We start from the raw sequence: 72,089 nt of genomic DNA on the forward strand, positions 1-72,089 counted from the left end.
CTCTGCAACCATGTTCTACCGTTTTGTGCTAGTCCTGGTCGTTTTTCTCAGTTTATTTCTACTTTTTTCACCCGTGTCTGGGGACCCAGAGCAGAGATCCTTTGTTTACAGTAAGGATCAGCTGTTAGCGCTGAGTCCTGCAGCGGTACTGCCGGCGGACAGACCCGATATTCCCAGCGAGCTGAGGAGGAAAAGACGGGGGTGTCGTGCTGGGAAGGAGCGCCGTCGCCCGAGAAGGAGACGTTATCGACCATCTCTTCCTTCTGTAATTATTGGAAACGTAAGATCTTTGCCCAATAAGATGGATGAGCTCATGTCGCTAACCTGGTCACAGAGGGAGTACCGGCAATGTAGCATCATGATGCTAACGGAGTCGTGGCTAACATCGCTAACTCCGGACACAAGCGTGACACTCCCGGGATTCCAGCTGCTGCGAGCGGACAGGACCAGAGACAGCGGTAAGAGGAAAGGAGGGGGACTGGCAGTTTTTGTGAACGACAGATGGTGTAACCCTGGGCACATCACTGTAAAAGAGCAACTCTGCAGCAGAGACATTGAGCTGTTAGCCGTTAGCATGCGTCCGTACTACCTGCCCCGGGAGTTCTCGCATGTTATCGCGATAACAGCGTATGTCCCCCCCTCGGCCAACGCGGATGCAGCCTGTGACTCTCTCCACTCTGTGGTCAGCAGACTGCAAACACAATCACCGAGAGCCCTTCTCATAATATCAGGGGACTTCAATCATGCCTCACTGGACTCCACACTGCCCACCTTCACCCAGTATGTGACCTGCCCAACCAGAGTCAATAAAACACTGGACTTACTGTATGCCAATGCTGAAGAGGCATACAGTTCATCACCTCTCCCTCCCCTGGGCAGATCTGATCACAACCTGGTGCACCTTGTCCCTGTGTATGAGCCCTTAGTGCGCAGGGAGCCACCAGCCACCCGCACAGTACAGAGATGGTCAGAGGAGAGCGAGGAGGCTCTTAAGGATTGTTTTGAGTCGACTGTGTGGGAGGTGATTTGTGATGACCACGGTGAGGACATCGACAGCCTTACTACATGCATTACTGACTATATAAACTTCTGTGTGGATAACACTGTACCTACCAGGACTGTACGGTGTTTCTCCAACAACAAACCTTGGATTACCCCAGAAATTAAAACCGTCCTCAAGCAGAAGAGGAGGGCCTTCAAATCCAGAGACAAAGAGGAGTTGAAAAGGGTGCAGAGAGAGCTGAGGGGACTGATAAGGAATGGGAAGGAGAGCTACAGGCAGAAGATGGAGAACCACCTTCAACAAAACAACGTTGGTGAAGTCTGGAGAGGCCTCAGAACCATCTCGGGCCACAAACAGCAGAACTCTCTGCCTGGGAGGGATGTGAGGTGGGCAAATGAACTAAATCATTTCTTCAACAGATTTGACTCAGCCATGAGGCAGTCTGCAACATCGGCTGCAGACTCACCCACCCCCACTGCTGCTGTTCCACCTCAGACACTTCACACCTCCTCTATTCACCCTGCTCACTCCCCCCCACCCCCAACAACAGCATCCAATACACACTCAACACAAGGCTCCAGCCTGTCTCTCTCAACCACCCAGGTTAGGAGGGAACTGAGGAGGATTAATGGCAAGAAGGCAGCGGGTCCAGATGGCATCAGCTCGAGGGTCGTCAGGTCCTGCGCGGACCAACTGTGTGGGGTGATGGAGCACCTCTTCAACCTGAGCTTGAGGTTGGGAAGAGTCCCACAGCTCTGGAAAACCTCCTGTGTTGTACCAGTGCCAAAGACTTCAAGCCCCAAGGACCTCAACAGCTACAGGCCGGTGGCTCTGACATCCCACCTGATGAAGACCCTGGAGCGGTTGGTCCTGGCTCAGTTTCGGCGCCTAATAAGCTCATCACTGGACCCACTTCAGTTTGCCTACCAGCCTGGCATTGGAGCGGATGATGCCGTCATTCACCTCCTACATCGTTCCCTCGCTCACCTGGAGACCGCTGGAAGCACTGTGAGAATCATGTTCTTTGATTTCTCCAGTGCCTTCAACACTATTCTTCCCTCGGTTCTAAAGGACAAGCTGGTGAACTCTGGAGTGGACCATCACCTCACTACCTGGATCCTGGACTACCTCACCGACCGACCACAGTATGTGAGGACTCAGGGCTGTGTGTCGGACAGGGTCGTCTGCAGTACGGGGGCCCCACAGGGAACGGTTCTGGCTCCGTTCCTCTTCACCATCTACACTGCAGACTTCTCCCACAATTCCACCCAGTGCTTCCTGCAGAAGTTCTCTGATGACTCTGCAATAGTCGGCCTCATCACTGATGGGGACGACAAGGAGTACAGAGGACTGACTCAAGACTTTGTGGACTGGTGCCAGCTGAACTACCTCCAGATCAACGCCAGTAAAACCAAGGAACTGGTGGTAGACTTCCGCAGGCACAAGCATTCTCCACTGCAACCACTGAACATCCAAGGTATGGACATTGAGGCTGTGGACAGCTACAGGTACCTTGGTGTTCATCTGAACAATAGACTGGACTGGACTCATAACTCAGACGCCCTCTACAGGAAAGGGCAGAGCAGGCTGTACCTGCTGCGGAGACTCAGGTCGTTTGGAGTGGAGGGCCCACTCCTGAAGAAATTCTATGACTCTGTTGTGGCTTCTGCTATCTTTTATGGCGTGGTCTGCTGGGGCGGCAGCATCTCTGCTGGGGACAGGAAGAGACTGAACAGGGTGATCCGAAGGGCCAGCTCTGTTCTAGGATGCCCTCTGGACCCAGTGGAGGTGGTGAGTGACAGGAGAACGGCGGCTAAGCTGTCATCCCTGATGGACAACATCTCCCACCCCATGCAGCAGACTGTGACAGCACTGAGCAGCTCCTTCAGTGGGAGACTGCGGCACCCACGGTGTGGGACGGAGAGATTTCGCAGGTCTTTCCTCCCCACTGCTGTCAGACTCCATAATAAAGACTTTAACTGATCAAGCACACACATCCATACACATGCAATAATACTAAGTGCAATAATCCTTTCTGTCATCGTTGTATTTTTACTCAGTTGTATATAGTATTTGTATTTGTATTCTATTTTTATCTTATTGTATATTTATTTTATTTTATTCTACTGTATATAGTATTTTATTTTATTCTATTCTGTACAGTTGTGTACTGTATTTATTCTTATTGTATTCTAATTTTTGCCTCATAACTCTTGCACTGTCCACTTCCTGCTGTGACAAAACAAATTTCCCACGTGTGGGACTAATAAAGGTTATCTTATCTTATCTTATCTTATTATAAGATAGTGAAAGAGGTACCCTTAAGCCCCCTCCTCGATTCAGAGATGGTCATTCCCTTTTCACGTAAATGGCCTCCTTGACTGCCCGCTCAAACCAGCGTTCCTCCCTGTCCATGTTGTGTATGTCCTCATCACTGAAAGAGTGTCTGTCACGGCTGAGGTAGCAGTCGTGTGGTGTGTGGGAGAAAAGAACCCAAAATGCAGGTACTGCCTGGGGTGTGAGTGAGCGTTTTTTAAAGTGATGGCAAAGTACACAAACAGGGGATAAGGAACAGGGAGCAAATAAAACCTAGACCGGGAAAACTAATAAACAAACCTGAAAACATAAGGTCAGGCCAGGACTCCACAGTAAATAGGCTGTGGAGACAAGGAGTAAACAGCTGCTATGAAAACACATCAAACTTTATGATGATAGTTTTTCACGTTACTTTACGAGAAACATAACCTCGGCTTTAATTTTCAAAGCCACAGAGTCGGACACACTGTAAAGTGAATTGTACAGTTCACACCTGTACTCAGGTTTAACAAACTGTCAGTTTCTGTTGGGTTGGGTTATTGCCATTACCAGGCAAATACAGCGTGCACACACAAACACTCACATGTACATTTCTGTCATCTACAGGTTTTCTCAGGGCAAAATCAGTGTCCTATAGCTGCAGCTCTTAAGTCTGTGTTATATAGTTTCTTCTGTATAATAAAAATGTATCTCTGTTCATCATCTCTTTTTTTTTTTTTTTTTTTTGGCCTGTCCCGTTTGGCTCTTTTGCCCTCAGAATTGTTGTCTAAAGGCAAAGAAAGATGCCCAACGGATTTACTTTACCAAATTGACCATCCCAGCCTTGCCGTAATGGTCCATTTGATTCACCTTTTATTGTTTATTTTATTTTCACTTACTGAATACGGGACAGACTTGACTGGGGGAAAGAAGGGGAGAAAGAAAGAGGGAAAGAGAAACAGCTGAGAAGAGGGACGGGGGAGAAGGGCAAAAGACAAAAACCAACAGAACGGGCAGAGAAAAAAAAAATGCATATATCAATCACCTGGATCACCTGCTGAGAAAGAAAAAAGAAAGCAAGCAGAAGAGAACAAGAGTAATAGAATAAACAACATCACAATGATATATGGGAATATGACAGTAAATACTAAATGTTAAACATTATTGTGCAGCACATAAGATCAACAGAACACAGTGTGCTTTGAGGTAGGAGCCAAAAAGGGTGTAGTTTGTGGGTGTGATCACCCGTGTGTACACCTGTGAGCATGGACGCGCTTGTTTTTTGTTTTTTTAAAAGGTTCCTTCATGTAATAATCTGCTAGAGGGTGTGGGGGGGCCACAGCCCCGTCCTCCAGGGCTTGAAGCAGGTGTGGAGGAGATCAAAACTCCAGACATCCAGAGGCCCCCAGAACACAAGAGACCAAGGAAGACCAACAGAGGGGCAGCTGCGCCACTGTCCCGGAAAGAGCTGAGGAGAGTCCCAGATGAGGGCTCACTCAGCAGCCGCGGAGCAGAAGCCAGGGGGAGTTGCAGTGACGCGCCCGTGAGCTCCGCCGGCAGCCAGCTGCGCCTGAGTGACCGAGCCCCAGGCCGAGAGGCCGGGGGCACCCCACCTCCGAAGTGGCCCGAGCGAGCCCCAGGCTCCAGGCCCCGATAAGCGGCCGCCAAGGAGTGAGCCGGTGTGTACCTGGACGCCCATCCCCGGACACAAAGAACCACCAACGCACCGACACCTGAGGGAATCCGCCACTGGCAGGGGAAGTGGTGGTAGGGGGAGATAGGCCTCCAAACCTTGGAGGGCCTGAGATGTCCCCAGAGAGGTGGCGCCTGACACCCAACCTGACTAATAGACACAGACATACAGGCACACACAGATACAAACATCCATTCCCACCCTCATGCTCTCATATGCACTTACTCCACACTCAACCAACGTGGAGACAGTCATAAAGAGACGTTGTACACACGATCACACTCCCCAAGCGTACTCTACAAACCGGGTCTAGGTGCCCCCGCCCCTGGAGGGGGGAACTGCACCCAGACCCAGGTGGTGTTTCCCTTTTCCCTGCGGTTCATCATCTCTGTTATAGCTTGAAGTTTAGTTTTTCAGATTGGAACTCTGACTGATCCCAGGTAACAGCTCACATTTTTCTAATTACCAAGTGCAGCAAGTTTGGACTTGTAATGAATGTCTTCACTCATCACTGTCACTGTAAACATGGGACTTCATCATTTGAATCCAGAGTGATCAAAACAACAGAACAACATGGTAAAGATCAGCACATCACTATATTGAGCTAAGCATTCATAAACACACTTCAGACATTTCAATAACACACAAATGCCACCACTGCTCTCATTTCTAACATCACGGCCCTGTTTCAGAAAGCCGGTTTAGTGCAAACTCTGAGTAAGTATACCCTGAGTTAACGAAAACTCTGGGTTTTCGGTTTCACAAAGCGAGTTTAGATTAATTCTGAGTGAGTTACTATGACGACACACTCCGTGAAGCTAACCTGCCCCCTAGCAGGTTTACTTCAACTAACCCTGACATTCTCCGCCTCTTTGTCAGAAACCTGACTGTAGGAAGTGTCAGACATGACCTGCCCCTTCCTTGAAGAGCCAGTAGATGTTGAAGCCCAAATTCTCCGCAGAGCTCTCCGCCGGGAGAGAGTGATTAGAGCGCGTTTGGACATTTTATCATTTCCTGATGATTTTCTGTGTGAACGTTACCGTTTTTCAGCACAATCTATAATTTATTTGAATAACATCCTCAGGCCTAATATTGCTCATGTGACACATCGCGGACATTCTCTCAGTTCTGTACATATTATTTGTATTGCACTTCGGTTTTTTGCAAACGGGAGCTTTCTGTATAATATTGGTGACGCTGAGCACGTTTCCAAGGCTACCGTCTGTCGGGCAGTCAGGAATGTTACAGTTGCACTGAAACGTCTCGTGTACTCGTTTGTGGTGTTCCCCGGTCATAGACCCACAAGATTTATCAAAGAGGGATTCCACAAAATTGCAGGTAGCAGGATGAACAAAACTTAATTCATGATGTGGTGATACTTGAACTACTACTTAAATTTTACATTTATTTTCACGGTTCCCAGGCGTGATTGGCTGTATAGATGGCACTCACATTCCAATCATTGCTCCTTCAGTAAATGAAGGAGACTATGTGAACAGGAAGTCTTTCCACAGCATTAATGTACAGGTACATAGTTCCCTGTAGCATTTCAAACTAACAAATTATTTCATTATAGTAATGGATGCTAATTTGTGTTCTCTGCACTGTGAAGATCATATGTGATGCTGCCAACATTATCACAAATGTGGAAGCCAACTGCTCAGCCTCTGTGAGTGGTGGTGGTGGAGGACCTACACCTGTTTTTCGGGCCTCCGCTTTTTTTCTAGTGGCTATAACGGGTCGCATATGAGCATACAGAGTAAGCAAATATGTACTTGTAATGTGCTCAGATAATTTCAATAAGTGCTTACAGAAAGAAAATTAATGTAGCCTCTAACTGCAATTGATTTACATAGGACAAACAGACCAAGCACTATGGCTCATAATACAATTACACCTTACCTGTTTGGACTATATTTTTATATTTCATTTTTACTTGCTGCCAGGAACGTTTGGGGCCTGTTGGGTTGCACCTGCGCTCACATCACATCACAAAATAAAATGTATGAAATAAAAAATAAAATAAAATAGAAAAAAATAACGTGTTAAATGGGTGGAAATCCCTAGATCAATGTTTAAATTAACACTCACGCATTGACTCTGTCGGCTATGTTTTGCCATGCATGCTCCCTTTCTTTTGCAGCTGAGGCTGTGTTACTTTTTTTCCGCAAAATTTGCATGTTATCGGCATATACTGCAATCAGAATTTCGGCCTCAAGCGCTGTAAAATACATTGACCGCGCCTTCTTTCCCTCCGTCTCCATGGTGACTCGCTTAATCTGTGCTCCACTAATCAGGGCTTTATGTATCCTCGTGCGCGCGCTTAATTTGGGGTTAAAGCAACTCCGCGTTGATTGAACTAATTGTTATCAGCCTTTCTGAAACCGAATATTCCGAGATGGACAGTTCGGGGTTACTCAACCCTGAGTATCGTTTTTCACTCTGAGTTTTCTAAACCGGCTTCCTGAAATAGGGCCCAGGAGACCTTTATGATCTTTGTCATGGTGTCTGTTTAACAACAACAGTCACTACATGAGTGAGACACAAACTCCATCTGCTTTTTCATAAATACGGTATACATATTTACAGAAGTCAGAGCTCATCAAACACAGAGAAACAGAAACCTTTTCAGTATCAGCGAGATGAACAAACAGATCAGAGTTCAAAAAATATTTTATTATAGCAGACAGTTTGTGTTTACATGGACAGGTTTCTGTGTGTTTTCTTTTCATGAAATCACTCAGGACCCACTTTGGTCACTTTTCTTAACTATTTATTTAGAGTAACATTTATAGAATAATTATGAATTTAATCTAAAGAAGTTCAGAAATTAAAACCTGAAAACTGCATCAACAAGAATATTTTAATGTAACTTTTATAATGAGGTAATCTGTGAAATATTCTTCTCGTGTGCACTCAGGGAGACATTCAATCCAAACTACTGAACACACACTGCTGGAAATAGAGATTGACAGACCACGTGACTTTCGCGCATTGCATGCCAGGTACTAGTGGCAAAACAATCAAAGCAATGCATCAAACGCAAGCATTTGCAGCACCGCAAAATGTTCATTCTCCGGTTCCAATACCTTCTTGCTTTTTCTTTGCCCCTCAAAAAAGGTATGTACAAAATAAAGGAGAACAATGCCGGTCCGTACAAAGACAGACTTGATGAAAAGTCAAAGAAAAGATACGAGGAAAAAATCAAAGGAATGAAAGGGTTAGTCCCTTACGAGCACACAGAGTGGACAAAAGACGTTAGCGTGCTGCCCAACTTTCACCACGCTCATATTTATAATTATACGGTTCTTGGAGTGAGTGCATACACTCATGAAGTTTTTAGTAACTTCAGGTCACTGCAACAAGCCCAGGTACAGTTTACCGACGGATGGGTACTGGACCTTGAAATGCACCGTGTACGACAGACCATTGAACGAACAAAGGTAAGTTTACCAGTCTTACAAATCGTCTTCATAAATACACATTCGTTAACCGTTTATTAATAGGACCTTTGAGTCCACGGTAATTAATTAGTAGTGGAAATAATTTCTGGTAGGCATTACAGAAATGTAGCAGTGACAATAATATTGTATGCTGTAATCGTACTGGGCAATTAGTGATACAAAACAACTGTTTTATCCTGTGGATAAAAGTATATGTTTTTGTCAATGTATCATGGTAATAACAGAAGCGAAACGCAATATTCTGTCAGGACAATTCACTATTTATGTACAATAAAAAAAGGAGCATAGCCCGACATTTCTGTTCAGTGCCAGACTTGCTTGTAACCTATATAGCCCTATATAAAGGGCGATCGTGGCTTAAGAGTTGGGAGTTGAGAGTAATCGGAAGGTTGCCGGTTCGAGCCCTGGCTTGGACAGTCTTGGTCGTTGTGTCCTTGGGCAAGACACTTCACCCGTTGTCTACTGGTGGTGGTCAGAGGGCCCGGTGGCGCCAGTGTCCGGCAGCCTCACCTCTGTCAGTGCGCCCCAGGGTGGCTGTGGTTACAATGTAGCTTGCCATCACCAGTGTGTGAATGTGTGTGTGAATGGGTGGATGACTGGTTGTGTAAAGTGCTTGGGGGTCCTTAGGGACTAGAAAAGTGCTATACAAATACAGGCCATTTACCATTTACCATATCACCAATTATGTTATGAAAAATGACGTATTAACTACCACAAAACACTTACCTTTGTGGAAATGCTTGGAGCAGACTAACATGTGAGCTGGAGTGTTCTGGGACGTTATATTTAGTCTTCGAATGGCTGCAATCCAGGCCATCCATGGCTTTTTGTTACTTCGGAAACTTGGCTTGAACAATTTCCCTTCAACGACATAATCCGATAACAACTGATCTCTTTACCCGTCAGCTTCCCGTGGCTGTCATGCGACCAGCAATTACAGTTAATAATACAACAGTTTCTTGCCATTTTTTGTATTTCTTTTTATCGCTGTGTAACTGATTTCAATTGAAAGCCTGCATGCGCTAGTACTGCTTGCCACGCGTTCCCAGAATCCTTTGCGGTTTTACCCCTGAATGACATCGCATTTTTAATGTCTATAAGTGAGCATTTATTGAACTAGTGACAATTTATGAAATTAAGTAATTAAAAGTTAAGGAACTTCTTTCAGAAAGTTTGCATGATTAACAGATTTCTGCCCTTTATTGAGGCCAGTTTGTTAATTTAATTAAAAAATCATGATCAGTTAGTTATGGTGTAACAAAACTATTAATGATGCCATTGATTCAAATGTCATATTTGATTGATAGCACTTTAAAATCAAGCTCTGAAGGACATCTCATTTTGGTAAATGCTGCTGCTGAGCAGGTGAATCCAGCATGTGGAATCTGGGAAATGAAAAATATGGGATTGTAACTTTTTTAAATCTGGAGAGATTTGTTTTATTTTATTTCTCATCTCAGCTTTTGAGTCTCCTTTCTTGCTCACTAATCTGGGAGTAGAATAATAAATAGTATTTAAGATTGAACTTGAACAAAGGTTTTAACAGGCAGAAAAGATTTTAAGATATATTGACTCTTAACCCTTTAAGACCTACCATAGAACCAAGTCTGCCAGAGCTCATATTATATTTTTACATGCTGTAGTCCCATTTTTGGGAGCATTTCAAGTTGCTATACATCAATACAACCATTATAGCCCACATTTTAATAATATGTCTGCATTAAGTACATAGTAATTACATAAATTGCAAAAAAGTGCAACAAACTACAAAAAAATTGAAAATCAATTTTGTTTTTTTTAACATATATTTCTAGTTAGAGAAATTTAAGAGGCTTATCCCTCAAAACTGTAAATACAAAAAAGTTGAACAAAATAGTTTCCCACCACAGGAAATTTACTTTGAGTGTCTTCATAGTTTTATTTTTGAAATACACCAATTTTTATATACTGCAGGAGAAAACAAAATAAATATTATAATGCAAATTTGCAAAAAACAGCATATGCATCAAAATAAACTATTTCCAGCAGTGCAATATGAGTTCTAAGCATCTCAGAAACAATACAGAAAGGGGAGGTAATGGTGGACATGCGATGGTTTGCGCTGACATCTATTCCACTGTAGGAAGTGTTACGAACAGCTGATCGGATCGGAAAAGCGTGTTTCTGGAATATTATGTTTTTGTTGCTGCAAGTGGTTTTTATGCAGTTTTTGCAAAGCTATATGTGGAAGGAAACCATGACCTGGGACAAGCTGATGGCATAAGATGTAAGTACAACTCCTCTGGCTTCATATGCAAAAAAAATTATTGCGCTAGCTTACGTGGTTGCAGTTCTACCGGGATTTAAAAATAGTTACGCAAAACGGAGCGTGCCAGCGCCGACCAGCTTTAAATTGTTAAGATATTATGTAAGATATCTCTGCTCTTGTGGTAATAATCTTCTCAATGCATTCTTATGGGTGGAGCAAGAAACACACCCAAAGAACGTTTAGAGCTAGAATAACACAAGTCAAGACAGGATCACATTTCGAAACCATCAGGTGGAGTCCCGCCTCCTCCCAGAAAGCAGCTCACCTGTCTGTCCATGTTTAGTGTCCAGGTCTGGAGTGGAGCTTGTTGTTGTTCGTGTGTGTGTTTGAAGAAACTGTAAGTTTGCTTTATTTCCTCCTTCAACAGTTTGTCTTTAGGAACTTTACTGTTTGTTCAGCTCATGTTTCATTTCTGTGTGTGTTTTTACTTCTAGTGTTGTGCCAAAAAGTGATTTCGAATGTTTCTATTGTGTTTTTTTTATGTTTACTTGGTAAATGCAATAGGAATATTCTTTTTGGCTCATGTTTCACATATATTTGAGGCCAGATTATATCCCAACAAGTCATTTACAACATTTTACATTTTTTGCATTTCCACAATCATTTTTTTCCCCAAACCCGTCGTCTCTTCATTAGAGTTGGTCTGTTATGTTTTCCTGGCTAACACTTGCAGCTATGTGTCTTGAGCTCAGATAGAGAAAGTGGAAAATTAGGATTATTTTTTTTTCGCATACTTGCAATTCAAATATAGATTAAACATGTCTGACTCTGCCTAAGATCAGTGCATCACAAACTGTTGGCTCTGCTTCAACAGACTGTTGATGGTGGAACCGGTTTTACATTTCAAATGTCACTCAGATGGGCTCAATTAGTTGTTCCTTAATCACTCGAACCATTCAAAGATAATTACACATCAGTAATCAGTTTTATTTTTCAATCGAACTCACAATACCCTTTTGCATTTTTTTTCTTGTTGACCATAGTATTTATAAATATTCTTAGTTAAAATGATATAGTGCTGATGGAAGTCATAACTGATGACTTAAGGACAAAAAAAAAATTCTGACAAGTCATTTAGAAATTTTATTTTTATAAATCTCTCGTGCTCTTATGTTTACTTATTACAGAACAGATCCTCTGTGTCTAATCTGAACTGCACATGTTAAAATATTGTTGAAGGCTCTGTTTTAATGTATGATTGGCTCAGAGATTTTTGGAACAAGTTGTGCTGAATGATCTGGATCTGCTGAGAGATAACGTTGACAGTATGGACAAAAATATATTTGAAAAAATTCTGGTGCTTTTCACTGTATGTAACAGTGCTGTTATGATTTAATATTATTTCCGCAAAACCGAATATTAAAGCTGAGAGCCTGTACTGAGCTCATTTTTACTGTAAAACTATAAAATAAATATATTTTTGCTAAACAGCTGAAGCATTAAAGACTTCTTTCCTGTCTAAAAATATTTGAACTGAATTTGCTGCATTAAAAATCTCTAAATGATTTCTGCACTCTCAAACCTGAACTTTAGAAAAACTCAGTTAATTTAAGTCAGTTAAATTGAAGAGTTGAAAATTATTTCCATGTGCTGCGTTGAGAAGAAACGGTTAAATCTCTGAATAGACAATTGTTCTCCAGAGTTTGTAGTTTAAAAAAATAGTTAAAAAGAGATTGTTATTATTTTTTATTAGAACCACATTCATGTTGCTTATTACAATGAAACAATAAACACTTTTAATACTTTTAATGATAGATAACACTTTGCTGACTTACAAAAAAGTCATTTTATTTTAATAAAAGCCGAATCTGCTCTAGAAAAACATTGTGAAATGAGACGAGTTTAAATCCACTTTATATCTGGCAACACAAACTGTCACAATCAAATCTGAAAATCTGCGTCCTCCAGACTGTGTGAGAGAGCAAATGCTGTGTTTGTTCATCAACGCCCCATCAAACTGCTTCACAGTAACACTCACATGGAACATGAACACAGTGAAGCTGGACACAAACGCGACTCGGTGTTCGTCTCTGTGATGATCTACTCCACCTTGCCTTCCTTTTGGCCTGTTTGCATGTCTCATCTGCAGGCATTGGAGGGGTGGAGTTCCCATTCCCAATTAGTAACATATGAACAGTTTTACTGTATGAAAGCTTTCAGAGCTCAGCTCCTGGGTAGGGATGGTTATCGTTTAGGTTTTATCCGATACCGGTGCCAAACCGGTACTTTTGAAACGGTGCCGGTGCTTAAACGGTGCTCGAACCGGTGCTTAAAGAATGGAGAACACAAACTTTGTCCAAAAACCTCTCATGTTTAGCTGTTTTTTTGTAAAAAGATAACAATATTAGTCTTTTCTGCAGCTATAGGGCATATATGGTATCACTCTTGGCTGTAAGCAATTCTTAAACAATGAAAAAAACACAAACTTTGTCCAAAACGTTGCTAGTTGACCTTACATGCATTAATGTGATAATGTGGTTAGCCTACTCAAAGTAAATTACACACAAACAACATTAAGCTACTCACGCAGAGAAGAACGGCGGCTGCTGCCATCATCATCCGTCATCATTTCTGCTACACTGGCAGGGCTAGGGGCCAGAACTCTACTCTTCGGGTTCTTGGGGAATGTTGCTAACTCCGGGTCCGTTAACAGGCACCACACCCGTAGTAGGTACGATGCATTTCTCGGCTTTAAAAAAAAACGCTATGCGTCGCCAGGTGTTTCATCAGATTCGAGGTGTTACCTCCTTTGCACAGTATCACCTTAAAGCACTTGTTGCAGGCTGCTGAGTTTGCATCTTTTGCTGTGGGACCCTGTTTACTAGAAGGTTTTAAAATTTCTGTACTTTTAGGTGACAGAAGGAGACATGTGGCCTGGTCAAAACACAGAGAGGTGCACTCTAAAAGATCTTTAAATATAGTAAACATATCTTGTGTGCCACAGACTGCTCCCAAAGGAGCACGAGGGGACAAATAATACCTCTAAAACACTTAAGTTGGCTTTATTAAAAGTTAGATCTTTAGCTGGGAAAACATTTTTAATTAATGATTTAACCCTTTACAGCCGATCGGAGCGGGCACGCTCTGTTTTGCGTAACTATTTTTAAATCCCGGTAGCTCTGCAACCACGTAAGCTAGCGCAATCATTTTTTTTGCATATGAAACTGGAGGAGTTGTACTTACATCTTATGCCATCAGCTTGTCCTAGGTCACAGTTTCCTTCCACATATAGCTTTGCAAAAACTGCATAAAAATCACTTGCAGCAACAAAAACATGATATTCCAGAAACACGCTTCGCCGATCCAATCAGCTGTTTGTAACACTTCCTACGTCCATCAGCGTGAACTATCACATGACCGCATGACCTGCCCGAAACCGGAAGTGACGTCATTTTGCGGAAATGTAGGGGTTTTTTTACCATCGTGGCCTCATGAGCTTATACTTGTGTTTTTAAAAGTTATGTTTGACTTCATGACTTTCTGTGTCGTTTCTGGGATGATTAGGACTCATATTGCACTGCTGGAAATAGTTTATTGTGATGCATATGCTGTTATTTTGCAAATTTGCACTATAATATTTATTTTCGTTTTTCCTGCAGTATATAAAAATTGGTGTATTTCAAAAATAAAACTATGAAGACACTTAAAATAAATTTCCTGTGATGGGAAACTAGTTTGTGCAACTTTTTTGTATTTACAGTTTTGAGGGATAAGCCTCTTAAATTTCTCTAACTAGAAATATATGTTAAAAAAACAAAAACGATTTTCAATTTTTTTGTAGTTTATTGCACTTTTTTGCAATTTATGTAATTACTATGCACCTAATGCAGACATATTATTAAAGTTTGGGCTATAATGGTTGTATTGATGTATAGCAACTTGAAATGCTCCCAAAAATGGCTCCACAGCATGTAAAAATATAATATAAGCTCTGGCGGACTTGGTTCTATGGTAGGTCTTAAAGGGTTAATCACTGAGCACAGCCTTGATTTTATGTTTTAACTGAAATTTGGTTGGACCAAAGTAACAGTGGAGCTGTTCTCATTGAGACGACCCCTCCTAACTACAGTTTTATCAGTGAGGCCAGGGTGAGCAGGAGAGGAGGAGGGGTTGCTGTCTTATTTAATGACTCATTTCAATGTAAGCAGCTATCTCCTGGAAGTTTTCAGTCTTTTGAATATGTGGCTTTACAGCTGAAGGCCCCATCCAAAGTTGTGTTTCTTAATGTTTACAGGCCTCCCAAATACTGCACAGACTTTTTTAATGAGCTCAGTGAACTGCTGTCTGTGATCTGTGTTTATTCTGACTGTGTAATTATTGTTGGGGATTTTAACATCCATGTGGTCAACCCTCAGGGCAAAGGGCAAAGAGTAACACTCTGGGCAACTTTAGGCTGACTCAGCATGTAACAGAGGCCACACATAATAAAGGACACACTCTTGACCTACACTCTTGATCTTTAACCAGGTCTTCCCATTAACACCTGACCTGTCCAGAGGGTCAGTCAATGAGCTCGTCAATAGCTTCAATGCTAAAATGTTAAATGTAATGGACACTATTGCTCCCATTAAGGTGAAGGTTATCTCTGGAAGGAAAAAGTCTCCATGGAAAAACTCCACACTGGTGAAAAATGAAAAAAGAGAGTGTAGGAAAGCTGAGCGCAGATGGAGAAAAACAAACCTCCAGGTTCATTATGACATCTATAAAGAGAAACTTCACAATTATAATTTACAAATGAGGAGTGCAAGGAGGTCCTACTTCTCTGACATCATCACCAAAAACAGTCATAATGCTCGGGTCTTATTTTCTACAGTTGACAGGCTAACAAACCCTCCTGTGTCAGTGGCAGCTGAAATTCATTCGACCATGGCCTGCAATGACTTTGCCAAATTCTTCACAGAAAAAATCCAAAAGATTAGACAAACAATTGGTACATCAACAGCAGATTCAGGATATGTACTGTGTCCACCGAAAAACTGTTTAAACACTGTGGAGATCAGGGAAATTATTTTGCTGCTATTGTTAATAATCATCATCATTACCATTGCATTAATAATATAATCTACAGCATTGATAGTGCATTCAGATGTTTAAACAGTGTGTCTTTCAGAAAGACTAAGTTGCAGGCTGACAGGAAATTGCAGGTTTGCAGAGTGTGCCTTTTGCAGAAGTGAAACCAAAAGCAGATTCTAAGAGCAGGTTATTCTGAGGAGCTGTTTGGATGATGCTAATTGAATAACCAGGTTGTTCATTATTATCTTTTATATTCTTTTATCAAGCTTTTAGTAGAGGTTCTTGATTAAAACATTTATTCAATATACTACATATATAGGTTTAGTAAACTGCTGACACATTTGAGAGTGGCCTCTGACTGCGAGCGTTAGTAGGTGAGAGGTGACACAGAGTACCAAGTGAGGTCGTGACATATCATGTTTGCTTTTAACTGCGGGCGTGAAGAAGTGCTATCTCACTGCAGAAGAAGCGGCAGTCAAAAGGTTGACAGGAAACATCTGCCATGAAGATAGAGATAATGTTCTTTTAAACTGTGTTAAAAGTAGGGCTGCCACGATTTGTCGACTAGTCACGATTACGTCGACTATCAAAATCGTCGACGACTGATTTAATAGTCGACGTGTCGTTTGAAGCTTTGTAAGATCGCAAAAGACGCAGGAATAATAGCAGGATTTAAGAGTGTAATAACGGACTGAAACAGAAGATGGCAGCACAGCATGTACAAGGATGCCAGCTGCCGTTAAACCCCGAAGAAGAAGAAGCAGCTGTGTCCCAGAATTCATAGCGCGGCCCAGCTTAGTTTCCAACAATGGCGGTAACTAGTTAGTTTTAATATTACTCTTATTATTCTTTCTGGGTCACAAAATAAACGTTTAACATATTTTCAGGTGAGAATGTAGCTGTGTAAACCTCAAATATCGGCTCAGTTTATCAGGACACCACATCTTTTCAAAAGCGCTCCGACGTTTTCGGAGACGTCTGTTACCCACTAGCTCGATAGCTAGCCGGGGGCTAGGTCACTAGCGCCGTGAGAACACCGGACTCCCGGCAAATTGTTTTCAAACCCACCGCCGTCTTTCGCGACTCAGGTTAAATATATATGAGTCACTTAGATAAATTAAAAATGTTATTGTTTGGCTTTTTTTTTTTTTTTTTTTGTATTTTATTTGTTCCTGAGTAAATCGGTTTGGCTGAGATTAAAGTTATAGTTTTTACACAGCTGAATAAACGTCAAGCAGACAGCTGATTATCAGAAGTGTGAGATGCTGGAGAATATACTCCGGTGTCCTGTTATATTTTAGATAGCAAGGAGTTTATTAAACTTTACCGAAACAATCTGCAAATTTCATTAAAATTGAATAAACTATCATCTTGTCTTTATTTTTAGTTAGCACCTTAAAAGCTTAAAGCTGTAAGCTAATGATAGTCATATAAGAGCAGATGCTGCTGGTGCAATAAGCTGTAGTTTTATGTCCAGTGGATGATGATCTGATTAGTCGACTAATCGCATAAATAATCGGTGACTAGTCGACTATCAAAATAATCGTTTGTGGCAGCCCTAGTTAAAAGTCATTGTGGTCTGGGAACCTATGTATGAAATGTATCTGTGACGTTGAAGGGGCGTCATTAAATTCAAGCCCTGATCGTATTGTTACGTTCCCCTGAGGGGTCTAGGCAGGGAGGGGGGAGTAACAAAAGTGACCGGGTCAGAAAAAGGAGTCAAGGAGGCAAAAGGGTTAAATTAAAGAGTTTTATTAAAGTTTCAATTTATACTAACTAAAAGAGACGGACAAGCCGCTATCACCATTTAAGAAAACAAACAAAACTCAGGCGTTGGTCAATAAAGTAAAACGTAAGTCAAAAAGAAAGAGCAGCTCACTAGCTGAAAATCACCAAAAACACACACAGCTCACTAGTTGCAAACACAACAACCACTCCGCTCACAAGCTGTAACTACACTACTGGCACTCTGGCCCAGAGCTCACCTTTCCCTGGGCTTAAATCTCCTTAATTATTGACGTCAGTCAGCTGTGTAAAAGGGAAAGGTGGCACCTCAGGCAGAAGAGGTAGTGTGACACGCCCACACAGGCACCTTCAGGAGGAGAGAGGCCCTGCTAGGGCCGTAACAGTATAAAATATCTGCTTATGCTTTGATTAGTCGGAGATCAGCGCTGTCTGAGTACTGCACTGGTCCCCCCACGCGTGTATTTCATTAAAATCAATTGTTTGACCAAGCTCTTCTGGACCATGGTTGTTTGTACTCTCCACCTCAATTTATGAACCTTAACAACACCATCAAACAGTTTCACCCTATTAACAGCAAAGACCTGGAGGACATCTTAGGTCAACTGAACTCCTCCTCTTGGTGTTTTGATGTCCTGCCAGCAAGTTTTTTCAAAATGGTCTCAAAGACTATGGAGTCAGACATGCTACAGATCGTCAACTTTTCTTTAATGTCAGGTGTGTTTCCAGAACCACTAAAAACTGCTGTAATTAAACCTATACTGAAAAATGACAATCTTGACAAGACACAAATGAACAACTACAGGCCGATCTCAAATCTCCCATTTTTAAGATCATTGAAAAAGCAGTTTCTCAACAGCTCAATTACTTCTTAAAACAGAATAACTGCTATGATGCCTTCCAGTCAGGTTTTAGACAGAACCACAGCACTGAAACCGCTCTGACCAAAGTGTTGAATGACATATGTCTGAATACAGACAGTGGAAAAATGTCAGTCTTAGTTTTACTGGATCTCAGTGCAGCATTTGATACAGTTGACCATAACATATTACTAAAACGACTGGAGAACTAGGCAGGTCTTTCAGGAGCTGTACTAAACTGGTTCAAAACATACTTAGAAAATAGGAAATACTTTGTATCAATAGGTAACTTCACATCTGAGCAGACAAGTATCACATGTGGAGTTCCCCAAGGTTCCATCTTGGGACCCCTTCTTTTTAACATTTACATGCTCTCACTGGCACAGATTATAAAGAACAACAAAATAAACTATCATAGCCATGCAGATGACACACAAATATATATCACAATGTCACCAGGAGACCGAGGCCCTGTACAGAGTCTTGGTAAATGCATTGAGGAAATTAATGACTGGTTGTGCCACAATTTTCTCCAGCTAAACAAAAACAAAACTGAAGTAATAGTCTTTGGAGCCAAAGAAAAACGATTACAGGTCACTAGAGAACTTCAATCTATATACCTCAAAACCACAAACCAGGCAAGAAATTTGGGTGTAGTGATGGAAGCAGACCTAAACTTAGAAAAACATATTAAGACAATAACAAAATCAGCTTACTCTCACCTCAAGAATATATCAAGAATAAAAGATCTGATGTCTCAACAGGACCTGGAAAAACTAGTCCATGCATTCATCTTTAGTAGGCTTGATTACTGTAACAGCATCTTTACAGGTCTACCTAAAAAATCAGTCAGACAACTACAGCTCATTCAGAACTCTGCTGCTCGAATCCTCACTAAGACCAAAAAAGGACGGAGAAGCTGCATTCAGCTTTTATGCTCCTTATATCTGGAACAAACTCCCAGAAAGCCTCAGATCAGCTGAAACACTCAGTTTATTTAAATCCAGGTTGAAGACTCATCTGTTCTCAGATGCATTTGAATAAAACACCAAATCCACACTTTTAAGCAAGTGTGGATTTATTCTGATTTTACCTACTGTTTTTTTTTTTTTTTTTTTTTAATCAATTTTAAATCATGCTTTGTATTTGTTTTTGTTTTTTAATGTCTCTGTAAAGCACTCTGAATCACCTTGTTGTTGAGTTGTGCTATATAAATAAACTTAAATAAAACAAAAACAAATAAAAAGCATGATTTAAAATTGCCTTGCCTGTGAAGTACAGCCAGACTTTTGACCGCTTCGCCTTGGGCCTTTTTAGCGCTGCTCTAAAAGAACGTACGTACCTGGGCCCACCTACTATCCTTGGAAACGTAAAATGATTGGCTAGAATCTGAAGTGTATCACTTCTCAGGAAAAAAAAAAAAGCACCGAAATAAAGCCCCGAAAGCCCCGAAATAAAGCACCGAAATGCGTGCTGCGTTTCGGTCTGGTTACTACCGTTTATGTCAGAACCGGTGCCATAATGGCACCGGATACCGGTACCCATCCCTACTCCTGTGTGGTGCTTTCCCCTGAGATAACATTTGATTTGGATGTGGATTTTGGTGGCCTTTGGTTTAGTTTGGTTTTGCATTAAACAACATTGCATTCTTTCACCCATACACTCCTCTACACCACTAATTGTACTGACTCCATAAGCCATAGTTTGTGTAAGGTTTCTTTTTTTGTTTTCCATCCATCCATCCATCTTCATCCGCTTTGTCCGGGGCCGGGTCGCGGGGGCAGCAGCCTAAGCCAACTATCTTATTTTCTTGAAATAAGATAGTTGTTTGGATACAATTTGCATGCATCCCTGGGATTATGTCATGGCTGTGTGGCCCGGTTTGTGACAAGTCAGGGCTCATTCGTTTAAATTTGATTTGCTCGTGGCCATTTTGGGTTTGGTTGGTATAGATTTGTTGCCAGGATGGTGTGTATTTGTGAAGCGTACACTGTGGCTTGTTTGCTGGGTCATTCACATCTTTTTTGAAAAAAAAAAAAATCTTACTCAGCTGCACATTTCTTTGAGTCTGAGTATCCCTCTTTTTAATAACTGTACAACTCTACTTTTATTTCTGATGTTGTAAGTTTACCATGTGCAGTCTCTTATTTCTTGTTTGTTACTTTTGTTTGAATCTGCATGCTCCACCTGCCTGTCACTTTGCTGCTGGAGCCTGCAAATTTCCCTCAATGAGGGACAATAAGGGAAATTTCTCTTCTCTTCTATTTTGTTTTATTTAGTCTCTGATCTGTTTCTCTGACTTTTTCACTTCCTGTCTCCTACATAGCATTCCTCTCGGTTTACAGTTTAATGAGTACATTTAAAATCAAATGTAAAATTAGGATGTAAGTGTAAATTCATGATCTTCATATGATTCACTTCTGTGTTTGTTGCTAGAAGCTCCTGAAAAATAAATCTACAACACTTCTGTTTGACTGACACGAGTTAATCTGAACCATCTGGAATCAGACTAAACACAGTAAATGTGTCCTGCGTCCACAGTAACTGCTGTCAGATTAACTGTTACTTAGTTAGCTTAGCTAGCAGAGCTGCTAGCAGTTAGAGTATGCACTCTCTGTGAGCAGTCAGCTTGGTCCTGGGCATTGTTATTGAAAAAAAAAACTGCTCTCTGTCATTTCTAAAGACATGTTTTATCTGTTGCTTTGTAGGACTACAGTAATGGAAGGAAATCGGCTCTGTGACACTTTTTGTACTGAACTGATGAAAGCTGTTTCAGATGGAGTGGATGTTAATCCAACAAATCAGACATGAACTCTGATGTGCACATCTCAGTTGATGTGCACATGAATGATTTGTGTTTCCTCTGCAGGTGAAGGTAGAAAGTGTGTGTGAGCTGGTGTGTGTGAGCAGCATGGATCAGTGTGAGGACAGAGAGGAGGGAGTCCCTCCCTCTAAAACCACTCCATGTGGGGAACATGAGAGCCAGACCAAAGATCAGAGGTGAGATGACCATCTCTAACTGTCTATGACATTTCAACATGTCACAGCTCAGCACTCACATCACTGCTCCATCATTATTCACAGGAACCAACCTGGACCTGAACCTGAAACTGAACCTAAATCAGAATTTGAATCTAATTCAGATTCAGGTTCCAGTGTGTCCTTTAAGAGTGCTGAGTCACATGATCGCTACATTGATTTTAACCCTCCTGCCATCCTTTAAAAAACTCACACCCATCACCCTAGGGACCATTCTCAGCCACGCCATAAAAAGACCATATATCCATATTTTATTCCACTTTAAATTAGCCAACCTTGTAAAACTACTTCTCCCTGAAATATTCATGTAAAGTTTTAATTATATTTTCGTTGTTTTAACCCTTCAAATCCCAGTGCTATTACATGAGCGCCCTGTGTTATAAGCCCCAAAAACCAAAAAACGAAACTAAATATTTCCACAAAAAACCAGTTGAAGTAATATGTGATTGTCATTATAAGTAGGCCTTTAGATGGACCAAAGATTGGCACCAACATACATTTTGACCTGCCATTATTTTTTTTGCACTTTTTTTGCAATTTAAAAATTAAAACTTCAAGGCCCTGAGTCTTCATTGACATCCAAGAAAAGAAGAAAAAATAAAATCATATGATGATAATTTGGGGTTGAAAAATAGCGTTTATAATGGAAGTCAATGGGCAGAAAATGGTCCCCAGGGTGATGGGTGTGGGGATTTCTGCTGCTCAGCCATTTTAGGCTGATTTAAGGAATTCACACTGGAATATTAACATTGACAGGTAAAAACTATCCTGTGGCAAGTTTGGTTATATTCCACTGAACACAGTGGAAATGGCAGCCATTTAACACATAGCAGTGGCACAAAAAGGTCCCAAGAAGGCAGGAAGGTTAAAGTCCAGCAACCGTCTGCTGCAGACAAGTGAGTTATTAGTAACATGAACTCTTTGAGAGCTGATTGAACTGCTTGATGTTGTTGGATATAAAGTGCAGTGCAAACATGTCATTCCCTCAATCCCATTTTAACTGTCTCTTGAAAACAAACCCTTGGTTTCTAAACAAGTGAAAATCAACACTACCAAACAGGAAGTGATCAGTCTCAACAAACATCAGTGAAGAAAACACTCTGCAGTTAAATAAAAAAAAAAAACTATTATTCCAAGAACAACATACTGAGAGTTTTCCCATTAATATATTATTATATTATAATTATCTTCAAAAAATGTATTCCAACACATACTAAAAAGTAATTAATAGAATGAAAATCTTATTATTTGGTCACCTCCAAAGGAGAATTCTGTACAATAGAAAATGGTTGAGATGCCCCTGGGGGATTTTTTTTTTTGCTATTGCTATACATATCAAAAAATATAAAAGAATCCTGGGAAAGAAGATAAAAAAAGCATCTTAGAATTACTAATATGTAAATAAATGTGAGATTAACTATTAATTAAATTGCTAAATACATTTGCCCCTTCCTTACTCCCCATGCTGCTGCCATCCTTGTCCATAGTCTTATTACATCCCATATTGATTACTGTAAGACCAAGGAGCTCATCGTGGACTACAGGAGGAATGCTGACCCACATCCACCCATCCACATTAAGGGGACGGCTGTGGAGCGTGTGAGCAGCTTCAAGTTCCTGGGAGTCCACATCTCCGAGGATCTCACCTGGACGACCAACTGCTCCAAGCTGGTCAAGAAGGCTCACCAGCGCCTCTTCTTCTTGAGGACTCTGAGGAAGAACCACCTGTCCTCAGACATCCTGGTGAACTTCTATCGCTGCACCATCGAGAGCATCCTGACCAACTGTATAACAGTCTGGTACGGGAACTGCTCTGCCTCGGACCGGAAGGCATTGCAGAGGGTCGTGAAAACTGCCCAGCGCATCGCCGGAGCACCACTTCCTGCCATAAAAGACATCTACAGGAAGCGGTGTCTGAAAAGGGCTGGGAAAATCATCAGAGACCCCAGTCACCCATCACATGGACTCTTCACCCTCCTGCCCTCTGGGAGGCGCTACAGGAGCCTCCGGACTAAGACCACCAGGTACCGGAACAGCTTCTTCCCCACAGCTGTCAGACTCCTGAACTCTGCCTCCTGACATCTGACCCACGTTAACTCATGGACTGAACATACACACACACACACAATGGACAACTGTACCCTCAAACACACAATAATAACATGGAGTGAACCACCACTCACAACCACTAGCACTTTATATAGCCTCTGTAGAAATTATCCACACCCTCACTTACCTTAACTGCACTACTGTATAGCCCTGTGTAAACAATCATTCTGTACATACGATAATTTTTAACCCTACAACTGTTTACAACTTGCATAGTTCCCATTTCTGTATAGCTGTATATCTCAGATTCCTGTAAAGTTATTTATTTCATATTCTGTATAGTTTTTCATATTTATATCCTGTCCATATCCTGTACATAGCTTGTACTCACTACAGCCTGTACATACTTATAGTTATAGAATATTCACAACATACTTCATACCGTGTACATTATAACATAATAGACCCATTTCTGTAATATACTTACATATCTATATTATTGCTAATATATATTGTAATATATCTATATCACTAAGCACTTCTGGATGGATGCAAACTGCATTTCGTTGCCCTGTACCTGTGCATGTGCAATGACAATAAAGTTGAATTCTATTCTATTCTAATTCCCTCCTATTTGGTCTCCCTAAAAGGTCCCTTCATAAACTCCAACTTCTTCAAAATTCTGCAGCTCAGATCATAACCCATACACTGTTAAGTGCTCATATTACCCCAGTTCTTCAGCAGCTTCACTGGTTGCCCATAGAAGCCAGGCTAAATTTTAAAATCTTACTTCTGACATACAAGTGTATCCATAAATCTGCTCCTTCATATTTGTGTGACCTGCTCCATGTCACCACTGTTTCCCGCCCTCTCAGATCATCATCTGCTATTCATCTTACTGTTCTGTCCTCACACCTTATTACTATGGGGAACAGAGCTTTCAGTCGCTCTGCTCCCCGGCTCTGGAACTCTCTTCCTCCTGCACTAAGAAATATTGACTCCCTCTCCGTATTTAAGACACAGCTCAAAACACATCTGTTTAAACTGGCTTATTCGCTTTAATAATAATTTTTTGACTACTGTTCCTTTTATTAATTGTGTTTTTTGTAAGGTGACCTTGGGTTTCTGAAAGGCGCCCTCAAATAAAATATATTATTATTATTATCTGTGTTCCATGTTAGGATTTATTATACACAGAGTTTTTATCTGCTGTGTGGAGATAACCAAACAGAAATCATATTGATTTATCAGAGTTTTTTTTTTAAGTTATTACAATCACAACGGACAATGGGATGGCAAAGGAGAAAGAAGGAAAGAGAAGTTGGGAAGAGAGTAAACATGATGAGAGGGAAAAAATAGAGGAAACAACAGATAGTGAGAAAAGAAATGGAAAATCTGATCATCTGCTGAAAAAAACTGCAAAAAGAAAACAACACAGTAGGGAAGCCACTAGTGATGGGATTTCCGGCTCTTTTTAGAGATCCGGCTCTTTCGGTTCGGCTCACTAAAAAGAGCCGGCTCTTTCGGCTCCGAACCGGCTCTTCAGGTTGTTTTGTTGCTTTAATTAATTTATTATTAACAATATTATAAAATTATGCACAAAAGGAATTACTAATGTAAAAAAACGTGGTTTTATATATATATATGTTTATATATAAATATATGCGGTGGTCCCTAGAGACAAAACACGTACAAACTCCAAGACACATTTCTAGCATGAACTGAACTTCCAAAGCAGAGCTACTAGATCACTTAAATTACACAATTGAAAGCATATGTGTATTCTTTGTGTATTTATACACAGGCACTCATATATATTCAAATAATTTTAAAAAAATGTTCATTTACCGGTTATTACCACACACCAGATTCGGTCGTTGGTACTTGCTGGCTTGTGTAGCCACTCGGTAACAAAAGTTCAACACTGCCCCTAGCATCCTGGAGCACTTCTGTTGTCTTTTGTACGTGTTTTGAGTTTTTATGTGCTTCTGAGTTTTTACGTGTTTTGGAGTTTGTACGTCTTTTTACGTGTTTTGGAGTTTTTACGTGTTTTGGAGTTTGTACATGCTTCAGAGTTCGTACGTGATTTGAAGTTTGTATGTGCTTTGTCTCTAGGGGCCACTGTAAATATACTTTTATTTATTCACTCCATATAAAATATAATAAATAAATCATATAATACAAAAATCAACTATTCACATTTCAACTTTTAACTATTTAAATTTTCAGCTTTTTCCTTTTACAAATTTAAAGTGAAACAACACAAAACACTGCAAACCACAACACAATTAAATATAAATTAAAATATCCATCCATCCATCCATCCATCCATCCATCGTCATCCGCTTTGTCCGGGGTCGGGTCGTGGGGGCAGCAGCCTAAGCAAAGAGGCCCAGACCTCCCTCTCCCCAGCCACCTCCTCCAGCTTGTCCGGGGGAATACCAAGGCGTTCCCAGGCCAGCCGAGAGATATAATCTCTCCAGCGTGTCCTGGGTCTGCCCCGGGGCCTCCTCCCGGTGGGACATGCCTGGAACACCTCACCCAGGAGGCGCCCAGGGGGCATCCTTGTCAGATGCCCGAACCACCTCAACTGGCTCCTTTTGATGTGGAGCAGCAGCTGCTCTACTCTGAGCCCCTCCCGGATGGCCGAACTTCTCACCCTATCTCTAAGGGAGAGGCCAGCCACCCTTCGGAGGAAGCTCATTTCTGCCGCTTGTATCCGCGATCTCGTTCTTTCGGTCACTACCCACAGCTCGTGGCCATAGGTGAGGGTAGGGACGTAGATCGACCGGTAAATTGAGAGCTTCGCTTTTACACTCAGCTCCCTCTTCACCACGACGGACCGGTGCAACGTCCGCATTACTGCAGCTGCAGCCCCAATCCGTCTGTCGATCTCCGGCTCCCTTCTCCCATCACTCGCGAACAAGACCCCGAGATACTTGAACTCCTCCACTTGGGGCAGGAACTCATCCCCGACCCGGAGTGGGCACTCCACCCTTTTCCGGCTGAGAACCATGGCCTCGGATTTGGAGGTGCTGATCCTCATTCCCGCTGCTTCACACTCGGCTGCGAACCGTTCCAGTGCGAGCTGGAGGCCTTCACCCGATGAAGCCAACAGAACCACATCATCTGCAAAAATCAGAGATGAGATTCTGAGGCCACCAAAGCGAAAGCCCTCCGCCACTTGGCTGCGCCTAGAAATCCTGTCCATAAAAATTATGAACAGAACCGGAGACAAAGGGCAGCCCTGGCGAAGCCCATCACCCACCGGGAACGAGTCCGACTTATTGCCGGCAATGCGAACCAAGCTCTTGCAACGGTTGTATAGGGATCAAATGGCCCGTAGCAATGGGCCAGACACCCCATATTCCCGCAACACCTCCCACAGGACATCCCGAGGGACACGGTCGAATGCCTTCTCCAAGTCCACAAAACACATGTAGACTGGTTGGGCAAACTCCCATGCGCCCTCAAGTACCCTCGAGAGGATAAAGAGCTGGTCCAGTGTTCCGCGACCAGGACGAAAACCGCATTGTTCCTCCTGTATCCGAGGTTCGACTAACGGACGAACTCTCCTTTCCAGCACCCTGGCATAGACTTTCCCAGGGAGGCTGAGGAGTGTGATCCCCCTGTAGTTGGAACACACCCTCCGGTCCCCTTTCTTAAAGATGGGGACCACCACCCCGGTCTGCCAGTCCACAGGTACTGCCCCTGATCTCCACGCAACATTGCAGAGGCGTGTCAACCAGGACAGCCCTACAACATCCAGAGCCTTCAGGAACTCGGGGCGGACCTCATCAACACCAGGGGCTCTGCCACCAAGGAGTTGTTTAACTGCCTCAGTGACCTCGCCCCCGGAAATTGGCGGGTCATTCCCCTCATCCCCAGACTCTGCTTCCTCCTCGGAAGACGTGTCAGTGGGATTAAGGAGGTCCTCGAAGTATTCCTTCCACCGCCTGACAATTTTCTCAGTCGACGTCAGCAGCGCTCCGCCAGCACTATACACAGTGCAGGTAGAGCACCGCTTTCCCCTCCTGAGACGTCTGACGGTTTGCCAGAATCTCTTCGAGGCAGTCCGAAAGTCTTTTTCCATGGCCTCTCCGAACTCCTCCCACACCCGAGTTTTTGCTTCAGCCACTGCCCGAGCCGCATTCCGCTTGGCCTGTTGATACCTGTCGGCTGCCTCCGGAGTCCCACAGGCTAACCAAGCCCGGTAGGACTCCTTCTTCAGCCTGGTGGCTCCCTTCACCTCTGGTGTCCACCATTTGGTTCGGGGATTACCACCACGGCAGGCACCCACCACCTTGCGGCCGCAGCTCAATGCAGCAGCTTCGGCATTCGGACTCAATGTCCCCAGTCTCCCTCGGAATGCTGTTGAAGCTCTGCCGGAGGTGTGCGTTGAAGATCTCGCGGACTGGGGCCTCTGCTAGACGTTCCCAGCACACCCTCACTACGCGTTTAGGTGCACCAGGTCTGTCCAGCGTCCTCCCCCGCCACCTGATCCAACTCACCACCAGGTGGTGATCAGTTGACAGCTCAGCCCCTCTCTTTACCCGAGTGTCCAGAACATATGGCCGCAGGTCTGCTGATACGATTACAAAATCGATCATCGACCTACGGCCTAGAGCGTCCTGGTGCCACGTGCACTTATGGACACTCTTATGTTCGAACAGGGTGTTCGTTATGGCCAAACTGTGGTTAGCACAGAAGTCCAATAACAGAGCACCGCTCGGGTTCAGATCAGGGAGGCCGTTCCTCCCAATCACGCCCCTCCAGGTCTCGCTGTCGTTACCCACGTGAGCATTGAAGTCTCCCAGCAGGACAACAGAGTCTCCAGGTGGAGCACCCTCCAGCACCCCCCCCCCCCCCCCCCCCAGGGACTCTAGGAAGGCTGGGTACTCTGAACTGCCACTCGGCGCATAAGCGCAGATGACAGTCAGGACCCGTTCCCCGACCCTAAGGCGCAGGGAACAAACCCTCTTGTCCACCGGGAAAAACCCCAACGTACCGGCAGCAAGCCGAGGGGATATTAGGATACCCACCCCAGCCCGCCGCCTCTCACCAGGGGCAACTCCAGACTGAGACAGAGTCCAGCCCCTCTCCAGGAGACTGGTTCCAGAGCCCAAGCCATGTGTAGAGGTGAGCCCGACTATATCTAGCTCTCAACCTCTCAACCTCGCGCACTAACTCAGGCTCCTTCCCCACCAGAGAGGTGACATTCCATGTCCCTATTGCCAGTCTTGGCAGCCGGGGGTCAGTCCGCCAGGGCCTCCGCTCCTGGCCGCCACCCGACACACAATGCACCCGACCCCTATGGCGCCTCCTGCGGGTGGTGGGCCTGCGGGAGGATGGGCCCATGTCTCCTCTTCGGGCTGTGCCCGGCCGGGCCCCATGGACTAAGGCCCGGCCACCAGACGCTCGCCCTCGGGCACCCTCCCCGGGCCTGGCTCCAGGGCGGGGCCCCGGTAACCCTATCCCGGGCAGGGTAAACTGTTCCCTCGGTGTCCTTTTCATAAGGGTCTTATGAATCGCTCTTTGTCTGGTCCCTCACCCAGGGCCAATTTGCCATGGGAGACCCTACCAGGGGGCAAAAGCCCCCAGACAACATAGCCCCTGGGATCCCAGGGACACACAAACCCCTCCACCACGATAAGGTAGCGATTCAAAATATGAAAACAAAAAGAAACATGCACATTATCTGTCATATGGGCCTGCATGAATAAACTTAATGGATCCTTTATCATCTGCAACCGAAAATAGTTGTGGATGATTACTATACCTTTCTAATGTGACGTTGTTGTCCTTGGCTCTCTTTCTCTCTCTCCCCCTCTGGCTCTGTTCCTGTGTTACTGAGTGTAATTACTGCCCCTCCCCCCTCTGCCAAGCGTAAAGCACAAGGCTCGCTTGCTGAGTGAAGCAGAAAAAAAGTGCGAGAGAGAGGCTGAGAGAAAGAAAAAAAAAAAACCCACGTGACGGCTCGCGATAAGGAGCCGGCTCGCGTCGTTCACGTCAAAGACCCGGCTCTAAGAGCCATTTCATTCGCGAACGACCCATCACTAGAAGCCACAGGAACAACCAACATAAGCATAAGCATAAGTAACAGTAAATAATACATATTGAATGTTGCTGAGCTGCATACAGTACTAGTACTGCATGATATGTTTAGAGGCAGCAGTATGATCCACACTTGAGTCCAGAGAGCACAAGGATGATTGAGTCTCTGGGAAAACTGGCTTTTGATCAGCTGCAGAAAGGAAACCTGATCTTCTATGAATCAGACCTGACAGAGTGTGGCATTGATATCATAGCAGCCTCAATTTACTCAGGAGTACTCACACAGATCTTTAGAGAGGAGAGAGTACTGTACCAGGAGAAGGTGTTCTGCTTCACCCATCTGAGTGTTCAGGAGTTTCTGGCTGCTCTTTATGTCCATCTGACCTTCATCAACTCTGGGGTCAATGTGCTAGAACAACAACAAACAACCTCCCAGAAGTTCAAAAGAAGTCAATCCCTCGACATGCTAATTTTTTTCCAGAGTGCTGTGGATAAGGCCATAACGAGCCCAAATGGACACCTGGACTTGTTCCTCTGCTTCTTCCTGGGTCTTTCACTGCAGACCAATCAGACTCTCCTGAGAGGTCTTCTAACACAGACAGGAAGTAGCTCAAAGACCAATCAGGAAACAGTCCAGTACATAAAGGAGAAGCTCAGTGAGAATTTGTCTGCAGAGAAAAGCATCAATCTGTTCCACTGTCTGAATGAACTGAATGATCGTTCTCTAGTGGAGGAGATCCAGCAGTCTCTGAGATCAGGAAGTTTCTCCACAGATGAGCTGTCTCCTGCTCAGTGGTCAGCTCTGGTCTTCATCTTACTGTCATCAGAAAAAGATCTGGATGTGTTTGACTTGAAGAAATTCTCTGCTTCAGATGAGTCTCTTCTGAGGCTGCTGCCAGTGGTCAAAGCCTCCAACAAAGCATTGTAAGTAAATATGTGGCCATGCATTCTTTAAACAATAAATGTTGATCCTATTTAACAAAAAGTATCTCAGTAACTCAGTCAAGTATAAGACTGTTTTAATATTTGACTAAATATATTATTATATTATTAATATGTATATTAGTAATATATATATATATATACATATATATATATGTGTGTGTGTGTGTGTGTGTGTGTGATATATATATATCACAAATTTAACTGCATTGTTTTTTCTAAACTTTAACTGTATTTATTTTTAGTTAATCATTAATTGTAGTGTACACTGACACATTCGATTTTCTTGCACTCTGTATATTTTCAGGTCAGATCAACATATAAAAACATATTAAATCAAATCCATTACATATGTGTGTGTGTGTGTGTGTGTGTGTGTGTGTGTGTGTGTGTGTGTGTGTGTGTTTCAGACTTAGCACCTGTAACCTCTCACAGAGAAGCTGTGAAGCTCTGTCCTCAGCTCTCAGCTCCCAGTCCTGTAGACTGAGAGAGTTGGACCTCAGTAACAACAACCTACAAGATTCAGGAGTGAAGCTTCTATCTGCTGGAGTGGAGAGTGCACATTGTACACTGGAAACTCTGAGGTCAGATCAAATAATATTTATTTTTCATCAAATAACATATTTAATCAATTAAAACATTTTGCCACTAAAGGGAGGTATTATTTATTTGTTCTTGCATCTTAGTATTTTTCATCATTTTCAAATCACAGTAAATTGACACATTTCTGGTGTTTAATATAAGGAAATAGCAATCCCACCTTGTCCTGGAGCATAAGAGACATTACCAGATCAAGTAACTCATCACTGTACAATCAATATACTGTAATTTCAGCTTGTGTGTGTGTGTGTGTGTGTGTGTGTGTGTGTGTGTGTGTGTGTGTGTGTGTTTTCTTGATTTCTAGACTATATGGGTGTTTCCTCTCTGAGAGAAGCTGTGAATCTCTGTCCTCAGTTCTCAGCTCCCAATCCTCTAGCCTTAGGGATCTGGGCCTGAGTAACAACAACCTACAAGATTCAGGAGTGAAGCTTCTGTCTGCTGGAGTGAAAAGTCCACATTGTAAACTGGCAGCTCTGAGGTCAGATCAAGGATTCTTATTTATGTCAAATGAGATAATTAACCAATTAAACTTTTAGCTAATAAAGGTCAGTTACATGCATTTGTTATTGTAGTGTATCATTTCTCATGATTTGTAAATGACAGTCAATTTCTGATGTGTTTAAAATCAGACAATAGCAATTCCAACCAGTCCTTGAGGAACATTAAATATTGCCAGATATAGTCACTTATAACTACACCATCAATGCATTTTAATTTCAGTGTTGTTGTTTTGTGTTTTTATTAATTTATTATTTTTGTCTTTGTGTTGATTATTTTTCAGACTTAGCACCTGTAACCTCTCACAGAGAAGCTGTGAAGCTCTGTCCTCAGCTCTCAGCTCCCAGTCCTGTAGACTGAGAGAGTTGGACCTCAGTAACAACAACCTACAAGATTCAGGAGTGAAGCTTCTATCTGCTGGAGTGGAGAGCGCACATTGTACACTGGAAACTCTGAGGTCAGATCAAATAATATTTTTTTTACATCAAATAACATATTTAATCAATTAAAACCTTTTGCCACTAAAGGGAGGTATTATTTATTTGTTCTTGCATCTTAGTATTTTTCATCATTTTCAAATCACAGTAAATTTGATATAGTTGACCACAACATATTACTCAAACGACTGGAGAACTGGGCAGGTCTTTCAGGAACTGTACTAAACTGGTTCAAAACATACTTAGAAAACAGGAAATACTTTGTATCAATAGGTAACTAGCCGATTGGAGCAGGCACGCTCTGTTTTGCGTAACTATTTTTAAATCCCGGTAGCACTGCAACCACGTAAGCTAGCGCAAACATTTTTTTTGCCTATGAAACCGGAGGACTTGTACTTACATCTTATGCCATCAGCTTGTCCTAGGTCACGGTTTCCTTCCACATAAAGCTTTGCAAAAACTGCATAAAAAGCGCTTGCAGGAACAAAAACATAATATTCCAGAAACACGCTTTGCCGATCCGATCAGCTGTTCATAACACTTCCTACGTTGGAATAGACGTCAGCGCGAACTTTTGCATTTCCACCATTACCTGCCCGAAACCGGAAGTGACGTCATTTTCGCGGAAATATAGTCTTTTTTACCATCAGGGCCTTATGAGCCTATACTGGTGTTTTTAAAAGTTATCTTTGACTTTATGACTTTCTGTGTCGTTTCTGGGATGCTTAGGACTCATATTGCACTGCTGGAAATAGTTTATTTTGATGCATATGCTGCCTTTTTGCAAATTTGCAGTATAATATTTATTTTCGTTTTTCCTGCAGTGTATAAAAATTGGTGTATTTCAAAAATAAAACTATGAAGACACTCAAAATAAATTTCCTGTGGTGGGAAACTATTTTGTGCAACTTTTTTGTATTTACAGTTTTGAGGGATAAGCCTCTTAAATTTCTCTAACTACAAATATATGTTAAAAAAGCAAAAACGATTTTCAATTTTTTTGTAGTTTATTGCACTTTTTTGCAATTTATGTAATTACTATGCACTTAATGAATACATATTATTAAAATCTGGGCTATAATGGTTGTATTGATGTATAGCAACTTGAAATGCTCCCAAAAATGGCTCCACAGCATGTAAAAATATAATATAAGCTCTGGCGGCCTTGGCTCTATGGTAGGTCTTAAAGGGTTAAGACAATAACAAAGTCAGCTTACTATCACCTCAAGAATATTTCAAGGATAAAAGATCTGATGTCTCAACAGGACCTGGAAAAACTAGTCCATGCATTCGTCTTTAGTAGGCTTGATTACTGTAACAGCATCTTTACAGGTCTACCTAAAAAATCAGTCAGACAACTACAGCTCATTCAGAACTCTGCTGCTCGAGTCCTCACTAAGACCAAAAAAGTGGACCACATCAGTCCAGCTCTGAGGTCTTTACACTGGCTGCCTGTCTGTCAGAGGATAGACTTTAAAGTTCTGATGCTGGTCTATAAAGCTCTGAATGGTTTAGGACCAAAATACATCAGTGACCTCCTGACCCAGCATGAACCTTCCAGATCCCTCAGGTCATCTGGATCTGGTCTTTTATCAGTTCCCAGAGTCAGAACCAGACACGGAGAAGCTGCATTCAGCTTTTATGCTCCTTATATCTGGAACAAACTCCCAGAAAGCCTCAGATCAGCTGAAACACTCAGTTTATTTAAATCCAGGTTGAAGACTCACCTATTCTCAGCTGCATTTGAATAAAGCACCAAATCCACACTTTTAAGATTAAATTTCAAAACTTACATTTAACTACTGATTTTATCCATTGTTCTGATTGTATCTGTTTTGATTTTATATACTGTTTTGTTTGTTTGTTAATTAGTTTGTTTGTTTGCTTGTTTTAATCAATTTTAAATCATACTTTTTATTTGTTTTTGTTTCTAATGTCTCTGTAAAGCACTTTGAATCACCTTGTTGTTGAATTGTGCTATACAAATAAACTTGCCTTGCCTAAATTGACACATTTCTGGTGTTTAATATAAGGAAATAGCAAACCCACCTTGTCCTGGAGCATAAATCAAATCAAATCAAATCAAATCACTTTTATTGTCACATCACATGTGCAGGCACACTGGCACAGCACATGCGAGTGAAATTCTTGTGTGCGAGCCCCACAAGCAACAGAGATGTGCAAACACAACAACACAAACGAGCAAAATACAAGAATGGCCAACCTGAAACTAATAAATATATGTACAATATATAATAGTGTATGCATTTCTGGATGTGTATACTAAATATTTTCCTACGTGTGTGTGTGTGTGTGTGGTGTGTGTGTGTATGCACATTTTTACAAATTAAATAGTTAAAAAAAAAAAAAAAAAAAAAAATAATAATAATAATAATAATAATAATAATAATAATAATAATAAAATATATAAAATATACAGAGTTGAATATGTGCAAAACAAGTGGCATTTATATACAGTGTGGAGTGCATAATGTTAAAGTTCCAGTAGTGAAGCTGAGGTGTCTATGACGTGTTCAGCAGTCTGATGGCCTGATGGAAAAAGCTGTCTCTCAGTCTGCTGGTACGGGACCGGATGCTGCAGAACCTCCTTCCTGATGGAAGCAGTCTGAACAGTAACATAAGAGACATTACCAGATCAAGTAACTCATCACTGTACAATCAATATACTGTAATTTCAGCTTGTGTGTGTGTGTGTGTGTGTGTGTGTGTGTGTGTGTGTGTGTGTTCTTGCTTTCTAGACTATATGGGTGTTTCCTCTCTGAGAGAAGCTGTGAATCTCTGTCCTCAGTTCTCAGCTCCCAATCCTCTAGCCTTAGGGATCTGGGCCTGAGTAACAACAACCTACAAGATTCAGGAGTGAAGCTTCTGTCTGCTGGAGTGAAAAGTCCACATTGTAAACTGGCAGCTCTGAGGTCAGATCAAGGATTCTTATTTATGTCAAATGAGATAATTAACCAATTAAACTTTTAGCTAATAAAGGTCAGTTACATGCATTTGTTATTGTAGTGTATCATTTCTCATGATTTGTAAATGACAGTCAATTCCTGATGTGTTTAAAATCAGACAATAGTAATTCCAACCAGTCCTTGAGGAACATTAAATATTGCCAGATATAGTCACTTATAACTACACCATCAATGCATTTTAATTTCAGTGTTGTTGTTTTGTGTTTTTATTAATTTATTATTTTTGTCTTTGTGTTGATTATTTTTCAGACTGAGTGTCTGTAACCTCTCACAGAGAAGCTGTGAAGCTCTGTCCTCAGCTCTCAGCTCCCAGTCCAGTAGACTGAGAGAGCTGGACCTGAGTGAAAACGACATAGAGGATGCAGGAGTTAAGCTTCTGTCTGTTGCACTGAACAGTACATATTGTATACTGGAAACTCTGAGGTCAGGATTCAATCTTTGTCACTGAGCATTATTTAGAATCTGTATTGCATTACTGAATATATGTCTGAAGGTTATAGTATTAACATGAGCCTTTTATATACCTTTGGTTGGATTATTTTAAATTACTCTTTAGAGTTTTTTTTTTAATAATCCTGCAATAAATCCCAAAGTCCTTTTTGTTCATGTTATGTTCTCTAATACGGACATTAAAGATACAATTAAAAATACTGTTTCAACTCAAACACCAGGAATCCAGAAAGGAGGAACTAACACTGAAACTAGAAACACAGGAAGAGACTTATACAGATAAGTGGGTACGATGCAACAAAGGGCAATGGAAGATACAGGGCTTAAATATACAATGAGGGTAATGAGGGAATGGGAACATGAAATAACACAAACATCAAACCAGGAACACAAGAAACAAGGAACACTAGGGAGGCACAGAGACAAAACCTAAAAGCTGGAAAATCATAGTGATCTAAAGATAAATTAAGGAACATGAAATACGAAAGACAAAACTATGAAAACCCAACAAAATCCCAGAACACTGAATAAACAAAACTTAAACGCAGAGTCATCTGATCCTGGACCATGACAAGTAGTAACAAGGACTGTAAAGAGAGACTATATCCATTCAGAGAATATATTTCTCCCATATTATCATTATAGTTTTAATTCCTGTTGAATATCACCGAGGGAACATTTTACCCTGCGCGGGATATGTTTACCAGGGCCCCGCCCTGGAGTCAGGCCCAGGGAGGGTGCCCAAGGGTGAGCGTCTGGTGGTCGGGCCTCAGTCCATGGGGCTCAACAGGCACAGCCCGAAAAGGGGACATGGGCCCACCCTCCTGTAAGCCCACAACCCGTAGGGGACGCCATAGAGGTCGGGTGCATGGTGTGCCTGGCGGCAGCCAGGGGCAGGGGCTCTGGATGTTGTAGGGCTGTCCTGGCTGACATGCCTCTACAATGTTGCGTGGAGATCAGGAGCGCTACCCCTGGACTGGCAGACCGGGGTGGTCGTCCCAATTTTTAACAAGGGGTACCGGAGGGTGTGTTCCAACTACAGGGGGATCACAGTCCTCAGCATCCCTGGGAAAATCTATGCCAGGGTGCTGGAAAGGAGAATTTGTCCATTAGTCGAACTTTGGATACAGGAGGAACAATGCGGTTTTCGTCCTGGTCGTGGAACACTGGACAAGCTCTTTATCCTCTCAAGGATACTTTAGGGTGCATGGGAGTTTCCCCAACCAGTCTACATGTGTTTTGTGGATGTGGTGAAGGCATTCAACTGTGTCCCTCGGGGTGTTCTGTGGGAGGTGCTGCAGGAGTATGGGGTATCTGTCCCATTGCTACAGGCCATTCGATCTCTATACAACCATTGCAAAAGCTTGGTTTGCATAGTCGGCAATAAGTCGGACCTTTTCCCTGTAGGTGGTGGGCTTCGCCAGGACTGCCGTTTGTCACCGATTCTCTTCATAACTTTTATGGACAGGATTTCTAGGCGCAGCCAAGTGGCGGAGGGCTATCACTTAGGTGACCTCAGAATCTCATCTCTGCTTTTCGCAGATGATGTGGTTCTGTTGGCTTCATTGGGTGATGGCCTCCCGCTTAAGATGCAGATAGCCACTGTGATATTCCCCAAATGATAAGTGTTTTCCACTGTTAGATTACCACAGATACATGACTTGAAGAAGTAACTGGAAGAAACAACATTGCATTGTGTTTTTTCAAAGGTTTACCCGCAAAGCCTCATGATTTAAAACTCCTGCAATACACACCGATGTGGCAGAATCTGCAGCTTTCACAATCCTCTTCTTCACACTGAAGCCGTTTCAGATGTTCTTTGCTGTAGTCTACTGCTAAACTAGAAGAGGTCACAGTATTGTTTTTGTTTTGTGTTTTTATTCTTTTTTTTTTTCAGTTGCTGTTTTACAATCCTAACTTAAATTGAATGGATGGAATGAATGAGGGTCCAGCAAAGAGAGATCTTCAGTGAAAAGCTTTTTAGATTAATTTTTATTTTGTGTCTGTACAGTCTGTCAGGCTGTCTGATCACAGAAGAAGGCTGTAGTTCTCTGGCTTCAGCTCTGAGCTCCAACCCCTTCCATCTGAGAGAGCTGGACCTGAGCTACAATCATCCAGGAGACTCAGGAATTAATGTGCTGTCGGATGGACTGAAGGATCCACACTGGAGACTGGACACTCTCAGGTATGGAGAGAATGTCTGATAAAGGAGGAAGAGCTGGAAACATATTATGTCCTTTAATCCCTGTTTATTTCATTTAGAGTTTGCAAGGAACACTGGGGGGTGGGGTGGGGGGATGTACTTTTGCAAGATTTATTTTATTTATTTTTATTTATTTATAAGGAACCCCTTTAGCTTCCACAATAGTGGTTGCTAGTCTTCCTGGGGCCCAAGCCATCAAATACAATCTAATAAAACATTACACAATAACGTCGATGCAAAAATATCCACATAATTTGGCTCTTACAGCCACAGTGAGGTTTTACAATTGTTAAAATATATGCATATAAATATCAAAAACATTGAGGCACAGTACACAAAAATCCAAAACAAATCACAACATTGCCTTCTTACAATATTTACAATAATTAAAAACATTTAAAAGTGTAAACAGGCTTTTGATTGATTGATTGATTGACATACCTTTATTAGTCCCACAAGGGGAAATTTCATGAGGCTGCCGACCTATTGCACGCAATGGCGGCGCCATCTTACCCTCCGACCATACATACATTACACAAAACATCACATGGGGAAGACAGGTCAGAGAGGTATAACAATGAAAAATGCACCACATGAGGAAAGACAAGGAGAAAAAATGACTCGCCCCAGACTGAGCTCCAACAGGGAGATCAGTTTGAGAACAGAAAAAAACACCTCTGCACATAGCACAGGAAAAAACTCTTAATAAACCAAAGAAACACATGACAAGCAACAGGGGTGGGTAAAGGGTGCAGCATCGGAAGGGAATAAGCATCGAAGGCATTTTCAACATTATGCACTCCACACTGTATATAAATGCCACTTGTTTTGCACATATTCAACTCTGTATATTTTATATATTTTATTATTATTATTATTATTATTATTATTATTTATTTATTTATTTTTACTATTTAATTTGTAAAAATGTGTATACACACACACACACACACACACACACACACACACACGTAGGAAAATATTTAGTATACACATCCAGAAATGCATACACTATTATATATTGTACATATATTTATTAGTTTCAGGTTGACCATTCTTGTATTTTGCTCGTTTGTGTTGTTGTGTTTGCACATCTCTGTTGCTTGTGGGGCTCGCACACAAGAATTTCACTCGCATGTGCTGTGCCAGTGTGCCTGCACATGTGATGTGACAATAAAAGTGATTTGATTTGATTTGATTTGAAAGGGAGGGGGGATGAGTGTGTGCATATCAGTGTATATGTATGTGTGTGTGTGTCCAGAGTTCAGCTGAGACAGTGTCCTTCGCCCTGCTAGGCTAAGTAAACAGTCATCCAGGCAACCCAGCTGGCCTTGCATGGAATGGGAAGGAACAGACTAAACACAGTCGTTATCAGGGTGTTGTTGTTCAGCTGGCGCCAAAGGGGTATCCGCATGAAGTGATGGTGGTTTTTACTTTAGTGCGAACAGCTCATATGAATTTCAAAGCAGTTCTACAGTCCAACACTGGTCTCTCAATCTCCCGTTGGAGAGTCGCGAGCTTCACCATACTTGCGTTCTGTGATGTTGTCATTTCTTGTGCTCAAGGAGCCGATTCTGAGAACTCCGAGCTTTGTGTAGCATGATTATGTATTTCACCTGGATACTGCAGCTGAGCAGAAATAAAATGTGTTTAATGGTATTGCTTTCTTAATAAATAAAAGTAAGCCATAGTATAATTTAGCCAAATTACAGGAAGCCAAAAATGTTTATTATGCATTCGATTGATACTGGTATAGTATCAACATCTCAACAATAATCTGGCCGCCTTATTCAGGACTAACTGAAGTTTGTTAAGCTCTGTCTTATTAGCTGCTTGAACAATACTCCAAATGAGACAATACTAGTGCATTAATGATATCTTTCATGTCTTGATGCATCTCAACCATCCAGGAAATCATTAGCTTGTCCTAGGTCACGGTTTCCTTCCACATATAGCTTTGCAAATATTGCATAAAAAGCGCTTGCAGGAACAAAAACATAATATTCCAGAAATATTTGCCGATCCGATCAGCTGTTTGTAACACTTCCCACATTGAAACAGAAATCAGCGCGAACTATCGCATGTCCGCCATTACCTGCCCGAAACCGGAAGTGACGGCATTTTTGCGGAAAATTTAGTTTTTTTACTTATAGGCCTTAAAAGCCTATACTGGTGTTTTTATGAGTCATGTTTGACTTTATGCTTTTCTGAATAGTTGCTGGGATGCTTAAAACTCAAATTGCACTGCTTAACCCTCTGGGGTCCAGGGTATAATTGGCTGTTTTTGACTGTTTTACCTCTATATTTTACCTTTAAAATGTGTTTTTCTTGCCTTGTTTGGTATCATTATTTTCAGCACAACCTCAAATATCTGAAATTTGAGTTATTTATTCATTTTGGTATACTATATTAGCACAGTTGATCTAAATGCAGACAACAAATTCAAAATCAGAGTAGAAAAAGGTTATATTTTTTACTGTAAAACCCACAAACATGTTTAACGAATCATTTTCATAACTTGAAATGCAAATAGAAATTGTACATTTCTAAAAATTGTGCACAAGTTTTGCAAACAACAAAGTTATATGGTACTATTTACCTAAAAATGCAGCCAAGGCCTCAGGCGTTTTTTATATAACCATTTATATCTATTTACAGAACAATCAGGTGTTCTGCATCAAATAAGAAGGCACACAAATTATTTGTGCCAGTCCAAAAAATGTAGTTTGTGTTCAGTATAAGACAGCGGAGAACACCACAGGCCTAAACCCTGCAGGTCTGACAGCAGGTGGTGTATCAGTCCAGTTTTCCATGCGGGAACAGTGTTTACACTGGAATCTGCCTTTGACGGCTTTTTTTGGAGAAAATATGAAATTCAGCAGTATAACTGACACGCAATACAAAACAATAACTACACAACACACTAACTATAGCCTCCAAACACGCTAAACGTCACTAATGTCTCACATATGAAAACTCGCTCTCTCTCTGTCTTTTGCTCGCCCGCTTTCCGTTGCCGGTGTCACTCCTAAAAACTTCCCCTTCTCCCTAAACAACCAAATGTCACATGTTTGCCATATCATTTTTTTGATTGACTGACATGGTAAAATCTAACACCAATATGGAAGGGTTGTTCTTTCTTTTTCTTTTTTCACTCGCAAGCGGAGAGTGTTTGCTAGCGCTGTCTGTAGAAAACGCAGTTTTTACCGTTCTTCCTGCCGTAAACACCACTGTTTTGTTCAGAAAAAAACATCGCCGCGTCACTGCAACTCCCCCTGGCTTCTGCTCCACGGCTGCTGAGTGAGCCCTCATCTGGGACTCTCCTCAGCTCTTTCTGGGACAGTGGCGCGGCTGCCCCTCTGTTGGTTTTCCTTGGTCTCTTGTGTTCTGGGGGCCTCTGGATGTCTGGAGTTTTGATCTCCTCCATACCTGCTTCATGCCCTGGAGGACGGGGCTGTGGCCCCCCCACACCCTCTAGCAGATCATTACATGAAGGAACCTTTTAAAAAACAAAAAACAAGCGCGTCCATGCTCACAGGTGTACACACGGGTGATCACACCCACAAACTACACCCTTTTTGGCTCCTACCTCAAAGCACACTGTGTTCTGTTGATCTTATGTGCTGCACAATAATGTTTAATATTTAGTATTTACTGTCATATTCCCATATATCATTGTGATGTTGTTTATTCTATTACTCTTGTTCTCTTCTGCTTGTTTTCTTTTTTCTTTCTCAGCAGGTGACCCAGGTGATTGATATATGCATTTTTTTTCTTTTTTTTCTTTTTTTTTTTTTTTTGGCCTGTCCCGTTTGGCTCTTTTGCCATCAGAATTGTTGTCTAAAGGCAAAGAAAGATGCCCAACGGATTTACTTTACCAAACTGACCATCCCAGCCTTGCCGTAATGGTCCATTTGATTCACCTTTTATTGTTTATTTTATTTTCACTTGCTGAATACGGGACAGACTTGACTGGGGGAAAGAAGGGGAGAAAGAAAGAGGGAAAGAGAAACAGCTGAGAAGAGGGACGGGGGAGAAGGGCAAAAGACAAAAACCAACAGAACGGGCAGAGAAAAAAAATGCATATATCAATCACCTGGATCACCTGCTGAGAAAGAAAAAAAGAAAGCAAGCAGAAGAGAACAAGAGTAATAGAATAAACAACATCACAATGATATATGGGAATATGACAGTAAATACCAAATATTAAACATCATTGTGCAGCACATAAGATCAACAGAACACAGTGTGCTTTGAGGTAGGAGCCAAAAAGGGTGTAGTTTGTGGGTGTGATCACCCGTGTGTACACCTGTGAGCATGGACGCGCTTGTTTTTTGTTTTTTAAAAGGTTCCTTCATGTAATAATCTGCTAGAGGGTGTGGGGGGGCCACAGCCCCGTCCTCCAGGGTATGAAGCAGGTATGGAGGAGATCAAAACTCCAGACATCCAGAGGCCCCCAGAACACAAGAGACCAAGGAAGACCAACAGAGGGGCAGCTGCGCCACTGTCCCGGAAAGAGCTGAGGAGAGTCCCAGATGAGGGCTCACTCAGCAGCCGCGGAGCAGAAGCCAGGGGGAGTTGCAGTGACGCGCCCGTGAGCTCCGCCGGCAGCCAGCCGCGCCTGAGTGACCGAGCCCCAGGCCGAGAGGCCGGGGGCACCCCACTTCCGAAGTGGCCCGGGCGAGCCCCAGGCTCCAGGCCCCGATAAGCGGCCGCCAAGGAGTGAGCCGGTGTGTACCTGGACGCCCATCCCCGGACACAAAGAACCACCAACGCACCGATGTCTGAGGGGGTCCGCCACTGGCAGGGGAAGTGGTGGTAGGGGGAGATAGGCCTCCAAACCTTGGAGGGCCTGAGATGTCCCCAGAGAGGTGGCGCCTGACACCCAACCTGACATATAGACACAGACATACAGGCACACACAGATACAAACATCCATTCCCACCCTCATGCTCTCAAATGCACTTACTCCACACTCAACCAACGTGGAGACAGACATAAAGAGACGTTGTACACACGATCACACTCCCCAAGCGTACTCTACAAACCGGGTCTAGGTGCCCCCGGCCCTGGAGGGGGGAACTGCACCCAGACCCAGGTGGTGTTTCCCTTTTCCCTGCGGTGGGGGGAGGCAGACCGCCCCGACTCCGCAGCAGCAGGAAGGCTCCACACTCCAGACCGCAGTCGGACGGCCAACTCCTCCTCCTAGTCCTAGCCCCCCTGCTCCAGCAGGTCGCAGAGAACGGGGGTGAGAGAAGACTCCGAACCTCCCTCCACCCGCTCATTGTAATGTTGATGCATGTGTGTTCTAAGGTGCATTTAAAACCCAGGAGGGCTTGGACCTACCTGCCAGAGAGCAGCAGGTAAGCGCATGGTCCCTCCTGCTAGCCCTCAATGTCTACGTGTATTTAAAATTGAGAGGTGGGCAACGATGCCAGGGGTGGGGTGTACACCCTGATGGTACTTTGGACTCCGTGTATCGTGCCCACCCCCAAGATCCTATATGTATGTGTAATGAGAGTGTGAGTAATGTGAATGTCTAAGTTGTGGGATAAAATTGAGGCAGAGGCAGCCAGAAGGGGACAGGGGGGGGGGGGGGGGGGGTAGCCTCCTCTGCACCCTGGTGACATACCCCTACTCCAAGGCCCTGCATGTGTGGGTGGTTGTGGTGGAGCGGGAAGAGGGAAGCAGCTGGAGATGGGGAGGGAAGGAAGGGAGGGGCAGGTGACCCCTCCCTGGGGCCAGCTCCCCCGCTGACCCCAGTAGGCACCCCCATACTCCGCGACCCGCCAGGGAAAGGGGGCCCAGGCCCATCCAGACCGGGCCCAGTGCAGCAGCGCCGCCCGGCCCCACAGAGCCCGGGACAGTCCACCCAACTCCACCACAGAGAAAACTGCACCCACCCCACCATCCACATCCATGTAAATGTAATGTTATTCTAGAAAAACAGTACACAACTGTAAGATACACAGTAAAATAATTTGACATAACTATTTTTTGGAACAGTGTAGCATAACATAAACACAGTGAAGCTGGAGGATGAACCCTAACTTTTTTTCACTCGATAAAAGTTAACGTGAGAGTTCCCAATGGTTTGGGACAAATGCAAACTTCAGTCAGGAGAACAACTGAGATAATCCATCCACAATACAAGGTGTAGTCATTAATATATTGCAACAGCATGGGAATAGAGCAGCTGTGAGGGAATTTGACATTAATGAATCAATTGTACAGAAGTGGAGGAAGCAAGAAGAATGAGTCAAGTAAAGTTTGACTTATCTGACTGTTTTCAATTTCACTTCAATATTATTTATATAGTGCCAAATCACAACAACAGTCGCCTCAAGGCGCTTTATATTGTAAAGTAGACCCTACAATAATACATATAGAGGAAAAAAAACAACAATCATATGACCCCGTATGAGCAAGCACTTTGGCGACAGTGGGAAGGAAAAACTGCCTTTTAACAGGAAGAAACCTCCGGCAGAACCAGGCTCAGGGAGGGGCGGCCATCTGCTGCGACTGGTTGGGTTGAGAGAAGGAAGACAGGATGAAAAACATGCTGTGGAGGAGAGCCGGAGATTAATAACACGTGTGATTGAGCAGAAAGGTCTATTAATACATGCTGAGTGAGACAAGTGACTGAAAAGGAAATACTCAATGCATCATGGGAATACCCCAGCAGTTTACACCTATTGCAGCATAACTAAGGGAGGATTCAGGGTCACTTGATCCAACCCTAACTATACCATCCATCCATCCATCCATCTTCATCCGCTTTATCCGAGGCTGGGTCGCGGGGGCAGCGAGGCCCAGACCTCCCTCTCCCCAGCCACCTCCTCCAGCTTATCCGGGGAAACACCAAGGCATTCCCAGGCCAGCCGAGAGATATAATCTCTCCAGCGTGTCCTGGGTCTGCCCCGGAGCCTCCTCCCGGTGGGACATGCCTGGAACACCTCACCCAGGAGGCGCCCAGGGGGCATCTTTGTCAGATGCCCGAACCACCTCAGCTGGCTCCTTTCGATGTGGAGCAGCAGCTGCTCTACTCTGAGCCCCTCCCGGATGGCCAAACTTCTCACCCTATCTCTAAGGGAGAGGCCAGCCACCCTTCGGAGGAAGCTCATTTCTGCCGCTTGTATCTGCGATCTCGTTCTTTCGGTCTAACTATACGCTTTTTTAAAAAAAGGAAAGTTTTAAGCCTAATCTAGAGATAGTAGAAATCGTGTCTGTCTCCCGAATCCAAACTGGAAGCTGTTTCCACAGAAGAGGGGCCTGAAATCTGAAGGCTCTCCCTCCCATTCTACTCTTAAATACTCTAGGAACAACAAGTAAGCCTGCAGTGCGAGAGCGAATCACAGATACTGGAACATTTTCAGGAGCAGAAAAACTAGTCCAGCTGGATAATAAATATATTAATAAATATATTATTATAAGACAGATATTAGTGTAAGGGGTCTTCAAGGAGGCCTTTTGCCAGATCATTAATGATAACAGTTTTTTGCTTACCATATATTCACCATTTGGATAGATCTCTGTATGCTTGCAGTTGTATGTCTGGCGCAGTCATTTTCAGAAAAATCCTCCCTTTTGACCTCATTCAGGTCAGATAATTATCTATACAGAGACAGGGCTAGAACATATTTATCCTATTGTCCCACAAACACTGGAAGACGTGAAAACTGTTGATCAAAAAATGAATTAATTCTAATTAATTAATTAATTAAAATACTTAAAGTTAATAAAAAATAAAAATTAATTGTGAGAGGACCTGACAATCACAGAGACATAGCCTGTTAAGAATTTTATTAAAAGTAGAATCTAAAAAATACTTTTAAATCTGAGACCATAAAATCAAGTTGTAGTTGTGCTAACACACCCTGTTGCCTTGACTCCTCTCTCCTTGTATCCCTTCCTTGCATCCTCTGCTCATATCTCTGGTGGTAGGGGCTAAGATGTGGAGCAAAGGAGGACAGACTGTAAATTTAGCATGTTTGAATTAACTATGTGAGATAAAGAGTGGTGGTGGAGATGGACTACATTCACTGGAGCCTGACCGTAAAATGCTCTGAAAGGGTGATGATTTCAAAATGAATCCTAATGGCAGGTGAAAGATGAAGAGACAGGTGAGGAAGTGACAAAAATGAGCATTTAGTGGCCAAAACTCCAAAATCATAAAACTGTCAATAAAACAGAAATCCAATGCAGGCACAGGAAAAATGAAAAACAATAAGAGCTGCATGAATTCTCCAAATGCTAAGGAAAGGTGCTTCAATGCTTTTTTTATTGCCTCCTTTAGCAGGGGAGACACTGGAGCATCCTTTATGAAAGGAGCTAAATACTGTCCTTTAATTGATAGCTACATGGCATTTGTAGGCTCTTAACCTGTAATGATTTATTGAGCAAGCTGGGAGGAGGAGGACAGAGATGAAGCACAAAGATAGTGAGAAATGAGCTGATTGGCTGGTGTGTATATTTGAGGATTGGTGGCTTTTTGAATTGTTACTGGAGGTTATAGGCTGGAAGTTTACTTCAACTATGGGATGAAATCACTATCCCATTACTTGGAAAACAGAACTGAAACTGATAAACAAAGAGTGTGGAGAAATGGCTCAGTGGAGTATATTTAAGTCTAAAGTTAAGCAAGAGTTAGATGATGTTAGGATTTGGAATTGACTCGTACCTGTGGATTAATTATTGCATTGCAGGGGCGATTCTAGGATTAGAGCTTTGAGGGTGCTGAGCACCCAGAGAGCTGCCCAGCCAGGCAAAATAAACTTTACACGTCACTATGAGACTTCTTCCCTGTCTCTGTCAGTCCCTGCATCCTTAAATGTCTCCAGCTGTCCTGAGTTCCCTCTGACTGTCTCCTTGGTGCATTTAAACCCCTGCATCCTCCCTGTCTTCGTCGTCTGTTGTCTTCGTCTCCATTATCAGTCATCATAATTTTACCATCTCTGTGCAAGTCTGCAAATTTCTTAATTAAATCACAAGATTCTTAAATTCATCAAGTCTCTCTGTGCCTGGGTCCTCGTCTCAAAACATGACATCGCTGTTTTGTACATTTTAAGACAATTTAATCCCACATTTGTGAAAGAAAAGCAAAACACTTTTTTGAAGTAAATCTTTACTGCAGATACTAATTTTACTAATTTAATAATACTAATTTTGTGTTGTAAGATTTATAAGTTTCATGCTTTCATAGTGGTACTTGGGAGAGCTTGACATTTTTATCAGGTGGTACACACTGTAAAAAGTTTGAGAAACACTGATTAGTGTATGTGTGATTAAGATTAAGGAACTGACCTCCCAGCCCATTGTTCCTTCAGTGGGCTGGTTTCAGTCATTATGCAAATGTACTGTTTATAAGATTGGGGAAACCTGCAGTCAGCTGAGACCGAAGAAGTCACTTGGATGAGTGATGAAACGTTTCTCCCACAAAATGCTACGTCCAGATGAACAGAATCAACTTTTGGAGAAGTGTATGTGTGCTTCTGGAAAACATTTAAAGCTGCAGTACAGAATCTTTGAAACTAGCTAGCTTACAACATTTTTAGAATATAAACAGAGCACTTTGCTTCTCTTTACAGCTCCTCACTCCACCAGGGCTGTTTGGCACTTTCTGATAGAGTGCAAATGTGATGTATGTACTGCGGCAGTCATACAGACAACTGGACGGTCCAAAAGTTGGCCTACCTATTACTGGCTGAGGTTTTAGTAGAGTTGTGGCTGAACCACATAAAAATATATCATTAATTTTAATCTCCCCAATCAATTATAATGTTATGTTGGAAAATGTTATGTTGTGGTTAAAGGGTCAAAAATGTTTCAACACAGTTTGTTTTGCAGATTCTGTATAGCAGCTTTAATATAGGGAGAACACAACTTCCAGATTGTATGAGTAAAATCAGATGTTTTTCTCTTTGTCAGTTTAACAGTTTCTGTTTTGCCTGTCACTATTCCCTGTCTGTTTTCTTACCTGTTTCTTCCTGACCTTGTACTTTCTCCTCACGTTCCCCTCTTTCCTCTCTCCCTCTTTGGACTGACAATCATACACAAAGAAATTGTATTCAATTAGATGAAAAAATTACATTAATATGAAAAAAATACTATTAAGATCACTAACAAAAAGTCCTCTCTCAGTGTACTTTCAACCAAAAGGCAAATAACCAAACCACATGAACATCTAATAAAAATATAAATATTGAAACACTGATCCAACATTATTCTTGATTAACGGATCGTTTGATTTTACACTTTTACCTGAATGTGGCTCCTCTTTTTCAAAAAACTTCCTCATATCCATTATGAACCTGGCTGTCTCTCTGTACACACACACACACACAACAGGAGTTATAAGGTTAATGGGCATTCAGTCAGTTAGCTAGTTAGTATCCATTTCAAACAGGACAGTGGTAACAACAGTAGGCTACGGACAATTATAAGTTTTAGATTTTAAATAGGCTGTATACATTTCAATGGGGGTCACAGGGTGGTCAAATGTCGCTGATTTTACTACAGAGCAGGATGGATTGTAGGTTAGCAAACATCGTCGGAAAACACCTTTTCAACACTGCAGGTTACCTGGGTGTAATGTTTTTCAGCTAAAAAGAAACATGGTCTGACTCCTACCTAACTATATAAAGAGTAACCTAGGGTTAAATGTAGTTAATATGTCCTGTTTTAAGCCAGGCAGAGTCTCAGCCACCATCGCTCTGGCAGAAAGGGCGCTAGAGCCAGAGTAGGGGAAAGATGAGCTGGAACAAACCATTTTGGGAGAGGGGGGTTATCTATACTTTTGTTGTTAAAATGTTACGTCTCAATCAAGTTCTGTATGCTTTTTATATTTTTAGTAGTGTGTCACACAAACAGCAAATATTGTCCAAAAAAAAGTAAGAAATCTTTGAGGGTGCTTCGATTCATTTTAGATTTAGACCAAAATTTTTTTGGTCTAAATTTTTTAATCTTGCATAACAATTTTTTTTAGCCCAAATTAATGGGTTATTTTGGGCTAAAAAAATTTTTGGGCTCACCTGTACTGGAAAGGTCACCTGTACTGTTCCAGAGGTTTTCAACCATCCGGCACGGGCAGAGGCGGCTCACCAGCAGAAGAAACACAGTGCTACAAAGGGAGGAGTAATGTGCTCACTGGCTGTGATTGCACATCTTCCTTTTTTTTTCTCTGTTTAATAAGGTGAGCAAGCTTTCAGTTTGTGTCGTGCGTCACTCTGTGGACTATCAGACTGCACTGTGTTGCAGCTATTATTTGTATGCTAACTATCAATGCATTGTGGCGCTAATCGGCTCTTCCAAAAAATGCATGGTTCATTAAAATCATTTGGTAATGTGTCATAGTTCTGTAATATATCAAAATATTACAATATTTATATTAGTTAAATAAGTGGTTGGTTGCGGTGGAGGGCACTGTGACATTGACAAGTGAGGTTCGTAATTTGCCTAGCAGCCTCGGTTTTGTTTACTTAGGGTAGATGTGCGTCATGTTTGGGAGACGGGTTGGGTGGGTTTTTTGGTTTTTGTTTATTGTTTTTTGTTTTGTGGCTCATATGCGTGTATTCTATTTTTCTATGTTATGCAAGATTAAACTGCTGAATTTGATCACTTATATTTATAATGACTGATGTCCAGGGTGGTGTGAAGGCAGAGGGGGGAAATCTGCTGTTGATCTCATGGAACGTGAAGGGGCTGGGTAGTTCTATAAAAAGGGAAAAAGTTTTCAAGCATTTGAAATCCTTATCTGCAGATATTATCTTTCTGCAAGAGACTCATATTAAAAAAGATACACAACATAGATTAAAGTGCAACTGGGTATCTCAGATATATCTGTCACCATTCACCTCACACGCACGTGCTGTCGCAATACTATTTGGGAAGAATGTCCCATTTCAGATTACTTCTGTGGTTACCGATCCCCTAGGTAGATATATAATGGTCTCTGGTACCACAAATTTTCACCCATTAACACTCCTAAATATATATGGCCCAAACACATATGAAATGAGTTTGTTTAACCATTTAAGACCTGCCATAGAACCAAGCCCGCCAGAGCTTATATTATATTTTTACATGCTGTAGTGCCATTTTTGGGAGCATTTCAAGTTGATTTACATCAATACAACCATTATAGCCCACATTTTAATAATATGTAAGTATTAAGTGCATAGTAATTACATAAATTGCAAAAAAAGTGCAATAAACTACAAAAAAATTGAAAATCGTTTTTGTTTTGTTTTTTACATATATTTCTCGTTAGAGAAATTTAAGAGGCTTATCCCTCAAAACTGTAAATACAAAAAAGTTGCACAAAATAGTTTCCCACCACAGGAAATTTATTTTAAGTGTCTTCATAATTTTATTTTTGAAATACACCAATTTTCATATACTGCAGGAAAAACGAAAATAAATATTATAATGCAAATTTGCAAATAAACAGCATGTGCATCAAAGTAAACTATTTCCAGCAGTGCAATATGAGTCCTAAGCATCCCAGAAACGACACAGAAAGTCATAAAGTCAAAGATAACTTTTAAAAACACCAGTATAGGCTCATAAGGCCACGATGGTAAAAAACTACATTTCCGCAAAATGACATCACTTCCAGTTTCAGGCAGGTCATGGCGGACATGCGATAGTTCACGCTGATGGATGTAGGAAGTGTTTCTGGAATATTATGTTTTTGTTGCTGCAAATGCTTTTTATGCAATTTTTGCAAAACTATATGTGGAAGGAAACTGTGACTTAGGACAAGGTGATGGCATAAGATGTAAGTACAACTCCTCCGGTTTCATATGCAAAAAAAATTATTGCGCTAGCTTAAGTGGTTGCAGTGCTACCGGGATTTAAAAATAGTTATGCAAAACGGAGCATGCCCGCTCCGACCGGCTTTAAGGGGTTAAGAGAATTTTTTATCTGCTCCCAGATAACGATTCTAATATAATAGTGGCTTTAGATCTTAACTGTTATCTCGACCCCTTCCTACATATATCCTCTACACAACTAGTGTCAGAAACACCATCCTCAAAACTATTTGGTGCTCTGCAAGCCAGGCTAATAATTTGAGTTCGCTATGTGAGCTAATGCTTATGGAGGATTTTAAAAACTCTGTTCCTGAGTGTATTGCTCTTTATTTAGGTGAACAGAGGGTTTCCACTTTACAGCAAACTGCCACCTTGGCAGATAAGTTTAAGCTGACTCATAAAGCCAATGCTGTATGACATGATATCCCTCTGTGCCGTAGTACATCTTGGAGAGCTAGGAGTGGGCCAGTTAACAAGGCTAATGTAACTGTGGTTTTAAGATCTAGGGCCAAACTGTGTTTCTTCTGCCACAAGCCTGGCCATGTGGTTGCTAATTGTGTGAAACTGGCACTTAAGCGGAAAACGCATCCGAAGGGAAGAAGTCCTGATTTGAAAACAGTCAGTCGTGGTTCCCAAACTGACAAGGTTGTCAGGCCCAGCAAAAGACCACACTTGGGGCATAGTTGCTTAAGGGGCTCATGTGGTCAGTGTAAGAGGTGAACTAACCCTGAGCTGCCACTGGTTGACCATTTCTCAGGACCTCAAAATAACCTGCAGTGTGACAGATTGTGTATAACACCACCACTCAGACCTGCACACCTGGCTAACAAACATGCCTGTACCCCTGACCTGAGGAATCATCTGAAAACTGTTCCAGTAAGGTCTTCTAGTTGCCTGCTGGGTTCTCCACATGTGATGGCTAAAAAAATTCCTGGCTACCAGATGGGAGACTGTTTTGACGGTCTGGGGCCACCCTCAGTCAGTGTTTTAAACCCACTGAGATGGGGTTGGCAGCTTCCGCAGGCAATGCCTAACTGTTGCTGTGAGGTTTGGCAGGTGAAAAGCCTACAAATTTGGTGGTGCAACGGTTATGGACTTGATTAATTGTTTTGGTTATCGTAACGGGTAGAACCATTTGACAAACCATGGGTTTGTATTTATGGGAGGGGGTGTTACGGCCCTAGCAGGGCCTCTTCCTGAAGTAGCCTGTGTGGGCGTGTCCTACCAGCTCTAATGCCTTAGGTGTCACCTTTTTCTTTTGTACAGCTGACTCACATCAGCAATTAAAGGTATTTAAGCCCAGAGAAAGGTGAGCTCTGGGCCAGAGTGCCATGTTAGTGGTTGCAGCTAGTGAGCTGTGTGTTTGCAGCTAGTGAGCTGTGTGTTTGCAGCTAGTGAGCTGTGTGTTTGCAGCTAGTGAGCTGTGTGTTTGCAGCTAGTGAGCTGTGTGTTTGCAGCTAGTGAGCTGCGTTCGGTGGCTGTTTACTCCTGCCAGTGTTTGGTGACTAAACTCTTTTTTTGACTTACTTTTCAGTTTATTGACCAACGCTTGAGTTTTGTTTGTTTCCTTAAATGGTGATAGCGGCTTGTCCGTTTCTTTCACTTGAGTTATTAATAGAAACTTTAATAAAACTCTTTAATTTAACCCTTTTGCCTCCTTGTCTCCTTTTTCCGACATTTTTTGTTACTTTCCCTCATCGCCTTGACTCTTTTAGGGGAACGTAACACTGACCCTGCTAACTTTAGGCTGATAGCACTTCAAAATTTTGACCGTAAGATAGTTACAAAAATCCTGGCTGCTAGATTGAACAAACATTTGGCAAACATTATTCATCCTGACCAGATGGGGTTTATCCCTGGTAGACTTTCCTTTTTCAATGTTAGGCTCAATATTAGACTCAATATCATCTATTCCGACTATAAAAATTCTAAGGGAGCCTCTGCTCTAGCCATGAATGCACATAAAACATTTGACCAGGTCGAGTGGCCTTACATGTTTGAGTCACTGCGCAGATTTGGATTTGGTGAATCTTTCATTTCTTGGGTGAAACTGATTTACACAGAACCAATGTGCTCTATTTTGACAAATAACAACCGGTCTGCCCCATTCCTTCTGCAGCGCTCGGTGCAGCAGGGCTGTCCACTATCCCCAGCACTCTTTGCCATCGTTTAGGAGCCTCTCGCTGTGGCTATAAGAGAGCATCCAGATATCAAGGGGCTCCAGGTTGGAGGTGTTGAATCATTAGTTTGTATGCTGATGATGTAATACTGTACTTGCAGGATGCTGAACAATCAGTTCCTCTGCTCCTCAGCCTGATTACAGCTTTTGGTAAATTATCACGATATACCATCAACTGGTCGAAGAGTGAGTTTATGCCTCTTTCCAACAACAGCTCGCCAGAATTCCTGCAGCAAGTTCCATTCAAAGTAGTTAGGTATCATCTAAGCTACCTTGGCCTGATCATACCTAGAGATCCCAAATTAATATTTAAATTGAATTTCACTGAGTACCTGTGGTCTAAAGCAAAGCATTGAATACTGGAAAAAACTACCTCTGTCAATGATGGGATGCATTAATTCAATTAAGATGATTTCTCTTCCCAAATCTTTATATCTATATCAAAATCTCCCCATTTATCTTACAGCGGCCTTTTTCAAACATTTGGACTCAGTCATTCAGTCCAATATTTGGAATAGTAAAAGGGCTAGAATCTCTAAAGTGCATTTGCAGAAAACCAAGAGAGAAGGAGAGCTGGGCCTGCCAGTTTTAAACATTACTACTAGGCTGCTAATATCAGAGTGTTAGTGTTCTGGCAGCAGGACTCCCCTGATGACCAGGCATCAACACCCCCATTGTGGGTTAGACTGGAAGCTGAATAAGTGAACAATTCCTCCCTGTCGGCTATGTTATTTACCAAGTTTGAAAAATTGGACTCTTATAAATGTCTGGGTTTTGTATTAAAACAATCCATTAGAATCTTGAATTAGATTAGACGTTTTTTGGAACTGCCAGACACATCTGTACAGATGCCAATATGTTTCAATCATGACTTTATGCCTCCTTGGCAAGATAAGACTTATCATGACTGGAGAGAAAAGGGTTTACTGTCTATTAAGGATATGTATATTGATAATAAATCTTTTTTATTTGGTCAACTAAAAGGGAAATATAATCTGCCACATTCAAACTTTTATAGATATCTGCAGGTCAAGTATTACATCCCATTCAAGTTTAAAGACTTTGCAACTCTACCATCGGAGCACGGGATCTATGAAATCCTCAAGAGCCGACCTGATTCCAGACATCTTATCACAAAAACTATACAATTATTTGGTGACTCTATTGTAGTGCATACCGTTGAGACTAGGCAGGCTTGGGAGAAAGAATCGGGGATGAAGGTGCCTGAAGTGTCTGTCCAAAATCCACTCCTGCTCTATAAACAGCAGACACCAATTAATTCAATTTAAAATCCTCCACCGGTTACACTATTCTAAGGTCAGACTGCACAAAATTTTTCCTTCTGTCTCCCCAATATGTGACAGGTGTAGACAGACAGAAGGTACGTTGTTCCATGCCTTTTGGTCTTGTCCCTCATTAACAGGCTTTTGGTTTAAAATATTTGACTGGTACTCCAAGGCATATATGAATCCTCTACAGCCCGAACCTGAACTTGTAATTTTTGGGTGTTCTCTGACGTCAGAGCTACTCCCAACTGCAGGAGCCACTGGAGCTAGGTTTGATTGTCGCCAAGAAATTAATACTGAGGGAATGGAAGTCCCCCACCCCTCCTTCCTTTCAGTTGTGGGTAACAGACATGATGTCCATAATACAAATGGAAAGGTTCAGCAAAGACTCAAAAGATTCTCTTCTGAAAGTTTGGAACCCCTTTTAGGAATACTTTGCAAAATCCAGATTGGGCTGAACTAGACTCAGATTTGTAAACTTTTATCAACTTCAGCTTTTTGTATTTTATTCTGTATTGTGAAGTGCAATTTTGTTTGAATTAATTGTTTTTTTTTTCCTGTAATGCATCTGAGCCAGTTTGTGTCTGTCTTTGTTTTGGGTTTGTTTTTGTTTTATTTTTTGAAAATTTCAAACAAAATTATCAAGATGATGTTAGGATGGAGGAGGACGGAGATGATATCCATAAAAAGCTGACTGATCTTAGAATAAATGCAGTTGAAGAAGCTGTCCAAGTGAGTAGAGGAACAGTACAGAAGACAATGGTACCGAATGCAGCAGTAAAGGACAGAAAGAGCATTCAGGCAGCTTAAAAGAAACACAATATAAAGAAGGCTCAGCAGTAATGAGGAAAGAGGAAAATTAAAAGAACATACTGGCAGGAATACTGCAGTAATTTAGGAAGAAGCACACCTATTGAGAATGTGTGGAGTCAGGAAACAACTGCAGAATCCAGTATTAGTAGGTCAAGGAACAATAGGAAGTATGAATTCAAAAAAGCAGAGATCCTGGCTAAAAAAGTTAATCAAATCCTTTGTGGAAATAATTGAACTGATGAAGATTGGTGTGAGAGAGAACAAAAACAAATCATGTTGAAATGTAAAATCAGGAAAATCCTGGAGAAGATGATAGATCTAATGTTAATTTTGTAAAGTGTGAATTCAAAGCAGCTCATAAATGCATAAAACGTACTTCCCCTAGAAGGATCAAGTGTGTTAAATCATGATGAAGCAGTTAGGGGATGAAAGACTGAATGTTCTGCTGCTCTTAGATTAGATTAGATGAAACTTTATTAATCCCTCGGGTGGGTTCCTTAAGGAAATTCAGTTTCCAGTAGCATAGCACCGACAGAAATTACATGTTACAGATACAATAAAGGGGGATGAGAGTAAGGATATAAGCAAAAATATACCATATATACAAATATGCACATATATAAATATAGAATATATAATATGGATTAATATAAAATGGAAATAAAATAAATACATGCTATGCTGCATGGGGATGCTGCACCCACTCAGAGGTCAGAGGTCATGCACAGTAATCACACTGACACCAAGAGAAGAAAAACAGCTGGCAGCAAAGGCAGGGAGGTGTCCTTTCCAGGAGAAGAGGAATATAAAGATGGGGGCGATCGTGGCTCAAGAGTTGGGAGTTCGCCTTGTAATCGGAAGGTTGCCGGTTCGAGCCCCAGCTTGGATACTTCAACCTGTTGCCTACTGGTGGTGGTCAGAGGGCCCGGTGGCGCCAGTGTCCCGCAGCCTCGCCTCTGTCAGTGCGCCCCAGGGTGGCTGTGGCTACAATATAGCTTGACCATCACAAGTGTGTGAATGTGTGTGTGAATGGGTGGATGACTGGATGTGTAAAGCACTTTGGGGTCCTTAGGGACTAGTAAAGCGCTATACAAATACAGGCCATTTACCAATGAATCAGTCATATTTCATACTGATACTGATAGCGATAGATCCAGATCATCAGCAGTTTGATCCACATATGGATTTAAGTGTAGTTGTAAAAATGTTGGACTGTTCCTTTATCAGTATCTAACAGTATGTATATGAGAGCGATGCAATGTCCATGTGTGCGTGCTGAAAGAGACTGTGCTGGTCTGACCCCCCTCCTCCTTTCAGGGTGGAGCCTGCTGGAGTCCAATGGTTGACACCAGGGCTGAAGAAGTGTAAGTGTGTATTTAATGTGATTCATGAAAACAAAGCAGTACACATTCAACCATCTTCAAACTGTCACATCACTCATTCACATCTGTGATGTCAGGAGTCATCATTAAAGTGTCAATCAATGAACAAATGATGGATCAATAACTGCAGCTGGATTGTGTTTGTTCTCTCCATCAGATTCCTGTCAACTCACAATCGACACAAACACAGTACACAGAGAACTTAAACTGTCTGACAACAACAGGAAGGTGACACGTGTGATAGAGGAGCAGTCATATCCTGATCATCCAGACAGATTTGATGTTCATCCTCAGCTGCTGTGTAGAAATGGTCTGACTGGTCGCTGTTATTGGGAGGTCGAGTGCAGAGGAGACATTTATATATCAGTGAGTTACAGTGGAATCAGAAGGAAAGGAGGGAGTAATGACTGTGTGTTTGGATGGAATGATCAATCATGGAATCTGCTCTGCTCTGGTGATGGTCCTCGTTCTGTCTGGCACAATAACAAAGAAACATCCATCTCCTCCTCCTTCTCGTCCTCTGTCCCTAACAGAGTAGCAGTGTATGTGGACTTTCCTGCTGGCACGCTGTCCTTTTACAGAGTCTCCTCTGACATTCTGATCCACCTCCACACCTTCAACACCACATTCACTGAACCTCTTTATCCTGGTTTTTATGTCTGGTCTGGTTCCTCAATGTGTCTGTGCTGAGTTGAGCTTGACCTTCCTTGATAATTCAGGATGGAAGGATATCATGCACAGAATTTGAGTTTCTCAATTGTTCAATTATTCCCTTAAGAGTGGGGAGTGATAACAGCTCAAAGTGAGAAAAGGTGGACATGCATCCTAAAACCGGAACAGGGTTCAGCACAAGACAGTGAGAGTGTGAAGCCTTCAGTAATAAAACTTTTCCACTAAAATGATTAAGAAATTGCTCACAGAGAGCCTGAGAGGCCGAGCTCAAAGAGTCCGGACAGAGATTTATCACTGAATTAAATTTTGAATAACATTTGGGGGTTGTGGCTATTAGTCTCAATAATACCTTAAGCTGCTTTAGCTGCCTTTACGGAGTTCTGGTATAGAAAGCGGCTCCTACAAAGAATGTCATAGGTCGTGTCTGCAGTAAATCCTTTCAGATTTACAGCAGACACGACGTAAGGCTCGTATAGTGTCATTTAGGCTTGGTTGATAAGAAGTTCTGGGACGTTTCATCTTTATAGGGGCCACAGTATCTAAGATGGAACAACAGGTGGATAGCATAGCGTTGGCAAAATCATCAACCAAGGGAGGTGTGTAACAGTTAATATCAGTGAAATCTGGATCAAAAAAGGCAAAGTTTAGAAATGCCGTAATGAAGTTAGCCACAGTCTCAGAGTTAATGATACGTACAGGGCGATGACAGCCTTTAGAATTTAAATCAATTGCACACAGCTCAACATCAAACATGACCAAAAAATGGTCAGAAATACCAGCATTATCAAAGCATATGAGAGGAACCAATCCAAAGTATGGCCTTTACGATGAGTTGGTTCCCAGACCCACTGTGTAAGGTTAAAAGAGTCAATTAAGGCAAGAAAATCCTTGGCTAGGGGGTCATCAGCACAACAAATATGTATGTTAAAATCTCCAGTAATAAGAGCTTGGTCATAACCTAGTAAAAATGAACCCACGAAGTCAGCAAATTCACAAATAAAAGACCTATTATATTTAGGTGGTCGATAAATCATAGCACATAGAATCGTTGGGGGTCCAGCAAGCTCCAATAATTGAACCTCAAAACTAGAATAGGTAGTTGCCGAACTTTAAGTTTGTTTTTAACAACAACAACAACAACAAACTTTATTTATAGAGCACATTTAAAAACAGCGGTATACCAAAGTGCTTAACATAAGAGACGGAGAAGTAACACGAGTATTATAACGCTTTAGCAAAGTATCAAATATACTCACAGGTCAATGCCACTAATAAACAGGGGTAATATAAAATGCATATCAAAATAAAAACATAATAAAAGCACAAGCCATAAAAAAATATGTATAAGAAAAAATAGAGTAAGTCTAAAAGTCAGGTGCAAGCATTAACAAGCAGGAAAGGCGAGATTAAACAAATAGGTTTTTAACCGTGATTTAAAAGATTGGATGGAATCAGACGCCCGGATCACAATCGGAAGGTTATTCCACAACTCTGGTGCAGCCAGGGCAAACGCTCGGTCACCTCTAGACTTCAGCCGAGATCTAGGCTGCACCAAGAGTAACTGAGTAGATGATCTTAATGCTCTGGCAGGAACATACGATTTAAGGAGTTCCTTAAGGTAGCTCGGTGCTGTGTTGTTGGTCATTTTAAACGTGAGCAGCAGTATTTTAAATTGGATGCGGTAAAAACAGGGGCCATGCCTCCACCTCTTCCCGAGGGTCTCAGTGAACTGAAGAACACACAGTCCAGAGATAGTAGCTCTGAAAAGGAAGAGGACTCACCAGGACGAATCCAAGTTTCAGTCAATAACAGAGCATCAAGCCGAGAGGTGAGGAAGAGGTCATTTAAGATGAAGGTTTTATTCACCAGCGATCTTGCGTTTAATAAAGCCATCCGAGAGATTGGCATCTTATGTCTGCTGGAAGCACGTCTTAGCTGGCTTAAATACCTGTGCCGTACACCATCACTGGGGATCCAAACACGAACAGGCAGAGAAACCGGACAGGCTTGTTTACTGACCGGACAGATCCAGCGATGGTTGAGCAGCCTGAAGGATGATGGATCCTGAGCAGATGGAAGTCGTATAATCCCCGCGGTGGTGAGGGAATTAGCTGCAGCTGATTCCCTCACCTTAAATCACCTTGTTGTTGAATTGTGCTATACAAATAAACTTGCCTTGCCTTGCCTTGCCTTAAAGCGTAAGCCTTAAAGCGAACCCGAAACCCACTCCATTTGCCCCGCTTCCTATAGCGCTTCTTAGGCAGGGAGCAGAGAGGGGAACCATATGAACCAGTGGAAGAGATGATATGTGGAAAGGTAGCGTCTCCCAAATTCCAGCCTTGATCCAACCCAGCATTGGGGGGAAAACGAAGATTTAACAGAGTATCCCGGTCATAAGTGATTAATGCATAACCATCTGGGGGGCATAGTGCCAGACATAGCTGGACTTGCCATTGGGCATACCAGGCATTTGCTTGGTGAGCCGATGGTAATTTCTCGTTTTAAATGGGCTGATGTTTTTTTGTTGTTGTCTTTTTTTTCCCGTAACAGTGTAAACTGTGAAAGGTGGCGGATTGGACAGATGCTGGCAGATGTTTAAAAATAACTCAATTGTTTGGTAGTAGCTATGGTGGAGCTTTCACAGATTCAGTAAAATTAGCAAGTGGTGGAGGCCAGCAGGTGGATAAGGGAAAGGGGAGGGGGAGGAGGAGAGACCCGCCGGTCCGACTGTCAGGTGAACTGAGCTTCAGGTAAGAAGTTATGACCTGCAGTCTATTTTTTATTTTATTCATAAGGTTAGTTAGTAGAGTTGCAAACCGTCCGGTAAAAAACGGAATCCTCTATTCAGAGTTAATATTATGCATTTCGTATGGAGCTGAAAATAAACGCGATTTGTCCTGTACTTCAGCTACAATAAAAAAAAAAGACAAAAAGCTGGAGTTATTCTGCGTCTTTACGCTGTCAGCTGCCTCTTCTTGTCTCTCTCCTCCCTCTCCTGCTGCTACTTCAATCACGAAACTGATCAATGATCAGCTGATCAGCGTTTCTGCCGCAAGTCCCGTCTCTCTTGGTTGTTTATCTCCCACTTTGCACCAGAAGGAGGAAACTAGCGGAGGTCGCGTTGAACAGCAGAAGCGCCTTTAAACTTGATGAGCTGTTGTTAGAATTTATTTAATATTACTTTCTAGGATCAGCTGATGTTTGTTGGAGCCACAGACGTAAAAGCTGCTGGTCATCGGTTTGGTTGTCTGGTGAGAGGGAAACATGAAGATGAAACCAGTAGATGTCCGTACTTAATCATCAGAGCTGAACAGGCGATGGAGAAACAGGTTTACCTTTTCGGTGACATGAATGGGTAATTTTTTTCAGGGTCCCAACATAATTTCTTCAGATGAAAGTACTGTACATGATGCCAGTATTTTCCCACATTTTCTAGATTCTGTACACCAGTACTTTGTGCAAAATGCCATCAAAAAGTCAATTAAGTTTTATTCTTTCTCACCTGTCTTTCTGTCTCCTTTCACTTTTTAAAGGTTGCCATGTTAGAAAAAATATTTTGCCCTGCCATGCTGTTTATTGATGTGGTAAATAAATAGTTTATGAAAATATCACTAAATCTGTCATTTATTATTTTTAATATTCAGTAATGGTCATGTCTCACCTCTAGTCTTCTCTGTCTTAATTTCAGGTTTCCACCATATGTTGTAGATAGTTCAGGAGGTTAACTCAACCAAGCAGTCTTTGGGTTTCGGCTAAGTACTGTTTAGAATACCAGAATAGGGAGGATGGTGTAGGTTTAAGTTTATTAGATGGATACATATGTACCAACAAGTCAGTGTACATCACTGTCACAACGACGTTTGTTTTCATTCAAAGGCTTTATGGTTTTTCCTATAGTACCTGGTGGGCCGGTCTCTAGCCAAAATGCCCAGGCTGATTTTTTGTACCAGTCCAGCCCTGGTGCCAGAAAGATAACAAAAAATAAACAAATATCAAGGAAAAGAGATCGACAACAGAGATGAGGACGGCCTGCCGTACACACTGGCGTCATCTTTGAACTAGAGATGGACCGATCAGATATTAAGCTTATCAGAGGGCAGTAAAGACCGCCAAAAACTCCTATTTTTCACAACTTATTGCTGTTAATTCACATAACCCTCGTGTTCTGTATAATACCATTAATTCTGTACTGAATGCAGAGGATCATGTTCTTTTGCAATCTTCTGAGGTTATATGTAATAGGTTTCTTAATTTGTTTGTGGATAAGGTTGCCAGTTTGAGACCCTCCACTTTATCTTCTGTTGAAAGCAGCCGGCCCTCTCCCCTTTCGACGGGTTGTGTGTGAGACTTTAAATCATCAAACTGTAAATTATAAATTTTAAATTGTTATTGATCCCTTTACTCCTGGTCCTAAAGTGTATATTTATTTTCTTACTCTTCTTATATTTATTGTTTGTTTACTTGCACTACTGTAACTGGAGCCTCGTCGTCTCGTCTCTATATACTGGACTGTATGTAGCAGAGATGACAATAAAGTTTACTTTGACTTCAGCAGCGAGCAGGCGCACAGAGGGGTCTCGCGCTCACTTTTCGCGGATAGAATTTCGAAAAAACATCAGTGCAAATTATAAGTCTGTATCATGATGTCTGGTGTTTTTGTGTTTGTTGGTTTGTTTTTAGTTTGTTTTATTTTGTGAGTTGGTTATTAGATGCTGCTCCAGCCGGTCAGAAAATCCCCCGCCGCCCCGCCCTCTCCTCCCTGTGCTGCAAGCAGCAAGCACACCTCGCAAACGGAGGGCGCCCTTACTCCCAGCAAATGGGCGATAGAAAACCGATCGGTGCCTATGCCATTCCCAATATGCGCTGGCATGACGTCGGGGCAGCATGAGTACAAGCATTTTTTTTTTTTTTTTTTTTGCCGATGCCCACGACGCTGCCCCCCAACACGATGCCGCCCCGGGTAACCGCCCGTGTTGCCCGTATCTAAAACCGCTACTGTTTCCTACTGTTGGACCACATATTTTGAACATAATCAATACCAGCCTTTTGTCAGGTCAAGTACCAAGTAAGTTTAAGCATGCAGTTATTTATCCCTTACTTAAGAAGCCAGGCTCAGATATTTCAGTAATGTCAAATTTTAGACCCATCTCTAAACTTCCTTTTCTGAGTAAGATCTTGGAAAAGGTTGTTCACACTCAGCTGATGGATTATCTAAACAACTCTCAAATGTTTGAAGTTTTTCAGTCTGGCTTTAGGCCGTTTCATAGCACAGAGACAGCTCTCATAAAGGTTATGAACGATATCCTGGTAGCGACAGACTGTGGTAAACACGTAGTGCTTATACTACTAGATATGACTGCTGCATTTGACACAGTGGATCACGACCTGCTGATCTCTCGATTACAGCATTGTGTGGGCATTTCTGGCTTGGCACTCCTGTGGATAAAATCATATCTCTCAAACAGGAGCTTCTGTGTTAAGTTGGGCTCGTCATCGTCCTCTGTGGCCCCTCTGCCATGGGGTGTACCACAGGGATCTATTCTTGGGCCATTACTGTTTTCATTGTATCTCCTGCCACTGGGTGCAATCTTTCATAAACATAAAGTTTCATTTCATCTATATGCTGATGATTGCCAGCTTTATTTTCCTTTCAGTCATTCTGATAGCTCCCCACTTAGACTCCTGCTTGATTGCCTCAGTGATTTTAAGTCATGGATGGCTCAAAACTTTTTAAATTTTAATGAACGTAAAACGGAAGCAATTCTGTTTGGCTCGAATCGTTCCTCTGATATCCCTGATGTTGACCTTGCTGCTCTGACCCCTCACTTGAAGAGCTCGATTACCAATCTTGGGTTAAAAATCAACTCTGCACTTACCTTTGATGGCCACGTGAATGGGGTGGTGAAATCATCATTCTATCAACTCGGGCGTCTGTCGAAGGTTAAACCTTTTCTTTCAAGGCGTGACTTGGAGACTGTTATTCAGGAGGAGGAGACTGAGCGTTCTCTATCGTGGGTCCTAAGCTTTGGAATAATCTTCCTCTTCACATTAGGCAATCGACGTCAGTGCTGGTTTTTAAATCCAGATTGAAAACGCATTTTTATTCACTGGCTTTTGACTCAGTGGTTGACTGACTTGTATTTTATTGTTTTCGCTATGTTTATTATTTTATCGTATTTATTATTCTTATGGTATCTATTATGTTTCTATTGTTCAGCACTTTGGTCAGCCTTTTGTGTTTTTAAAGTGCTATATAAATAAACAATGATGATGATGATGATATTACGTATTGGTATCGGTCCGATACTGACGTAAATTACTGGCTCGGATATCAGAGAGAAATAAAAAATGTAATCCGATCCATTAAATATCAAAAAAGCACCTCACAAAACTTGCGACACGGCATAACTCAGCTCATAACCGTAGCACGTCGGAGCAATGTGCTCTCTTGATAGAGCGGCTGTGTGTATTTGGAGCCTCGCTACCAAACCAGCATTTCATCTCCGATGAAGTTATCCCAGAGAGAAGTAAAGCAAGTGTGTAAGTTCGTCTCTGAATGTTTGTAAAGCATTCCCACGTTAAGCTTAACAACCAATATATGGAGCGACTGCCTCTTCTCTCTCCTTCCCTCTCCTGTTGCTACTTCAATCATGAATCTGATCAATGATCAGCTGATCGGCTTTTCTGTCACGAGTCCGTCTCTCGTCTTTGTTTTTGGCCCACTTTGCACCAGAAAGAGGAAACCAGCAGCTGAATAACAGCAGCACGTTTAACCTTGATAAGCTATTGTTAGAATGTATTTAATATTACTTTCTACACCAGGATCCTTTTCTACATAGCTGACGGCTGGTAACTGTACAGGGGCTGATCTAGCAAAGTTTAGCTAGGGGGGCCGATAGGGCATTAACAGGGAAAAGGGGGGCACAAAGACATACTTTTCTTTCTTATTCTCATTTAAAATGTCTAGCTTTTAATAAATAATTATCTGAATCTTAAACCAAAGTTTTAATCTGATGTAAAATGTATAGAAGTTGTGAGATTATTCTGTTATCATATGTTATCTTATATCTGTAGTTAAAGTAGTTGAATTATGTTAACTGCTGTAGGTCATATAATTTCCTTTAGTTTAGATGGTGTGCTGTGTATGTAGTTTAGTTCTCATTATACTTTTGGGTTAAAAGAACATATTCATTTTGTAGTTCATTAGATAAAGTGTGCATCACTCTGTATCCTTGATCTGCTGTGAATGTCTCACACTGTGTTCTTGACATGTTTTACTGCTGAATCATGAAAAGAAAGGTTGTATGCAGGAGACTCTGTGTCTAGGACAGGGGAGACAGACCACATTCCATACCCACACCTTTACAGAGAGCAGAAAGACAGGGAGCCGAGGTCATAACTTAGGCGCCGTAACAGAGAAAGAATGTGAATGTTTAGGCTTTTACGACTAGGTGGGGGCCACTAGAGGCTATAAGAGCTTGAGTAACCCTCCACCATTTTGAGAAATGCGGCAACCCTCTGTCAGCATCTCTCCCGTCCGGACGTTCTAATGCTCTTAAGTGTTGAATTGTATGGAAATAAATGATTGTTGATTGAGCATTTATACACCGAGTATTGTCCTTCCTTCAGCCCAAAGATTAAAAGAATTGGGAGATTCCAACAAAGTCCATTACTGTATATAGTAACTGTTAAGTCTAATAAGCTATACTACTTTTTCCTTTGGGAAGATACCATCTGTGCAGTCTGCAATTCTGTTGAAAAAAGATGTTGAATCTATTTAATTATTCTTGAAAAATAATTTATTCTGTGCATTTTTTTTCACACTGCATCAAATTAAAGTTGATTACGTCGATTAAGCATCATGAGGTGGAGGGTGGTTCCCTATTTTTTTTTGCTGGGAGTTGGCAACCCTATTAGTTAGGTTGCTTAATATTTCTGCTAAGTACTCTTTAAAATACCAGAATAGGAAGGATGGAGTAGGTTTAAGTTTATTAGATTGATCAGTATTGCTGAACTATGAAATATTTTGGGTGCAGTGTATTTTTACATACATACAGGTATAACAGAATAGCTTTAGTGTTGTTGTTTATTTAAAGTTGAGTATGAACTTATACAAAATGCAGCAAGATATTAAAAAACTGTTTTATTGATTAAAAAACACACTACATTGGATTCATATCGTTATCGGCAGATATCTAAATTTATGATATCGGTATCGGACATAAAAAAGTGGTATCGTGCCATCTCTACTTTGAACGTTACCCCATGAAAATGAGAGTCTGCTGCTTCTACTTCTCTGAATCATAAAGACCAATCTCTTTATGAAAACAGTGTTGTTGGGGTAAGTTCACTTTGTATTTTGTTGTATGGTGCTCAAAGTCATCAACACATGTTTAGGAGGACGTTTCGCCAAACTGTGGAGCTCATACACGACTCACACGCCTGTACAAGCTCTGCATCTGTGATTTCCTGAAAACATGATCTATGTAACACATTCAGTGTTTTCTCTGAGATGTGGATAGTGTGGGTAAGACTTCTGACTCAGAAGTATATGTCACACTCAGAGACACAACAATGTTTTTATCAAATTCAAATTTTATTTGTCACATAAACAGTCATACACAGTACGATATGCAGTGAAATGCTTAGACAACTGCTCGTGACCTAAAGAAAAAAAAGGAGAGGCTATGAATAAGATAGGAAATAAATATGAAAATTAAAAAGGGGTAAATTTAATTAGGAAGGAATACAATAAAATAAAATATAAAAATTAAAGTTAAAAATGAAATAACTGTACAACACAAATTAGAATGAAGGGTAAATTTAACTGGGAAAGAATAAGATAAAATATATAAATTAAAGTTGAAAATAAAATATCTGTACAACAAAATACACAATACACAGTAAGGAAATATATAAGAATGTATGAAGAAATATATATATATATATATACATATATATATATATACATATATATATATATACATATATATATATATACATATATATACACATATATACATATATATATATATACATATATATATATATATATGTCATCATTTTAAGTGGGGGAACTTGCACAATCGGTGGCTGACTAAATACTTTTTTGCCCCACTGTATTTATTTATTTATATATATATATATATATATATATATATATACCACACACACACCCAGCACGCCCCTGCGGGCGGTTTATCCTTCAAGCTCGGGTCCTCTACCAGAGGCCTGGGAGCTTGAGGGTCCTGCGCAGTATCTTAGCTGTTCCCAGGACTGCGCTCTTCTGGACAGAGATCTCCGATGTTGTTCCCGGGATCTGCTGGAGCCACTCGCCTAGCTTGGGAGTCACCGCACCTAGTGCTCCGATTACCACGGGGACCACCGTTACCTTCACCCTCCACATCCTCTCGAGCTCTTCTCTGAGCCCTTGGTATTTCTCCAGCTTCTCGTGTTCCTTCTTCCTGATATTGCTGTCATTCGGAACCGCTACATCGATCACTACGGCCGTCTTCTTCTGTTTGTCTACCACCACTATGTCCGGTTGGTTAGCCACCACCATTTTGTCCGTCTGTATCTGGAAGTCCCACAGGATCTTACCTCGGTCATTCTCCACCACCCTTGGGGGCATCTCCCATTTCGACCTCGGGACTTCCAGGTTATACTCACCACAGATGTTCCTGTACACTATGCCAGCCACTTGGTTATGGCGTTCCATGTATGCCTTGCCTGCTAGCATCTTGCACCCTGCTGTTATGTGCTGGATTGTCTCTGGGGCATCTTTACACAGCCTGCACCTGGGGTCTTGCCTGGTGTGATAGACCCCAGCCTCTATGGATCTTGTGCTCAGAGCTTGTTCTTGTGCTGCCATGATTAGTGCCTCTGTGCTGTCTTTCAGTCCAGCTTTGTCCAGCCACTGGTAGGATTTCTGGATATCAGCCACCTCCTCTATCTGCCGGTGGTACATACCGTGCAGGGGCCTGTCCTTCCATGATGGTTCCTCGTCTCCCTCCTCTTTCTTGGGTTTCTGCTGCCTGAGGTATTCACTGAGCACTCGGTCAGTTGGGGCCATCGTCCCAATGTATTCTTGGATGTTCGTTGTCTCATCCTGGACTGTGGTGCTGACACTCACCAGTCCCCAGCCCCCTTCCTTCCGCTTAGCGTACAGCCTCAGGGTGCTGGACTTGGGGTGAAACCCTCCATGCATGGTAAGGAGCTTTCTTGTCTTTATGTCAGTGGCTTCTATCTCCTCCTTTGGCCAGCCTATTACCCCAGCAGGGTACCTGATCATGGACAGGGCGTACGTGTTGATGGCCCGGATCTTGTTCTTACCATTCAGCTGACTCCTCAGGACTTGCCTGACCCTCTGCAGGTACTTGGTGGTTGCAGCTTTTCTAGCGGCCTCTTCATGGTTCCCATTCGCCTGCGGGATCCCCAAGTACTTGTAACTGTCCTCTATGTCTGCAATGTTGCCTTCTGGTAATTCAATCCCCTCAGTTCTGACTACCTTCCCTCTCGTTAATGATCTCACTGAGGGGGTTCAGGCCTATGCAGAACAGCAGTGGGGACAGAGCATCTCCTTGGTAGATCCCGCACTTGATGGTGACTTGTGCTATGGGCTTGGAGTTGGCCTCTAGTGTTGTACGCCACATCCCCATTGAGTTCCTGATGAAGGCTCTTAGGGTCCCATTGATCTTGTACAATTCTAGGCATTCCAGTATCCAGCTGTGGGGCATTGAGTCATAGGCCTTCTTGTAATCAATCCAGGCAGTGCACAGATTGGTCAGTCTGGTCTTGCAGTCTCGGCTGACTGTTCTGTCTACCAGTAGCTGGTGTTTTGCGCCTCTGGTATTCTTGCCAATTCCTTTCTGTGTCCCGCTCATGTATTGACCCATGTGCCTGTTCATCTTAGCCGATATGATGCCTGACAGGAGCTTCCATGTAGTACTGAGGCAGGTTATTGGTCGGTAGTTGGAGGGGACCGGTCCCTTCTTGGGGTCCTTGGGGATCAGGACCGTCCGGCCTTCAGTTAGCCATTCCGGGTGTCTCTCGTTAACTAGCAGCTGGTTCATTTGTGCTGCCAGACGCTCGTGGAGTGCAGTCAGCTTCTTCAGCCAGTAGGCGTGAACCATGTCGGGCCCTGGTGCTGTCCAACTCTTCATACTGGAGACCCTTTCTTGGATATCTGCCACTGTGATGGTTACTGGACCCTGTTCAGGGAGGTCGCTGTGGTCTGCCCTCAGATCCTCTAGCCACTGAGCATTGTCGTTATGGGTTGCATCCTTCTCCCATATGCTCTTCCAGTATTGCTCCGTCTCCAGCCTTGGTGGTGCTGTTCTCTTATTGTTCCCTTGCCACTGAGAGTACACCTTTGCTGGTTCTGTGGAGAACAGCTGGTTTATTCTCCTGCCTTCTATCTCTCTGGTGTACCTCCTCAAGCGGCTGGCCAAGGCTGTATATATATATATATATATATATATATATATATATATATATATATATATATATATACACATATATATATTAGGGGTGCAACGATACACAAAATTCACGGTTCGGTTCGGTTGGATACTTTGGTGTCACGGTTCGATATTTTTTCGATACAAAAAAATGTTCAAGCATTTTTAATTTGTCATTTATTAAAATTATAAATATATATTTTAACTCAAAAGTACAGTTTTTAAATTTAACCCTAACCCTTGTGCGTGTTTTTTATTTTGACAGCGAATGCACACCTGCGGACCACTTATGTGCAGCCCTGGTTATTTAGCTCATCATATTGCAGCCACAGAAATTATTTTGTCCATGAAACCATAAAGCTGCACTTTCTTTTTGCCTTATAGTCTGATTTGTCATAACTTCTCCGTTTTGTGGTAAGCTTTTCTTTGGCTGTCACTTCTTCACCCTGACCTGTCTTATTTGGCTCAGCAGAACTGAAATGCTTTTACACACGCACTCACATAATTTCAGCGATTCTCTGCGCGATCAACCTCTCACATGTTTAAGCTTGCTGCGGGAGATTTCACTTGTCATGTTTGCATAGTAAGCTAACGATTAATAAGACGATGTCAGAGGAATTGGTGCACAAATTATCATCACTCACAGATCAGTGCTGTCGCTCTCTATACACAGTTCGCACGATTGCAAAGTGAAAGCAAAAAAACAAGCGCAAATTCAAACGCGATTTCAATATGTCACATATTGACAGTGGCTCACCGATGCCAATGACATAATTACCCAGCTACATTTCTGAAAGAATGCAAAAGCATTGACATATATTTTTCCTTCCTACAATAGCCCGACGGGCAGGGTAGCCCGACTGAAAAAATCGCTAGCCCCAGGACGTCAGGCTAGCGATATTGCAAGCCCTATATCTGATTGAGGAATCACTCATCTTTGGAAAAGAGAGTTTATTACAGAGAAATGTCTCTTTCCAAAATAAAAGCTATACTATCCGCTTCTTCTGGGCTATGTTCTCAGCAGCATAAGGAGAATCATGTGCTAACAGCTGTCTAAATGACTCGGCTAAAGTTAGTAGCATGCTTGTTGTTTTTGTCTTTGCACTAGGATGATGTCGGCGTAAATGTGCAGTCATATTCGTTGTGTTCCCACTAGTGCTTTCAGGTTAATCTCGTTGAAATGACCTTAACACCACAACACGGCAAATCTCCGTTAACGAGCTACCGCCGATCGCCCCGTGCATGGGGCTAGACGGCTAACACGTTAACGAGCTAACTGCGCTAACACACTAGTTCCCACCCATGTAATTGAGCATTGCATGGCACATCCAACATACTGTTTTACTTTAGTCCATGACTCGCTTACCTTCAGGGTCATACGTCACATGAAAACCAAAATAATTCCAAACGCCAGATCTGAATGAGGGTGGGGGAGGTGCCCTGCGCTCTTCCTTCTGACTATGCTATCTGTGTGGAGCACTCAGTGGATCTGCGCTCGACAGTGCAGCCTAGGCGGAGTAGTCGAACGCAGATTCACTGAGCGCTCCACGCAGACAGCATCGTCAGAAGGAAAGTTGATAAAATAAATTACAAATGTTGTATTGTTCGATACATATGCGTACCGAACCGAAAGCACTGTATCGAACGGTTCAATATCGATACGAATATCGTTGCACCCCTAATATATTAGGGCTGCCACAAACGATTATTTTGATAGTCAACTAGTCACCGATTATTTTTGCGATTAGTCGACTAATCAGATCATCATCCATTGAACGTAAAAGTACAGCTTATTGCACCAGCAGCATCTGCTCTTATATAACTATCATTAGCTTACAGCTTTAAGTGTTTAAGGTCTGTGCTAACTAAAAATAAAGACAAGATGATAGTTAATTGAATTCTAATTAAATGTGCAGATTGTTTCGGTGGAGTTTAATAAACTCAGCCGATTTACTCAGGAACAAATAAAATACTGAAAAAAGCCAAACAATAACATTTTTAAGTTATCTAAGTGACTTGTATATGTTTAACCTGAGTAGGGCGGTGGGTTTGAAAACGATCTGCCGGGAGTCCGGTGCTCTCATGGCCCCCGGCTAGCTATCGAGCTAGTGGGTAACAGACGCCTCCGAAAACGTCGGAGCGCTTTTGAAAATATGTGGTGTCTTGATAAACTGAGCAGATATTTGAGGTTTACACAGCTACATTCTTGCCTGAAAATATGTTAAACGTTTATTTTGTGACCCAGAAAGAATAATAAGAGTAATATTAAAACTAACTAGCTGCCGCCATTGTTGACAACTGCGCTGGGCCGCGCTATGAATTCTGGGACACAGTTTCTTCTTCTTCGGGGTTTAACGGCAGCTGGCATCCTTGTACATGCAGTGCTGCCATCTTCTGTTTCAGTCCGTTATTACACTCTTAAATCCTGCTACTTATTCCTGCTTTTGGGATCTTACAAAGCTTCAAATGACGCGTCGACTATTAAATCAGTCGTCGACGATTTTGATTGTCGACGTAATCGTGACTAGTCGACTAATCGTGGCAGCCCTTATATATATATATATATATATATATATATATATATATATATATATATTAGTGCTGTCAATAGATTAAAAAAAATTAACTAACTAATCTCACAATTTTCTGTTATTAATTGCGATTAATCGCAATTACTTTATTAATAGCCTGGCTCCAATTACATTTTTTTTATTCTTTATATTTTAAGATTGTAACAGACATTTATGCAACACAATGAAGTAAATGCAGAGTAAACACAAATAATGTATGCTGAAATTCAAAGAGAATTTTAATAGTTTTCATCAATCTTTAACACAGTGAAAACTTACAAAAAACCTTTAAGGCCATCAACAGTGACCGAACCCAGGCCTACAGGTTAAAGTGAATATCATAACAATAAAGGGTGCACAAAACTCAGTATTTAAAACACAAAAAGACACGGCTGAAAACCCAGAATGTTGAACATTTTTCACTTCAAAGGAGCAATCTGGCTTAGTCCTTCTTTGCACTCAGCCAGTTACTGAGGCAAACTATTCTGTTTACATTGTCTCATGACAAAGAAGCACGCTTCTTTTGAATGATGTGACCTGAGAGTGAGAATAATCTCTCACAAGGCACTGTGGTTGCAGGGGTTGACAGGTACTTGCGTGCAATAGGTGCCAGCCTGGCATGTGCTCCTCTCTCTTTAACCACCACTGTAGTGGACACTCTCCTATGTCAATTTTGGGCTCTGCTTTGTACAGATTCAGACAGCAGTCTATAGCATCTTCCTCTGTATCTGAATCAGGAGAACCCAGCAAGCAGATGGACATCTTGCTCTTCTTTGGTGAGGGTTCCTCTGTTGTCTGAGCAGATGGTTGGTGTGCATCTGTCTCTGACATCAGAAGGTCATGTACTGATGCCCACACCTCTCTTCTTTCATCTTTGGAAAGGCATTTAAGGTCTTTAAACCTGGGATCAAGGGCAGTAGCGATCTTCAGCCATGTGAGATTGCTGCTGTCCCTCCGCTGAGCTAGGTCTGTGGTAAAAATCTTCTTAAACCTCAAAACGTAGACTGGGTCATCATCTGAGGGCTCCATAATCCTGAACAAATGACACAAGGCTGGCAACACCATGGAACAGGAGACATACCGCTCTCCCCCCAGCAGTTCGGTAACATATCTGCAATAGAAAGATCAAGTCTGTATTTTTCTATTAATCACACAGAGACAAACATAAATACCACATATGAAAATACACAGAGAGGTGGAGGTGGAGAACATACTTGAAAACAAAGCTAGAATGCAAAGATAGACACACAATCATGAGAAACAAAATTATTTACCTGC

The 72,089-nt window shown here is 42.0% G+C and overlaps 3 protein-coding genes and 1 long non-coding RNA gene across 7 annotated transcripts in view; 2 read left to right on the forward strand and 2 right to left on the reverse strand.

Annotated features, from left to right (window-relative positions):
- The first annotated feature begins 11,025 nt into the window (after positions 1-11,025).
- On the forward strand, positions 11,026-24,547 carry LOC147301530 (uncharacterized). Of its 2 annotated transcripts, XM_086284687.1 has the most exons (3): positions 11,026-11,100; positions 21,249-21,379; positions 22,906-24,547. In XM_086284687.1, exons 2-3 carry the CDS (start codon positions 21,291-21,293, stop codon positions 23,495-23,497), a joined length of 681 nt encoding a protein of 226 aa, XP_086140813.1. In that variant the 5' UTR covers positions 11,026-11,100; positions 21,249-21,290; the 3' UTR covers positions 23,498-24,547. The 2 variants fall into 2 exon arrangements, 1 of the variants encoding a protein (XP_086140813.1); XR_015127363.1 differs by lacking the exons at positions 11,026-11,100; positions 22,906-24,547 and adding an exon at positions 21,464-22,893 and having other exon boundaries at positions 21,039-21,379.
- Positions 24,548-28,470: 3,923 nt separating this feature from the next.
- On the forward strand, positions 28,471-57,875 carry LOC147301531 (uncharacterized). Of its 2 annotated transcripts, XM_086284670.1 has the most exons (9): positions 28,471-30,445; positions 30,874-31,047; positions 31,368-31,541; positions 31,845-32,018; positions 34,758-34,931; positions 35,235-35,408; positions 37,447-37,620; positions 56,046-56,092; positions 56,268-57,875. In XM_086284670.1, the coding sequence occupies exons 1-9, from the start codon at positions 29,676-29,678 to the stop codon at positions 56,798-56,800; spliced, it is 2,394 nt and encodes a 797-aa protein (XP_086140796.1). In that variant the 5' UTR covers positions 28,471-29,675; the 3' UTR covers positions 56,801-57,875. The 2 variants fall into 2 exon arrangements, with proteins under 2 accessions (XP_086140796.1, XP_086140797.1); XM_086284671.1 differs by lacking the exons at positions 34,758-34,931; positions 35,235-35,408.
- LOC147301532 (uncharacterized) lies at positions 37,749-58,824 on the reverse strand. 2 transcript variants are annotated; one of them, XR_015127364.1, is made up of 4 exons: positions 58,564-58,824; positions 47,899-47,960; positions 42,377-47,677; positions 37,749-41,137 (listed from the first exon to the last, which is right to left on the reverse strand). It is a non-coding gene; the product is annotated as an uncharacterized LOC147301532 (long non-coding RNA). The 2 variants fall into 2 exon arrangements; XR_015127365.1 differs by having other exon boundaries at positions 42,377-48,757.
- A 12,284-nt stretch (positions 58,825-71,108) lies between these two features.
- The window catches only part of LOC147301533 (E3 SUMO-protein ligase ZBED1-like), a 1,436-nt gene continuing 455 nt past the window's right edge, over positions 71,109-72,089 (reverse strand). Inside the window, exons 1-2 of the mRNA XM_086284681.1 lie at positions 72,086-72,089; positions 71,109-71,922 (exon numbers count right to left, since the gene is read on the reverse strand). The exon at positions 72,086-72,089 is cut by the window's right edge and continues 455 nt beyond it. Coding sequence (XP_086140807.1) covers positions 71,301-71,922; positions 72,086-72,089 — 626 coding nt within the window. The 3' untranslated portion in view covers positions 71,109-71,300. The remainder of the gene's footprint in view (positions 71,923-72,085) is intronic.

The sequence above is a fragment of the Aulonocara sp. 'chitande type north' Nkhata Bay genome, linkage group LG23, assembly GCF_057382095.1.
Source record: "Aulonocara sp. 'chitande type north' Nkhata Bay isolate Kocher_YH1m ecotype deep benthic linkage group LG23, A_spYH_male_GT1.1, whole genome shotgun sequence".
NCBI classification, from domain to species: domain Eukaryota; kingdom Metazoa; phylum Chordata; class Actinopteri; order Cichliformes; family Cichlidae; genus Aulonocara; species Aulonocara sp. 'chitande type north' Nkhata Bay.

Bases quoted from the DNA above. Each gene is read 5' to 3' on its own strand.
- LOC147301530 (XM_086284687.1), top strand. From the start codon at position 21,291: ATGGATCAGTGTGAGGACAGAGAGGAGGGAGTCCCTCCCTCTAAAACC. The intron at 21,380-22,905 runs GTGAGATGACCA...CCTTGTCCATAG, and splicing joins AGCCAGACCAAAGATCAGAG to TCTTATTACATCCCATATTG.
- LOC147301531 (XM_086284670.1), top strand. From the start codon at position 29,676: ATGATTGAGTCTCTGGGAAAACTGGCTTTTGATCAGCTGCAGAAAGGA. The intron at 37,621-56,045 runs GTATGGAGAGAA...TCCTCCTTTCAG, and splicing joins TGGAGACTGGACACTCTCAG to GGTGGAGCCTGCTGGAGTCC. The intron at 56,093-56,267 runs GTAAGTGTGTAT...TCTCTCCATCAG, and splicing joins GACACCAGGGCTGAAGAAGT to ATTCCTGTCAACTCACAATC.